This window comes from Tachyglossus aculeatus, chromosome X1 (assembly GCF_015852505.1).
Source record: "Tachyglossus aculeatus isolate mTacAcu1 chromosome X1, mTacAcu1.pri, whole genome shotgun sequence".
Classification (NCBI taxonomy): Eukaryota; Metazoa; Chordata; class Mammalia; order Monotremata; family Tachyglossidae; genus Tachyglossus; species Tachyglossus aculeatus.
In genome coordinates this window covers 3050846-3122934 of record NC_052101.1, presented here as the reverse complement: position 1 = coordinate 3122934, position 72089 = coordinate 3050846, and positions in this window count along the sequence as shown.

Sequence of the window (72089 nt, the reverse complement as noted above, 5' to 3'; positions counted from 1 at the left end):
TGCAAGAATTGCTACTTTGTTACCCAAAGCTTCCCAGCCAGCTCCAGAGCAGACAGTAGCAGGAGGGCAGTGAATACTTCTGAACTTTAACTTGTGCTGTGAAAGATTTTTATGGCTGTTCTTACCATCAGTGAAATAATTCCATCATGCATAAACACACACACACACAAAAAACAACTCTGCAGAATAATGTCAAATTTGCATTAAAGTTAGTTACTAAAGTCTTATAAATAATAACCAGAGCTGGAACCTAGAATGTTTATATTAAACATTCAAAGCTTAGATTGTCATGACATTTAACTTAGTGGAGTTGGAAGAAAAATGCAAAGCTACAAGTCGTCATCAGAGTTAAGCATCTCGACATCACCCCAGTCAGATTCAAGGATTTTCAGTGTGGAATTTTCCGAGGTTCCCCTGCCATAAACAAATGGGGAAGCTGTATGACAGCAGGTTTATAAAGGTGACTGAACTGCATTTTCCGCTTGAAGGAGGAAGCTACGCCTGAAAGCATACTTAAAGAAATTATCTACATATCTGAAAACGCCAAAGCCTCCAGTGCTAAGCCTGGCCCTGAATATGGAGATGCCGGACTGCAACTTTATTGTGATGGCAAACACTTTAGCAACTTTCCTGAGCAGATGATTGCATTCCTAAGCTTGTTTTGCTTAGTTTGCATGTTTGCCTGCTGTGAGGTGTTTTTCTTGGAGGTCCACCCTACAAGCACACCGGCGACCTTAGTGTGCAGGCCTCTGACAAACAGAGCCAATTGGACATGCTCTATAAATCATCACCCAAGTCCTTCCAGCAGCAAAAATAAAAAGGAGAGGGGGTGGGGCAACCAACTGGCAAGTGTTCTTCCATGAGGAAACGAGGCTATTCAGTGTCAGCAGCTGGAAATACTCAGAATGCCGCAGAAGGCGGCACTGGAGAGATGCAGTCCTAACTCCAGCTAGATTTAAATTATAATGGACGCGGCCTCAATCTGGGACCTGGCTCAGTCCACGAGCCTCTATCGCATGTCATACACGCACACATTTTTTTTTAAATGGTATTTGTTAAGCACTTACTATTACCAGGCATTCAAGTGCTTAACAAATATCATTAAAAAAAAACCTCTCTTATGACTCCATGCCTTATCGTGGCAGGAGAGTTTGCAGATACTGATGATGCTTAGAGCTATGCCATATGGGAAGCAGCGTGGCTCGGTGGAAAGAGCCCGGGCTTTGGAGTCAGAGGTCGTGGGTTCAAATCCCGGCTCTGCCAACTGTCAGCTGTGTGACTTTGGGCAAGTCACTTCACTTCTCTGGGCCTCAGTTACCTCATCTGTAAAATGGGGATGAAGACTGTAAGCCCCCCCGTGGGACAACCTGATCACCTTGTAACCTCCCCAGCGCTTAGAACAGTGCTTTGCACATAGTAAGTGCTTAATAAATGCCGTCATTATTATTATTATAACTCTGTTATACTGTTCCTCTCCCAAGGGTTTAGTATAGTGCTCGGTACATAGTAAGCGTTCAATAAATACCACTGACTGATTGGTTGATTGAATAGCGTAAATTACCTGTTGTTGGGGGTTTTCCTAGGAAATAGTACCAGGAGGTATGGAGAAGCAGTGTGGCTTAGTGGATAGAACATGGGCCTGGGAATCAGAGGACCTGGGTTCTAATCCCAGCTCTCCTAGTTGTCTGCTGTATGACCTTAGGCACGTCACAAGTTCTCTGTGCCTCAGTTCCCTTATCTATAAAATGGGGCCTAGGACCATGAGCCCATGTGGGACATGATCTGTGTCGAACTGGATTATCTAATATAATGATGGTATTTGTTAAATGCTAATGCTAATGCTAATGCTAATAATAATAATAATAATGGCATTTATTAAGCACTTACTATGTGCAAAGCACTGTTCTAAGTGCTGGGGGGATACAAGGTGATCAGGTTGTCCCACGGGGGGGCTCACAGTCAACCCCCATTTTACAGATGAGGTAACTGAGGCCCAGAGAAGTTAAGTGACTTGCCCAAGGTCACACAGCTGACAATTGGCAGAGCCGGGATTTGAACCCACGACCACTGACTCCAAAGCCTGTGCTCTTTCCACTGAGCCACGCTGCTTCTCTGAATAATAGCATTTATTAAACGGTTACTATGTGCAAGGCACTGTTCTAAGCGATGGGGAGGTTAAAAGGTGATCAGGTTGTCCCACAGGGGGCTCACAGTCTTCATCCCCATTCTTCAGATGAGATAACTGAGGCACAGAGAAGTTAAGTGATTTGCCCAAAGTCACACAGCTGACAATTGGCAGAGCCGGGATTTGAACCCATGACCTCTGACTCCAAAGCCTGGGCTCTTTCCACTGAGCCATGCTGCTTATTATGCATCAATAATAATAATAATAATGGTGGTATTTGTTAAGCGCTTACTATGTGCAAAGCACTGTTCTAAGCGCTGGGGAGGTTACAAGGTGATCAGGTTGTCCCATGGCCCTCACAGTTTTAATCCCCATTTTAGAGATGAGGTAAATGAGGCACAGAGAAGTGAAGTGACTTGCCCAAAGTCACACAGCTGATAGTTGGCGGAGCCGGGATTTGAATTTCTGACCTCTGACTTCAAAGCCCAGGCTTTTTCCACTGAGCCACGCTGCTTCTCTAGCACTGTTCCAACTGTTGAGTAGATAAAAGATAATCAGGTTGGACATGTATATCTACCCTAGTGCTTAGTACAGTGCCTGGCACATAGTAAGCACTTAAGAAATACCATTTAAAAAAACAAAGTTTAAACAAATGTCTGCGCCCCTGGACTCTATGAAAAACATTTCCCTCTGGGAGGGAAGGCACGAAGTATGTGGTTTGAGAGAAAGCAGGGTGTAAAGTCACGTTCAAGTCATTTGGATTTATCCTGGACAATTTACAGATTGAATGCAGACCAAATCTAGAGGTCAAGGTGCAACTATGTATATGTACAGAGCATATATGCCCCTTGTGGAATTACAGACACAGGAAGAGTGTAGCAAACACCACCAAGACCTTTACACGGTGTTTGTTGATCTTACGAGACCATTTGACACCATCAACAGACCAGACCTCTGGAAATGGCTTAGCAAATTCAGCTACTCCGAGAAACTTTGCAAAACCCTTAGGCTTCTAGGTGATGAGTCTGAATCTGAAACAGGGGGTTCCTGTGGTTGCTGCAACGAGACTATCAGCTCGCTGTGGGCAGGGAATACGTCTGCTTAGTGTTATATTGCCTCCCGATTGCTTGGTACAGTGCTGTGCACATAGTAAGCACTCAATAAATACAACTGACTAAAAAAGAGATCTGCAAGGTGGAGTCAGAATCTGCTTCCCAAACTGCTCTGTGCCTCAGTTACCTCATCTGTAAAACGGAGATTAAGAAATGTGAGCCCCACGTGGGACAACCTGATAACCTTGTATCTATCCCAGTGCTTAGAACAGTGCTTGGCACATAGTAAGTGCTTAACAGGTACCATCGTTATAATTATTATTATTATTATTGTCCACCGGAAGCCATCCAGCCAAAAGACATGAACATTGTCAAAAGTCTTTAAGATGGCAGCCCAACAACTGCTCCGTGACTCAGTTAATCAGTGCTATTTATTGAGAACTTAGTAGGTGCAGGGCACTGTACTAAATGCTTGAGACTGTATACGCTCCCTGCCCATCATAGAGCTTCCAATCCCAAGGAGACCCTTTTGCAGAGCCACACACGCTACAACACATGCAAATGGTCTTGGATCCTCTGAACAGATTCCACGCAGCTTTATCACCAATAAGCATTCAGAAACCAAAGTCTCGTGCCATCGACCCCATGAGAAAACTCTAGCCTCAAAACAAAGTTTTCCATCAACATGACATAGTGGATACAGCTCGGGCCTGGAAGCCTGCAGGTCATGGGTTCTACTCCCGGCTCCGCTGCTCGTCTGCTGTGAGACCCTGGGTAAGTCACTCTACTTCTCTGGGCCTCAGTTGCCTCATCTGTAACATGGGGATTGAGATGGTGAGCCTCAAGTGGGACAGGGACTGTGTCCAGTTTGATCTGTTTTTATCTACCCCAGTGCTTAGTACGGTACCTGGCACATAGTAAGTGCTTAACAGATACCATAATTATTATTATCGTTGTTATTATCGGCAACCCAGAGCACAGAGTTGTCGCCAAATTCTGCTACCGAGGCAGCACGTTCCACAGAGAGATAGGAAACACAGTTAGAGGTCAGTAAGGTCTTCCGGAGACTGGAAGACAGTTCATGGTGAAAATGAGGCATCAGACTCCATACCAAGTTGGTCTACAAAGCTATTGTGGTGCCCAAACTTCTCAAGAGTTATGACCTGCAAACCACGCTCGACATCCAAAAACGGGGCAGATTGTCAACAAATGAGGTCTGCAAACTAACTTAACCAGTTCACCAATCAATCACCCATATTTATTGAGTGCTTACTGTGTGCAGAGCACTGTGCTGAGCACTTGGGAAAGTACAATATAGCAATATGATAATAATAATAATGGCATTTGTTAAGCACTTACTGAGTGCCAAGCACAGTTCTAAGCACTGGGGGGATACAAGGTAATCAGGTTGTCCCACGTGGGGCTCACAGTCTTAGTCCCAATTTTACATATGAGGTAACTGAGTCACAGAGAAGTTAAGTGACTTGCCCAAAGTCACACAGCTGACAAGCGGCAGAGCTGGGATTAGAACCCATGACCTCTGGTTCCCAAGCCTGTGCTCTTTCCATTGAGCCACAATATAACAGAATTGGTAGACACATTCCCTTCCCACAACAAGTTTACAGTCTAGAGGGGAGACAAACATTGATATAAATAAATTACAGATATAGAAATAAGTCCTGTGAGGCTGAGGGGTGGGGAATGAATAAAGGAAGCAAATCAGGGTGATGCAGAAGGTTTTGGGAGAAGAGGAAAGGAGGAGCACTGTTCTAAGCACTGGGGGGATACAAGGTGATCAGGTTGTCCCACGTGGGGCCCACAGTCTTCATCCCACTTTTACAGATGAGGGAAGTGAGGCCCAGAGAAGTGAAGTGACTTGCCCAAAGTCACACGGCTGATAAGTGACAGAGCCAGGATCAGAACCCATGACCTCTGACTCCCAAGCCCGCACTCTTTCCAATAACCCACGCTGCCCGCTTCTCATATTCCCAGACTGAGCCCCTTCCTTCCTCTCCCCCTCGCCCCCCTCTCCATCCCCCCCACCTTACCTCCTTCCCTTCCCCACAGCACCTGTATATATGTATATATGTTTGTACATATTTATTACTCTATTTGTTTATTTATTTTACTTGTACATATCTATTCTATTTATTTTAGTTTGTTAGTATGTTTGGTTTTGTTCTCTGTCTCCCCCTTTTAGACTGTGAGCCCACTGTTGGGTAGGGACTGTCTCTATATGTTGCCAACTTGTACTTCCCAAGCGCTTAGTACAGTGCTCTGCACACAGTAAGCGCTCAATAAATACGATTGATGATGATGATGATGATGAATGAATAAATGAGCAGCAGAGCTAGGGGTCGGAGGCAAGAAAGTGAAGAGAGAAGTACAGGTAGGTGAGCTTGAAAGGGGTAAAGAATGTCAGAACCTGCGGTTAGGGGGTGAAGTAAGCCCAGATGTCAGATGGAGAGAGTTAATGGACAGCCTTGGAGATTGATGCGGACAGAGGTGGGTGACTTTTGGAGGAATCTGCAGAAAGATAGGGTACGGCGATATGGACTAAAGTGGGGAGAAAGTGGAATCAGGGAGATGGATAATAATAATAATAATAATAATAATAATAATAATAATAATAATGGCATTTTATTAAATGCTTACTATGTGCAAAGCACTGTTCTAAGCGCTGGGGAGGTTACAAGGTGATCAGGTTTTCCCATTAGGGGCTCACAGTCTTAAGAAGGCTGATGGAGTCGGAATGAGAGTTCATTCCGGGTGGTAGCTGCTTGAGTTGAGTGGATGGGGAGGACCTGATAGATGTTGGTGATTTTTTAATCATTATTATTATATAATATACAATTATTCATATTAATTACAGGTATTGATTGTATAATATATTAATTATATAATTATTACTATATAATGTTATATAGTTATTGATGAGAAGCAGCATGGCTCAGTGGAAAGAGCACGGGCTTTGGAGTCAGAGGTCACGGGTTTCAAATACCGGCTCCGCCAGTTGTCAGCTGTGTGACCTTGGGCAAGTCACTTAACTTCTCTGTGCCTCAGTTACCTCATCTGTAAAATGGGGATTAAGATTGTGAGGCCCCCCGTGGGACATCCTGATCACCTTGTAACCTCCCCAGCGCTTAGAACAGTGCTTTGCACACAGTAAGCGCTTAATAAATGCCATCATTATTATTATTATATAGTATACAATTATTCATATTAATTACAAGTATTGATTGTATAATATATTAATTATATAGTTATTACTATATAATGTTATATAGTTATTGATGAGAAGCAGCATGGCTCAGTGGAAAGAGCACGGGCTTTGGAGTCAGAGGTCACGGGTTCACATACCGGCTCCGCCAGTTGTCAGCTGTGTGACTTTGGGCAAGTCATTAACCTCATCTGTAAAATCGTGATTTAAACTGTGAGCCCCCTGTGGGACAATGTGATCACCCTGTAACCTCCCCAGCGCTTAGAACAGTGCTTTGCACATAGTATGCGCTAATAAATGTCATCATAATTATTATTATTATTAAGCAAGACGATCAAAGGCAAAGATCCCTCAGGAATCATCTTTTTTTGGTATTTGTGTTTTTTTAATGGCATTTATTAAGCACTTACTATGTGCAAAGCACTGTTCTAAGCGCTGGGGGATACAAGGTAATCAGGTTGTCCCACAGGGGGCTCACAGGCTTCATCCCCATTTTACAGATGAGGGAACTGAGGCCCGGAGAAGTGAAGTGACTTGCCCAAAGTCACACAGCTGACAGTTGGTGGAGACGGGACAGATGTGGCCAAGGAGTCAGTATGGGTTGGAAATGATTTGACGACATAAGACAAGATTTTCCAGGCCCCCTTCTAGACTGTGAGCCCATTGCTGGGTAGGGATTGTCTCTATCTGTTGCCAAATCGTACTTTCCAAGTGCTTAGTACAGTGCTCTGCACACAGTAAGCACTCAATAAATACAACTGAATGAATGAATGAATGTACTAAGTAGTGGGGTAGATACGAGTTTATCAGGTACGAAACAGTGCCTGTCTTGTATGGGACTCACAGTCAATCAATCTTTCAATCAATCAGTTGTATTTACTGAGTGCTTACTTTTTTTAATAGTGTTTGCTAAGCGCTTGCCATGTGCCAGGCATTGTTCTAAGTACTGGAGTAGACACATGACAATTAGGTTGTTCAAAGTTCCTATCCCACATGAGGCTCACAATCTTCAAACCATTTTACAAAGGAGGTAACTGAGGCACAGAGATGTTAAGCGACTTGCCCAAGGTCACACAGCAGACAAGTGGAAGAGCCAGGATTAGAACCTAGGTCTTCTGACTCCCAGGAATGGTCACTAGGCCTTGCTGCTTCTCAACTCTCTAATCATCATTGCTCATCAGCCTACCTGATAATCAGTTTTCCCAAAGTCTCAGCCTCAAGCACTATATTATAGGAATGATCCCATGATAAAATACTCCACATAGGGTAATAATATTAATAATAATAATAATAATGTAATTTCTTAAGTGCTTCCAATGCGTCAAGCACCACAATAGGTGTTTTAGTAGAAGCAATATAAGCAGCTAAGTAATAGTTCCTGCTACACATTGAACTCTCAGTTTGGTTGGGGAAAGACAGCTTAAAGATGACAGGAATAGTGTCATGCAAACAGACAACAGAGTCAAGGAAGACTACAAGGTCAAAACAAGAGAATAAATCATGGAGGTGAGAGTCAAATACCCAACATTTCCAAACAAACAGCCCTTAGTTTCATGTCACACCGCAGATCATATCTCAATGATAATTTCATTTGTTTTTTTTACTCAGTGCATACGGTGGCAACTCCAAAATCCGGGAAAAAGGAAAAAAGCCATTTCAAATAAGGACAATTTGCAGTTAGGTTAATCCTCATTGAAGATTTCAAAGGAAAGTGAAATAAATTATCCAGGACTAAAAACGAAGGTAGGGCTTTTTTTTTTTTTCTTTTCTAAAGCTGATAAAATGGTGACAGGCAAAGAACCCAACTTTAAATGATCAGGATGCAGAAATACCAAAGCAACAAAGGCTGAATTTTTTCAAGTGAAAGCTAATAAACATATGGAAAAAGTTACCAGGAAATTCTGCTCAATAGACACCTCAGCCCAGTCTTTTTAGAAAGAAAAAAGGGATTAAAGGTTATGGTGGAAACCCAGGAAGGTGGGATTAGTCTAAAACAAAATTCAAGGATGATAGGTCAGATGGCCGTTTCCCTCTGCTAGAGTTTCTTAGATAGCATTCTTGACTACACGTTTACATTATAAAACAAAACCCAGATAGAGTGTTCTTAGAAAAGGTCCACATCCCACTCTTGAAAGTTAAAGTCTCACTAGGAAATCATTTTCAGATGCTTCTAAATTAGGAACATCGCTGAACGAAGAGAAGACGGCTTTCCTTTCTGAAATGTTTTTGATCTTTTCCATTTTATCAATTAACTGCTCGTGTTTTCCCGCATCCTTGTCACTTTGTGTAGATAAGCTGCAAAAGGAAAATGGCTAACCCACATGTGTTTGTGTGGTATATCATGCCCCAAAAGATATCTCTGACATCTCATTGTGTGCACTGATCCAATTTGTTGGGGGTTTTTTTGCTTTGTTTTATGGTATTTGTTAAGCGTTTACTATGTTGCCAGTAGATACAAAGTAATCAGGTTGGACACTCCATGTTCCACATGGGGCTCACAGTCACAATCCCCATTTTACAGATGAGGAAACTGAGGCACAGAGAAGGTTTAAGTGACTTGCCCAAGGTCACACAGCAAGCATATTCTTGCAGTGGATGTGCAGAGGGAGGTAAAAAAATGACTGTTCGGGCAAAGAACAGTTGGGAGATTTCCAAGACCTCTTTTGATTGCAAAAGAAAAAAAATGCTGTTAAATTGGATTATACATATGTATAGGAAATGAACACACCCTAGTAACAGAAGACAGTTTCAAAAGAGGAAAGACTATTTTTCCTAAGAGTTGCATGAAAATTCATATATACACAATACGATATAATATAAAATTCATATAGAAAAAATATGAATTTACAAGCATTTCTATATATATATATATATAACTATATACATATAATCCATATATATATATATATACATAGATATACCTACATAGTGCGTACAAAATGAGTTTTAAGCAGCTTCTAGCAAACTGATGTCCATACAATTAAAGAATGAGAAGGAACCTTGAAATATCAAGTGCATTTCCTCTGCCTTCAGGCAGATTCACATTTGAACCACATTAGACCAGTGAAAAAGACTTTTCTTTTTAAGACTTTGAGGAGACAGGCAGATGAGGAGCTATTGTGGAAAACAGCAGATAAAGCCGATTCTTTTAAAAATACATCTATATACTCTAATTTGGTCCAAGTTATTTCCCATAAAGGAAGATGCAACCTAGATTACTGAAAAATGAAGGCTTGCGTATAAAGGACAACAATTAAAAATTTCACTGAGCTGTTGTTGTTATATTTTTTTAAGGCAGGATTTCAGAAGTTATACACCCGACATTTTTTTCGGAAATAATGAACTCCACCTGGTGAGAGCCAAAGATTTTTCCCAAATATGTTAATTTAAGAAGATTGGATATCTGATTCTATATCTCCATAAGCAAAGTTGATTACCTATGAGTTTCGCATAGGATGGGCCATACTTTTCAATTGGAATGGTGAATGTGGGCAAGTAACTCTATGTGGGTCATAGCCGACTGAGGGAGGAAGCATATCCAGTGGCCCCGGCCATCACTTATGACCTACTATATATATATATATTATTTATATATGTTTATATATGTATATACATATTTATATGTTTAAATATGTGTATATATACATATATATATATCCTGTATATATGTATATATGCTTGTACATATTTATTACTCTATTTATTTATTTATTTATTTATTTATTTATTTATTTATTTATCTTACTTGTACATATCTTTTCTATTTATTTTATATTGTTAGTATGTTTGGTTTTGGTCTCTGTCTCCCCCTTCTAGACTGTGAACCCGCTGTTGGGTAGGGACTGTCTCTATGTGTTGCCGACTTGTACTTCCCAAGCGCTTAGTACAGTGCTCTGCACACAGTAAGTGCTCAATAAATATGATTGATTGATTGATTGATACAATAGCAACATGATTAACCTATTATGATTAGTAGAAGTTAGCTATTCTTTTCAGAATATGCAAATATAATTCTCTATTGAACACGTATTTACATGCATCTCTACCTTATATGTGTATGCATGTAATATCTACTGTAATAATACACAAGAATTGATTTAAACACGTTTAAATAAGTGTTAAAATACATTTACATATGAAAATGAGAATGTATAAACTGTTGGGTAGGGACTGTCTCTATATGTTGCCAACTTGTGCTTCCCAAGGGCTTAGTACAGTGCTCTGCAGACAGTAAGCGCTCAATGAATACAATTGATTGATTGATTGATTGATATGTGTGCTTTATTGCATTTTATATATACAAATGTAATAACACACACATTTAGTTTATATATTCACTCATTATACCTTACATATGCAGGTATAGCCCCTCTTAGGGTCGCACCTCAGGAGTTTCCAGTTCTCTACCAGTCTCGGCTGTGGAAGGGAGAGTCAAGCAGAGGCCTACCCATTCCATCCCTAGCTTGGGCAGTGGCTAGCGAGTGGCAGGCCATCTACTACAAGTCAAAACTCACCCGTGCTGGGCAGCAGCGGCATGGGAGAGAGTCGAGGGCGGAGACTCAAGTTGACTGCATGTAAGATGGCGATGGTAAACCACTTCTGTAATTGTACCAAGAAAACTCTATGGATTCACTGCCAGAATGATTGCAGATGGACAGCGGGGCGTTCTGGGAGAGATGCATCCGTGGTGTCACTATGGGTTGGAAATGACTAGACGGCATAAAGACAAGACAATACAGGTGTAGACAGATTCATTCATTCATTCATTCATTCATTCATTCAATCCTATTTATTGAGCACTTACTGTGTGCAGAGCACTGTACTAAGAGCTTGGGAAGTACAAGTTGGCAACATATAGAGATGGTCCCTACCCAACAGTGGGCTCACGGTCTAGAAGGGGGGACAGATAACAAAACATATTAACAAACTAAAATAATTAGAATAAATATGTACAAATAAAATAGAGTAATAAATATGTACAAACATATATACATATATATAGGTGCTGTGGGGAGGGGAAGGAGGTAAGGTGAGGGGATGGGGAGGGGGAGGAGGGGGAGAGGAAGAAGGGGGCTCAATCCCCTACATTAACAGATGTATATGCATGCTCAGTGGAGAATATATATGTACAATATGTGTCTGTTTATTATTGTATTGTGCTCTCCCAAGTGCTTAGTACAGTGCTCTGCACACAGTAAGTGCTCAATAATTATGTTTGAATGAAGGAATGATCTTCACACCTGTAGGTCGACATTTTTAGTCTCACACACACATACACATTCACTGGCATATTTAACCACCAGTGGTATGTTCTAGGTCTCTTCCTCCCTTCAAAGCCCTACTGAGAGCTCACCTCCTCCAGGAGGCCTTCCCAGACTGAGCCCCCATTTTCCTCTCCTCCTCCCCATCCCCTCTGCCCTACCTCCTTCCCCTCCCCACAGCACCTGTATATATGTATGTACAGATTGATTACTCTGTTTATTTTACTTGTACATATTTACTATTCTATTTATTGTGTTAATGATGTGCATCTAGCTTTATTTCTATTTATTCTGATAACTTGATACCTGTCCACATGTTTTATCTTGTTGTCTGTCTCCTCCGTTGTTGGGTAGGGACCGTCTCTATATGTTGCCGACTTGTACTTCCCAAGCACTTAGTACAGTGCTCTGCACATAGTAAGCGCTCAATAAATTCAATTGAATGAATGAATGAATAATGTGAAGTACACTGTATATAGTCACCCTATGTAGTCTGGCTAAAATTACTGGCTGCCTCCCTGCCCACACCTTACGAGATATGGAAAAATATCACGCCTTGAGTGAGAATTTCTAAAGGGTTAGCATGGTTTACCTTATGTGCCCTGGAACTTTCTCCTCAGACTAGAAGTCTAAAAAAATGGTGAAATTTAGAAGAAAATAATTTCAATATCCCAATTATAATCAATCATTCAATCAATGGAATTTACTGAGTGTTTATGTTTGCAGAGAATTGTTCTAAGCGCTTGGGAGAATACAATCCAAAAAAGTAGGTAAAAAACAACCCATCCCACAAGGAGTTTACAGACATGACAGGGACGCAGACATTCAAATAAATTACAGATGTATATGTACATAATTAACATAAACTGTCTTGGTTTTTTTCCTAAAAAAAGTCACATTTAATTTTGCGGCTACCTTTGGAACATTCTCCTAAATCCATGCCAGTGTCAAAATTTACAACACGCATAAAATCTGTAAAAGATTTCCCCTAAACAATCAATCCCCAAGCTCTCATTTTTAATTAGAAAGCCTACTAACAGATGAAGAAAGAAATGATCTTATCTTAGGCAGGGCACATAGATGATAAAATCCATGAGGATCAACCAAGTTCTCATCCAAATTAAATTACCCTTTCTCTCTAAAACTGTGTAAGCCTATTGGAAAAAAAAATACATAAAAAAACTAGAACTTAACATATTGTATTTCTCTAGATCCCACTAAGACCTCCCAAGAGGCTAAAATCCCCACTCCATATACATACACACATACACCCACACTCCCTCATCCCCTCTCCTCCTGCCCTCACAGCTAAATTGGAGTCCAATTCCTGCCCTCTGGAGGGTTCTAGAACCTCGGAATCGACAAGGGGGGCAGTTCTGGGATTTTTCTCTGGCCATTCATTCATTCAGTTGTATTAATTGAGCACTTACAGTGTACAGAGCACCATACTAAGCTCTTGGGAGAGGATAATACAACAGTAAAACAGAGTTCTCATCCAAATTAAATTACCCTTTCTGTCTAAAACAGTGTAAGCCTATTGGAAAAAAAATACACAAAAAAACTAGAACTCAACATATTGTATTTCTCTAGATCCCACTAAGACCTCCCAAGAGGCTAAAATCCCCACTCCATACACATACACACATACACCCACACTCCCTCGTCCCCTCTCCTCCTGCCCTCACAGCTAAATTGGAGTCCAATTCCTGCCCTCTGGAAGGTTCTAGAACCTTGGAATCGACAAGTGGGACAGTTCTGGGATTTTATTCTGGCCATTCATTCGTTCAGGTGTATTAATTGAGCACTTACAGTGTGCAGAGCACCGTACTAAGCTCTTGGGAGAGGATAATAAAACAGTAAAACAGAGTTCTCATCCAAATTAAATTACCCTTTCTCTCTAACACAGTGTAAGTCTATTGGAAAAAAAAATACACAAAAAAACTAGAACTCAACATATTGTATTTCTCTAGATCCCACTAAGACCTCCCAAGAGGCTAAAATCCCCACTCCATACACATACACACATACACCCACACTCCCTCGTCCCCTCTCCTCCTGCCCTCACAGCTAAACTGGAGTCCAATTCCTGCCCTCTGGAGGGTTCTAGAACCTCAGAATTGACAAGTGGGGCAGTTCTGGGATTTTACTCTGGCCATTCATTTGTTCAGGTGTATTAATTAAGCACTTACAGTGTGCAGAGCCCCATACTAAGCTCATGGGAGAGTACAACAGTAAAACAGATGCCTTCCCTGCCCACAGTGAGCTTATAGTCCACCAGCCTGTGGGACTTACTCTAGTAGAAAGTACCAACTGGTATAAATAGGAAGGACCTGCTCCATTCCAATTAAATGTCAATGCAGAAGGACCGCTCTTTGTTCCCCTTTCCTTCCCAACAGTGGACTCAATGGTTTCAGGATGCTCTTGATCTTTCCCTCTCTCTCGCTCTTTCTCTGTGTGCAGCTGGGGAGCTTTTATGGCCGGAGCTCAGTCCATATGCATTTTCCTGAAAACACCCAAACAGACGTAACTGGGTTTGAATAGCATCGTACTCTGCTGCCTGCAGCAGTCGCACAACGAATTAGCGAATTGAACAGAGAACTGGACCACCAGAAGGATCAAACGGTGCCAATCCCTAAGACCGTGTTGAAAAGGAAAATTTCCTATAGAATTTCAATATTTAGCCAACATAGTTGAATGTGCACCAAACTCCTACGCAACAATAACCATCTGGTAGCCTCCTGCAAACCACCATATTTTTTTCTCTTAACTACAAAGACTTGATCCTTGCCTATTCAAGTCTCAAACGCAAATGACAGAGCTTTCTAGAAGCAGAAACAGAGATGCAGTGATGCCAAAGCAGTCGATGCCTACAAGTTTCATGACATTAAAACAAAATGCTTAATTTCAAATTAATATTTCCTGCAGTTTGTGATTTCCAGCCCAAATATTCATCCGTTACAAAAAGAGCCTAAAGTATTATGACTTTTTAAAAAAATAGTGCTTTTTGAGAGCCTATTGTGTATAAACAATAGCATGACTAATTATGCTATTTGTTAAGCACTTTTTTATCACCATTTTAACAGAAGAGGAAATGACGCACAGAGAAGTTAAGCACTTATCCCAGATCACACAGCAGGTAAGTGGCAGAGCCAGGATTAGAACCCACGTCTCCTGATTCTCGGTCCTGCACGCTTTCCACTAGGCCACACTGCAGAGCGTGAGCTGCATGTGGGATGGGGACTGCGTCCCACCTCATAATTTGGTATCTCTCCCAGTGTTTAGCAAATAGTAAATGTTTAATGCTAAATGTTTTTAATGTTAAACTTTTTAATGTTTACTTTTAATGTTAACTTTTAATGTTAAAAAGGTTTTAGACTGTTAGCCCACTGTTGGATAGGGACTGTCTCTATATGTTGCCAACTTGTACTTCCCAAGCACTTAGTACAGTGCTCTGCACACAGTAAGCGCTCAATAAATATGATTGATTGATTTAATAAATTTCATAATGCAGGTGATAAGAAAGGGCCAAACTGAGAACCACTGACTCTGACCCAACCAACTTAATATTCCATTGTGAAGCAGTGTAATGATTTGATGAACTTCTCCAGGCAGTCAAATTTGCTAGGCAGTAGCCAGAGTCCTAATTATCATTATGGTATTTGTTAAGCGCTTACCATGTGCCAGGCACTGTTCTAAGCGCTGGGGTAGATATAAGATAGGTTGGACACAGACCCGATCCCACAAAGGGCTCGCAGTCTTAATCTCCATTTTACGGAGGAGAGAACTGAGGCCCGGGTAAGTTACTCTATTTATTACTCTATTGATTTATTTATTACTCCATTTATTTATTTTACTTGTACATATCTATTCTATTTATTTTATTTTGTTAGTATGTTTGGTTTTGTTCTCTGTCTCCCCCTTTCAGACTGTGAGCCCACTGTTGGGTAGGGACTGTCTCTATATGTTGCCAACTTGTACTTCCCAAGCGTTTAGTACAATGCTCTGCACATAGTAAGTGCTCAATAAATACGATTGATTGATTGATTGATTGGATTGATTAAGGTGACTTGCCCAAGGTCACACAGCAGACAAGTGGCTGAGCCAGGATTAGAGCCCATGACCTTCTGACACCCAGGCCCGTGTTCTAGCCAATCAATCAATCAATCAATCGTATTTATTGAGCGCTTACTATGTGCAGAGCACTGTACTAAGCGCTTACTAGGCTATGCTTCTTCTATGGCGAAGAGGAAGGAGACTGGGTCCCTGCAGTCCAGGAAACAGATTTATGGATAGTGATCAAAGCTTTGGGCAAATCTGCGATGACAATAGAGAGGATGCACTATGGCTTCCTGAACAGTTCCTGCTCCCGTCTCAGACTAGAAGCCTCGAACCTGACGCTCAGGGATGGTATTGGAAGCCACGCTGGGATTCTGGTGGAGCTCAGTTCACTGCAGACTTTGTAATTGTGTTATTTGTTAAGCCCCCCCCACTCAGGGTCACACCTGGAGAGTTTCCAGTACTCTACCAGTCACGACTACAGGAAGAAGAGTCGAGCAGAGGCCTACCCATTCCATTCTTAGGTTGGGCAGCGGCTAGTGAGTGGAAGGCAATCTGCTACAAGTCAAAACTCACCTGTGCTGGGGAGCAGCAGCATGGGAGAGAGTCAAGGACAAAGACTCTTTTACTGCGCAGAAGAAGGCAATGGTAAACCACTTCCAGATTTTTACCAAGAAAACTCTACGGATCCACTACCGGAACGATTGCAGATGGAAGTCGGGCATTCTGGGAGAGATGTGTCTATGGCATCGCTATGGGTCGGACATGACTTGACAGCATAAGACAACAACAATTTGCTAAGCGCTTACTATGTGCCGGGCACTATAATAAGCACTTTAGCAGTCAACGCAGAAGGATTCTGGCTTGAACGTTCTAATAATAATAATAATAATAATAACAATGGCTTTATTAAGCACTATGTGCAAAGCACTTTTCTAAGCACTGGGGAGGTAACAAGGTGATCAGGTTGCCCCACGGGGGGCTCAGTCTTAATCCCCATTTTACAGATGAGGGAACAGGCACAGAGAAGTGAAGTGACTTGCCCAAAGTCACACAGCTGACAATTGGCAGAGCCAAGATTTGAACCCATGACCTCTGACTCCAAAGCCCGGGCTCTTTCCACTGAGCCACGCTGCTTCTCAGTAAGTAATGGAATGGACTGAGATTCCCCAGCTGATTCCCCAAGTGTGCCCTTTCCCTGCTCTTTTTGCTGATGGTGATTAAGTGGCATCTTTGATGTCGGGTGAAATTTCTCCAGTGTTCCATATGTGGGGGAACAGGTCGTGCAGATGCCTTGGGATGACATTCCCTCCGTGCTCGTAGAAACTTCAGACATGCCATCAGTTCTAGGAGCTTTCCCATTATTCATGGCTTTGACAGAGGGAGTTACTTCCTTAATGTCAGAGTGAAATTCCTACCTTTGCAGGTTCCCTCCTTGTCTGTGATGAGGATGGCACCAACTGTACACCTCAGAACTGCTGTGGTCTCACGGTCAGGGCTCTCTATACGTGTTTAGTGATAAATACGAGAGATCAAATCAGCATTCTAGAGTATTAGGCTCCCCCAAATTTTTAAATTCCCAGAATCCACAGGCAAAAGCCTATACGCAGGATGCTGTCGTTATTGCTTTTTGCTGCTAAAGACAAATTATGCTATGTTTTATTTCCATCTGGTCTAAGTCCACCCATGACCCAACTAATTTAATGACAAGAGGGAAAGAAAATGAGTTGGGATTTAAATCCCAGCAAGGCAGAAATCATCAACTTCAGAAAGCACTTATTAAGTACCCCCGCCCGGATTCAGGGCTGTGTTATCCAGTGTTAAAAGTCCACCTAATATCAGCTTTAACTGTCCCCAAATGATAAGAAAGTTCCACTGAGGGCTTGGATTCTTGCAATATGAATGAGAAACAGAGTTGCCTAGTGAAAGCATAAGCCTGGGGCTCAGAGGAGCTGGGTTCTAATTCCATCTCCACCACTTTGCTGTGTGATCCTGGGAAAGTCATTTAACTTCTCCATGCTTCAGTTGTCTCATTTGTAAAATGGGGATTAAGACTGTGAGCCCCACGTGGGACGATGACTGTGTCTAACCATACCATTTTGTATCTACTCCAGAGCAAAATACAGTGCCTGGCACATGGTAGGAAGCACTTAGTACAGTGTTCTGCACACAGTAAGCACTCAATATATACGATTGATTGATTGATTGATTGATTGATTTAAAACAAAGAATGAGACAAGGCTAGACAGCGTGCTGGAGATGAAGAAAGATGAAGGCCCTATTGAGAGCTCACCTCCTCCAAGAGGCCTTCCCAGACTGAGCACCCTCTCCCCCTCCTCCCCCTCCCCATCCCCCCGCCTTACCTCCTTGCCCTCCCCACAGCACCTGTGTATATGTATATATGTTTGTATGTATTTATTACTCTATTTATTTATTTATTTTATTTGTACCTATTTATTCTATTCATTTTATTTTGTTAATACGTTTTGCTTTGTTCTCTGTCTCCCCCTTCTAGACTGTGAGCCCACTGTTGGGTAGGGACCGTCTCTATGTGTTGCCAACCTGTACTTCCCAAGCGCTTAGTACAGCACTCTGCACACAGTAAGCGCTCAATAAATACGATTGACTGAATGAATGAATGACTAAAGTAGGCGTTGTGACTGGAGATCATTCACGTGTAGGAGACATTAGGAGGATTCCCAGATTAAGCCCTCTCCTCCCTTCTGCATCATCAATGCACTTTAACTCACCCCACCCTTAATCCTACAACACTTAAGTACATAGATATAAATTACATACATATACATATGAATTATTTATATTAATGTCTGTCTCCCCTTCTAGGCTGTAAGCTTTTTGTGGGCAGAGAATGTGTCTGCTAACTTGGTTGTATTGTACCTAGTATGGAGTTCTGTCCACAGTAAGCACTCAAATACCAGTGCTGATGAAGGTTTACGTGGTTGAGAGAAAGAGAATGAGTCGGGCTGCAGCAGGAGATGAACATTTGGGTAAGAGCGGAGTCTCTGCGTAGGTTAAGGAAAAGTCTAAATGCCAGGGACAAGGCATCAAAGTACCTCCTACAGGGACAGGCCTGACTGTGGTGTTACAGAGACAACTGTTTCAGGTGAAATATTTGGCAAACAGAACTGTGTTAAGCAGGCATTTTGGTCGGCTAACACCAAACATTCTACTTGGGAATCTGCTTAAAGACCACCCGGAAGTTTCCACTGAATTCAATGAGCCATCTGGTCAACAGCATAAAAACGCCCGTTCTGAACACAGCTAGGCCTAGTGTGATTCATGCCTTACCCTGGATAGGTCCCAAAGGCTGACTGAGATATTTCTTGATGGGTTGCGGTACGCCAAACATTATTTTACAAGGAAGTTTTTAGAGGAGAGGAGACGTCTGTTACAATTATATTTATTTTTCTTTTTCTTAAAAAATAAATGGGCTGTGCCCATTAAATGAGGAGCAGCATGGCCTAGTGGAATGAGCACGGACCTTCGAGTCGGAGGACCTGAGATCTAATCCTGGCTCTGCTGGTTGCCTGCTGTATGTGCCCTTGGGAAAAATCTCTTAACTTCTCTGTGCCTCAGTTTCCTCATTTGGAAATTGGGGATTCAATGCCTGTTTGCCCTCCCATTTAATCTGTGAACCCCATGTGGGATAGGGACTGTATCCAAACTGATCGACTTGTATTGTTGGGTAGGGACTGCTTCTATATGTTGCCGACTTGTGCTTTCCAAGCGGTTAGTACAGTGCTCTGCACATAGTAAGTGCTCAATAAATACAATTGAATGAATAAATGAATCTACCCCCAGTACATAGAAAAGTACTTAACACATAGTAGGCACTTAAGTACCATAATAATAATATCATTGATGTTTTATCATCACCATTAATAATACACTGTAAACTCTATACACTGTAAACTCTATTCTTAGAGAAGCAGCGTGGCTCAGTGGAAAGAGCCTGGGCTTTGGAGTCAGAGGTCATGGGTTCAAATCCCAGCTCTGCCAGTTGTTAGCTGTGTGACTTTGGGCAAGTCACTTAACTTCTCTGGGCCTCAGGTCCCTCATCTGTAAAATGGGGATGAAGACTGTGAGCCCCTCATGGGACAACCTGATCACCTTCTATTCCCCCAGCGCTTAGAACAGTGCTTTGCACATAGTAAGCATTTAACAAATGCCATTATTATTATTATCATTATTATTATTATTATACTGTATATTCATTTATATTAATGTCTGGGTCACCTTCTATATCGTAAACTTGTTGTGGGCAGTGAGCCTGCCTACCAACTCTGTTAGACTGTACTCTTCCAAGCACATAATACATTGCTCTGCACGCAGTAAGCACTAGAATTCATTCAATTGTATTTATTGAGCACTTACTGTGTGCAGAGCACTGTACTAAGCACCTGGGAGTACAAGTTGGCAACATATAGGGATGGCCCCTACCCAACAACGGGCTCACAGTCTAGAAGGGAGAGACAGAGAACAAAACAAAACACGTGGACAGGTGTCAAGTCATCAGAACAAACAGAATTAAAGCTAAATGCACATCATTAACAAAATAAATAGAATAGTAAATAGGTAGAAGTAAAATAAATAGACTAATTAATCTGTGCAAACATATATACAGGTGCTGTGGGGAGGGGAAGAGGTAGGGCGGGGGGATGGGGAGGAGGAGAGGAAAAAGGAGGCGCAGTGTGGGAAGGCCTCCTGGAGGAGGTGAGCTCAAAGTAGGGCTTTGAAGGGAGGAAGAGAGCTATTCCAGACCAGAGGGAGGACGTGGACCGGGGGTCGATGGCGGGACAGGTGAGAACGAGGTACAGTGAGGAGGTTAATATATTACTACTAATAGTAACGGTTATAAAGATGATAATGTTAGTAATAAATCCATATATCTTTGGGAGATAGAATCACTTTGTGAAAAAGTCCAGGACTTGGAGTCAGTGCCAGCCCTCCCACTGGTCTGCAGTGAGACCTTGTGCAACTCACCTAACTTCTTTGGGCCTCAATACCCTCAACCATTAAGCGGGGGGAAAATGCTTATTCTCCTTCTCCCTTAGGCTTTGAGGCCCAAGTGTCGGACCTGATTATTTTACATCTGCCCCAGAACTTGGCCCAGTAAGTGGCACTAAGTAAGCACTTAACAAAAATGATCAATATTACTATTGTTGCTAAGCACAGAGAAAAGATTAGCTAGTATCGAGTTGCTGAGAGAATGGGGGGCAATAAGGCCGAGGTAATGGACCACCAGTTCCAAAAGAGCACAGGCTTGGGAGTCAGGGGTTCTAATCCCAGCTCCATGACTTGTCTGCTGTGTGACTTTGGGCGAGTCACTTCACTTCTTTGGGCCTCAGTTATCTCATCTGTAAAATGTGGGACAACCTGATTACTCTGTATTCATTCATTCATTCAATCATATTTATGGAGCGCTAACTGTGTGCACAGCACTGTACTAAGTTCTTGGGAAGTACAAGTCGGCAACATACAGAGACGGTCCCTACCCAACACTGGGCTCACAGTCTAGACGGGGGAGACCGACAACAAAACAAAACAAGTAGACAGGTGTCAAAACCGTCAGAATAAGTAGAATTATAGCTCTATGCACACCATTAATAAAATCAATAGAATAGTAAATACATACAAGTAAAAATGCTTGGCACATAGTAAGCGCATAACAAATACAATCATTATTATTATCATTATTACTCTCAACTACTGGAGCACCCCCGCACACACACTCTCTCTTCATTAAAGTCTGCGGAAGGACATACGAAAACTCAAAACTCTTCTGGGATTTTGGGGCACACATATTGGAAAACTGACTTTGAGTGAAAGAGAACCATAGGAGTGACTTAGCCATTTATTCTGCCTATTAACATGCAGCTTGTGAAGAACTAAAGAATTTCCCCACATTAACCTCTGGCTTTTGTTTATTGGGTAGAGAACATTTTCATTTTGGAAAGCGGTCAAGGAGAAGAATGTATGTTGAAAAGTTAACATGAGGAATTCAGTGTGCGCTCAGTCCAAAATGTTTCTGTTTTTTATTAAGGACTAATGACTTTAAAATGAATGACACAAGCTTAGGGACTAATAAAGATCAACCAGAGACAGGGTGTGGGGGGCTGGAGGGAAGCCCTTACATTTTGCTGGAATCATTTAAACATAAAATAAAGAATATTCATGGAGCTAACCTCCCACTAAAGCAAACGCAAACTCCCCTGCATATTAAAAAAACAATGGAGAGGTTATTTTGGAGGAGGCCCATGTGTTCTCCACAAATGCACACCAATTAAAGAAATACCCTGGGTGGGATGAGTATTTTAAAGCATCTGTTTTCTTAATAATAGTGGAATCATTTTATATACTATCATGGGACTCCCCTCCTAAACTAATAAAAAAAAATCATGGCTTTTGGGCAGTTCCTGGTGTAATGTACCAGAAAACAGATCACTCGATGAAAAAAGTGTTGCCACATTGGGTGAAAAGGATTGGACATTCCCACTATGTACCACGGTTCACTCCTGAAAGAGACTGAAAGACTGGATTCTAAAGCAGTCTGTGCCTCCTGCCTCTTGCCCCCAAGTAATGTGGCAATTTTACAAATCAGGCAATGATGAATGTGATAAATTATTCCTGATCCCGGCGGTGATCAGCTGGGCCTTCAAATGTGATAATGAATAGTTTTTATGAGAGCAGCACGACTATAAACTTTACTGTTCATAACACTTTCCCAGCATTCCCAATCTTGGCAGTGTCTCCTCCCATCTTTGTCTTTGTGTTTCTCTCTCTACCTCTCTCTTGTTTAGGTTAGGCCCCTTCCTTCCTCTCCCCCTCGTCCCCCTCTCCATCCCCCCCCCATCTTACCTCCTTCCCTTCCCCACAGCACCTGTATATATGTATATATGGTTGTACATATTTATTACCCTATTTATTTATTTATTTATTTTACTTGTACATTTCTATCCTATTTATTTTATTTTGTTGGTATGTTTGGTTCTGTTCTCTGTCTCCCCCTTTTAGACTGTGAGCCCACTGTTGGGTAGGGACTGTCTCTATGTGTTGCCCATTTGTACTTCCCAAGCGCTTAATACAGTGCTCTGCACATAGTAAGCGCTCAATAAATACGATTGATTGATTGATTGATTTAGGTGCAGACATTCTTGAATGTCTCTGCTGCTCTGGTCAGGCGGGTGAGTTGACGGCCAGGAACCTGAGATGAGTCTATCAAAAGTGGCTTGTACCAAGTGGCTTGTACCAAGCGCTTAGTACAGTGCTCTGCACACAGTAAGCGCTCAATAAATACGATCGACTGATTGATTGTTGATTCAGATTTTATCCTTGCCCCCCTCCCTCCCCCCGGCCACCCTTCAAAGAACAGCCGGGTCTCAGGAACCAAATTTATCCTCTTAATTCTGTAAACTTCCACATCCATGGCTTAATTGAAAGAAGAAGGACTGAGGAGTCAGAGAACATGGGTTCAAATCCCGGCTCTGCCACCTGTCTGCTGTGTGTCCTTGGGCAAGTCACTTCACTTCTCTGTGCCTCAGTTACCTCATCTGGAAAATGGGGATTAAGACTGTGAGCCCCACATGGGACAATCTGATTACCTTGTCTCTACCGCAGCAATTAGAACAGTGCTTGGCACGGAGTAAATGCTTAACGAATACCATCATCATCATCTTCAAATTCATTTCAAATCCTAGGTATTTCCGGCATTTTTTTCAATCAACAGCATTCTTGTCCTTCATAATAACAATAATAGCAGTAATAATAATAATCACTGTGTTATGTATTAAGTGTTTACAAGGTGTCAAGCAATGTACTAAACACTGGAATATTTGTTCATATTTATACTCATCTACATTATGACTACAGATATTGTATTTATTTATAGTAACGTCTGTTTCTCCCTCTAGTCTGTAAGCTCATTGTGGGCAGAGAATGTGTCTGTTTATTGTTATACAGTACTCTCCCAGGGGCATAGTACAGTGCTCTGCACACAGAAAGCACTCAATAAATATGATTGAATGAATGAATGGAGAGATACAGAATAATTAGGTTCCTTATCCCTACATGGGGCTCATTTCATAAACCTTCTACATTGTAAAATACACTTATACACACACACATATATTTATATATATATATGTATATAAAATATATGTATATATATTTAAATTCTGGCCCAGGCATGCTACAAGAGTTTGAAGAAATGTCCAGATCTTTAGCTCCTACAAAGTCTGGAGTAGAAGGGAGGAGAATACATTCCCCCCAGGACACACTAATACCTGAGAGGCAGGAAAACACTCACGGGAAATGTATCCACACTAAGATGACTCTTACTGCACCAAGCGTCTCTCACCTCTAAAAGCCTAAAGCACTCTAAAGTCAAATTAGTTTTAAGAATAATCTGAAGATGTCTAATCTCTGCACTCAAGAACAATAGGTTGGTTGTAAATACTTGTTCTGTGGAGACCTCTCATGGAGACACAGTATGGAAGTTGCAGAAATGACTGGATGCTTATTCCATTTTGGGAATATTGGTCCTGGGAGTCAGAGGATCTGGGTTCTAATCCCGCTTTGTCGATTACTGGCTGTGTTACCTCGAGCAAAAGTCTTCACTTCTCTGTGACTCAGTTCCCTCATCTGTAAAATGGGGATTCAGTGACTGTTCTGCCTCCTACTGTGAGCCCCATGAGGGACAGAGACTGTATCCAACCTGATCAACTTGTATCTACTACTGTTCTACTGTATTTGAAGAGTGTGCAACACACAGTAAGCACTTAAATACTGTAGCAATAGTAATTATGATAATAATCACGTATGTCAAATTAAGCAACCTTGAAAGTCATATGCCCATAGAGCAGAGCGTAGGATCCCCACCAAAAATCCGCTGACACTAAAGAAGAAATACCACTCAGGCTCACAGCTCATTGTGGTCAGGAAATATGTCGGTTTATTATTATAGTATACTCTCCCAAGCGCTTAGTACAGTACTCTGCACACAATAGGAACTCAATAAAGACAACTGAATGAGCTCAGGTTTACTTTTCCACAAGAGTAAACATGTCCACCCTATGCACTACCATTCTCCCAGAGAGGTCAGAGAAACCAGACTCTGATACCTATGCCAGATGTCACCATATGGAAGATGAAAGAGGCCCCCAAAATATACCGTGACCCAAGGGGAGACTGGACTGATGAGATTTATTCCAGGAAGATGTTTTTTCGTCAGAGGTGGTTGAAAATTTTAAAACCAGAGAATGGCTAAGGAAGAAGATTCATTCATTCATTCAATCGTATTTATTGAGCACTTACTGCGTGCAGAGCACTGTACTAAGCGCTTGGGAAGTCCAAGTCGGCAACATATAGAGACGGTCCCTACCCCACAATGGGCTCACAGTCTAGAAGGGGGAGACAGAAGACAAAACAAAACATGTAGACGGGTGTCAAAACCGTCTCACCCTGTCTCCACCAAAGCCTGAAACACTTATGTATATGTCATTATACTCCATTGCTACTTCCCTCTACTCACATTATACTTAATGTCTGTTTCCCTCTCTGTATTGTAAGCTTCTTGAGGGCAGGTATCATGTCTACTCACTTTTGTGTACTTTCCCTAGCAGGGAATTCCGAGCTGTACTCAGAGGAAGGGCTCGATCAGTACCATTGATTTATTGCCTATAGTTTGAGGAGGACTGCACTAAGCACTTGGGAGAGTACAATACAGTGCTTCACACATAGTAAGTGGTTAACAAATACCATCATTATTATTACAATACAGTACTTAGGCATGATCCCTGCCTACAAAGAACTCACAATCCAATGGAGGAGACAGACACTGCAGTATAATGTGGATTGGAGAAAGGATTCCATGATGCATTGGCACATTTTGCTTTATAACATGATAATAATAATAATAATAATGGCATTTATCAATCAATCAATCGTATTTATTGAGCACTTACTTTGTGCAGAGCACTGTACTAAGCACTTGGGAAGTACTAGTTGGCAACATATAGAGACAGTCCCTACCCAACAGTGGGCTCACAGTCTAAAAGAGGGAGACAGAGAACAAAACCAAACATACTAACAAAATAAAACAAATAGAATAGATATGTACAAGTAAAATAAATAAATAGAGTAATAAATATGTACAAACATATATACATAACAATAGGTGCTGTGGGGAAGGGAAGGAGGTAAGATGGGGGGGATGGAGAGGGGGACGAGGAGGAGAGGAAGGAAGGGGCTCAGTGTGGGAAGGCCTCCTGGAGGAGGTGAGCTCTCAGTAGGGCCTTGAAGGGAGGAAGAGAGCTAGCTTGGCGGATGGGCAGAGGGAGGGCATTCCAGGCCCGGGGGATGACGTGGGCTGGGGGTCGATGGCGGGACAGGAGATTATTAACAGGCATTTATTAAGCACTTACTATGTGCAAAGCACTGTTCTAAGTGCTGGGTAGGTTATAAGATGATCAAGTTGTCCCACAGGGGGCTCACAGTCTTAATTCCCGTTTTACAGCTGAGGTAACTGAGGCACAGAGAAGTTAAGTGACTTGCCCAAAGTCACACAGCTGACAATTGGCGGAGCAGGGACTTGAACCCATGACCTCTGAGTCCAAAGCCTGTGCTCTTTCCACTGAGCCAAGCTGCTTCTCATGTTATTCAGGTGCAATCTCTCAAAAAGCAGCATGGTTTAGTGGAAAGAGCAGAGCACTGGCCTCGGACTCAGAGGACCTGTGTTCTAATCCCGGCTCCACCGCTTGTCTGCTGTGTGACCTTGGGCAAGTCACTTTACTTTTCTCTGCCTCAGTTATCTCATCTGTAAAATGGGGATTAAGGCTGTGAGCCGTGCGTGGGGCAGGCACTGTGTCTAATGTGGCACTGTGTCCAACCTGATTATTTTCTATCTATGCCTGCAGCTAGTACGGTGCCTGGAACATAGTAAATGCTTAACAAATACCATAATTATTATTATTGATTATTATCAAGATTGTGTCAAAGGGGCGTTTTTTTTTATGGCTCTCCCAGCTCCTCGGGTGGATCTGGGCTGCCTGAAGTCACTCTGGACAGCATTCATCCTCCCAAAGTCAATCAATCAATCAATCAATCGTATTTATTAAGTGCTTACTGTGTGCAGAGCACTGTACTAAGCGCTTGGGAAGTACAAGTTGGCAACAAGTTGGCACCACAAGTTGGCAAGTCCTGGCAGCCAGGGTGGTAGCATCAACACCTGCCATTAGGGGCCATGAGCTGGGGGTAGAGAAGCAGTGGCTCAGTGGAAAGAGCCCGGGCTTTGGAGTCAGAGGTCATGGGTTCAAATCCCGACCCTGCCAATTGTCAGCTGTGTGAATTTGGGCAAGTCACTTCACTTCTCTGGGCCTCAGTTACCTCATCTGTAGAATGGAGATTAAGACTGTGAGCCCCCTGTGGGACAACCTGATCATCTTGTAACCTCCCCAGCGCTTAAAACAGTTGCTTTGCACATAGTAAGCACTTAATAAATGCCATTATTATTACTATTATTAGACACAGGGCAGTGTTTAAAGCTTTAAGACATACGAATTACCACGCTGAATCTGACCACTGATCAAATCTGATGAATATTTTGCCCCTGAGTGGCAACGAATAATGTTTGTAATAATAATTGTGGTATTTCTCAAGTGCTAGGGTACTCCAAGAGGAGCCGGGGTGAGTTGAACTAAGGTCCTCAGCATTGCTTTTCCACATTAACCTTGGTGATCAGAGGTGTGGTTTGATTTTTACTACATGTCACTGAGGCTCCCCCGATCCAGGAAGGTACAAACCGGGGGCTCGCGACACTTACTATGTACCGGGCACTGTACTAAGCGCTGGGGTGGGCGGGTACAAGCAAATCAGTTTGGACATAGTCCTTGTCCCACATGGAGCTCACAGTCTCAATCCCCATTTTACAGAGGAGGTAACTAAGGCCCAGAGACGGGAAGTGACTTGCCCGAGGTCTAACAGCACACACGTGGCAGAGGCGGGATTAGAACCCATAACCTCCTGACCCCTGTGCTCTAACCACTACGCCATGCTTCTTCTGTTCTTACGAACACACTGGTTGTTAGTTTTCTTGCCAATCAGCTGAATCACTAAGACCCTTCTAACTTTCCAAACTTTTCCCTTTAACTTCAATCGCTCATTCAATAGTCAGAAGAATGTTTTTATTATTATCATTAATGATAATAAAAATAATGATAATAAGCACTGTGGTAGATGGAAGATAATCAGATCAGGTACGGTTCCTGGGGCTCTCATTCTAAATAGGATTCTTGCTTGTATCCACCACAGCACTGTGTGTAGTGCCTGGCGCGTAGTAAGCGCTTAACAAATACCACGATTATTATTTTCCAGATGAGGTAAATGAGGAAGGGAGGAGTTAAGTGACTTGTCCAAGGTCACACAGCAGGCAAGTGCTTGCAAGGCAATGTTCCACGCACTTGGGAGAGTGCAGTGGAGTTAGGAGACATAATCCCTGCCCTCAAGGAACTTAAAATCAGCAGGGGAGGTAGCCACTAAAGTAAATTATCCCTTACTGGTTTCCACCTTTCCTGGAATCTGGTTACACTTCATGCTGTTCTTTCAGCTTGTAGATTGATTATCTTTGAGTCTTTGGAGCAGAAGTTAATGGAATTACAGCTCTCGAGACGCCGCTGCACATCTTCTTTCTGTTTTGTTGTCTGTCTGTTGTCTCTATATTTTGCTGACTTGTACACCCCAAGCGCTTAGTACAGTGCTCTGCACACAGTAAGTGCTCAATACAATTGAATATAATAATAATGATGGCATTTGTTCCTGTATATATATATGTATATATATATATGTATTTTTCCTGTCCCCCTGGCATCAAGAAGTAGGGTGCAAAACTGGTTAATTAGAATAATAATAATGGCATTTGTTCCTGTATATATATATGCATTTTTCCTGTCCCCCTGGCATCAACAAGTAGGGTGCAAAACCGGTTAAAAATAATAATAATAATAATAATAATAATAATAATAATAATAATAATGGCATTTGTTCCTGTATATATATGTATTTTTCCTGTATATATGTTTGTACATATTTATTACTCTATTTTACTTGTACATATCTATTCTATTTATTTTATTTTGTTAGTATGTTTGGTTTTGCTCTCTGTCTTCCCCTTTTAGACTGTGAGCCCACTGGTGGGTAGGGACTGTCTCTATATGTTGCCGACTTGTACTTCCCAAGCGCTTAGTACAGTGCTCTGCACACAGTAAGCGCTCAATAAATACGATTGATTGATTGATTGATTGATTGATTGATTGATTGAATGAATGAAATCCAAGTACTTAAGTAATAAGGAAGTGCTGAAGTGGCATTAGAGGGGTTGGGGGGATAGGATTGGGCGATGAGAGATCAATCGGAGAAGACTTCCAGGAGGAGGTGGGATTTTGGAACGGCTCTGAACATGCCGCATGCGGTAGTGTACTAAATTTGAAAGGGAATGGAACTCCAGGCACAAGGGAAGACATGATCAATGTTAGGAGAGACTAGAACGAGACACAGTGAGTAGGGTGGGCTTGGAGGGAGGAGTGAAATGTCTGAGCTTTGTCTAATAGGAGTAGAATCACAACCAGTGGAATTTATTGAGCGCTTACTATGTGCAGAGCACTGTACGAAGCACTCAGGAGAGTATGATACAGTAAATAAGGAGGCAAGTTCCCTGTCCATAAGCAGTGTGGCTCAGTGGAAAGAGCCCGGGCTTGGGAGTCAGAGATCATGGGTTCAAATCCCGACTCCTCCTCTTGTCAGCTTTGTGACTTTGGGCAAGTCACTTAACTTTTCTGTGCCTCAGTTTCCTCATCTGTAAAATGGGGATGAAGACTGTGAGCCCCACGTGAGACAACCTTGATTATCTTGTTTCCCCCCCAGCGCTTAGAACAGTGTTTGCCACATAATAGGCGCTTAACAAATACCAACATTATTATTATTATTATTATTATTATTATTATTATTATTATTATTATTATAACAAGCTAACCATTTGGGGATAATAATACTAACAATGATGGAATTTGTTAAGTGCTTACTATGTGCTAAGCACTGTTCTAAGCGCTGGGGGTAGAGTCAAGGTCAGATTGTCCCACGTGGGGCTCACAGTCTTAATTCCCATTTTACAGATGAGGTGACTGAGGCCCAGAGAAGTTAAGTAATTTGCCCAAAGTCACCCAGCTGAAAAGTGGCAGAGGTAGGATTAGAACCCATGTCCTCTGACTTCCAAGCCCGGGCTCTTGCCACTAAGCCATGTTGCTTAAGAAAGGGGGGAGAGCTGATTGAGTGCCTTAAAGGCAATAATAATAATAATAATAATGATGGTATTTCTTAAGCGCTTACTATGTGCAAAGCACTGCTCTAAGCACTGGGAAGGTTATAAGGTGATCAGATTGTCCCACGGGGGGCTCACAGCTTTAATTGCCATTTTACAGATGAGGTAACTGAGGCCCAGAGAAATTAAGTGACTTGCCCAAAGTCATACAGCTGACAGTTGGCAGAGCGGGGATTTGAACCCATGACCTCTGACCCCAAAGCCCGGGCTCGTTCCACTGAGCCACGCTGCTTCTCAGGCACAGCTCAGTGTCCAGTTGTTCCTGGTTGACGCAGGGAGGAAGAGGCAACCAACTGGGGGTTTGGTGAATGGGAAAAGATGGCAAAAATGATGTTTTTGAAAAACGGTCTGGGCAGCGGAGTGAGATGTGTGGACTAGATGGGAGAGAGGTCTGTGAGGAGGCTGATGCGGTACTCAAGTTGGGATAGGACTAGGACTCGAGCGAGGATGGTGACAGTTTGGCTGGAGAGGAAGGGTCCTAGAGATGTTGTGAAGCTAGAACTCACAGGATTTGGTGGCGGACCAAATATACGGATTGAAAGATAGGGAGGAGTCAAAGAATCCAGCCTGTTCGATTTGGCTAGGAGGGGGTCACTGCTGACCTTGGAGAGATCGGGTTCGGTGGCGTCTTACCTCCTTCCCTTCCCCACAGCACCTGTATATATGTATATATGGTTGTACATATTTATTACTCTGTTTATTTATTTATTTATTTATTTTACTTGTACATTTCTATCCTACTTATTTTATTTTGTTGGTATGTTTGGTTCTGTTCTCTGTCTCCCCCTTTTAGACTGTGAGCCCACTGTTGGGTAGGGACTGTCTCTATGTGATGCCAATTTGTACTTCCCAAGCGCTTAGTACAGTGCTCTGCACATAGTAAGCGCTCAATAAATACGATTGATTGATTGATTGATTGATTGGAGTGGTGGGGCCAAAGCCAGATTGCAGCAGGTTGGATGGGGGAGTTGGAGGAGAGGAAGCAGAAGCAACAGGTGTGGGCGACCTGTTCAAGGAGTTAGGACAGACGTGGAAAGAGGGAGAGGAGCCGCGTCGGGGGCTGGATGATGTAGTGGAGATGAGAGGGTTTTTAGGAGAGGAAACACTTGAGCATATTTGAAAGTTGAGGGCAAGAAGCCAAGGGAGCGTGAGCTGCTGAAGATGGAAGCTGAGTGGAAGGGCTTCTATAAGGTGTGAAGAGATTCACATAAGGTGTGAAGAGATTCCCCTTCCTTCCTCTCCCCCTCGTCCCCCTCTCCACCCCCCCATCTTACCTCCTTCCCTTCCCCACAGCACCTGTATATATGTATATATGTTTGTACATATTTGTTACTTCATTTATTTATTTATTTATTTTACTTGTACATGTCTATTCTATTTATTTTAGTTTGTTAGTATGTTTGGTTTTGTTCTCTGTCTCCCCCTTTTAGACTGTGAGCCCACTGTTGGGTAGGGACTGTTTCTAGATGTTGCCAACTTGGACTTCCCAAGCGCTTAGTACAGTGCTCTGCACACAGTCAGCGCTCAATAAATACGATTGATGATGATGATGATGATTCAGTCAGTCAATCGTTTTTATTGAGGGCTTTCTGTGTGCAGAGCACTGTACTAAGCACTTGGGAGAGTATGATGTAACAATACAGGCACAGTCCCTGCCCACAGCTAGCTTACAGACTAGAGAAGAGACAGACATTAATACGAATAAATAAATTACTAAATACAGTAGTAATAATAATGGTATTTGTTAAGCACTTACTATGTGCCAAGCACTGTTCTAAGTGCTGGGAAGGTTACAAGGTGATCATGTTGTTCCGCGGTGGGGGGTCACAGTTATAATCCCCATTTTACAGATGAGGCAACTGAGGCACAGAGAAGTTTAAGTGACTTGCCCAGTCACACAGCTGACAGTTGGCAGAGCCGGGATTTGAACCCATGACCTCTGACTCCAAAGCCCGGGCTCTTTCCACTGAGCCACGCTGCTTCTCAAATAAATAAATAAATAAAACCAAAATAAATTAGGGTTTGAAAGGATGTGGTTCTCCTTAAGAAATAACGAGGAAGGGCAAGAGAGTGGATGGCTGGTAGGCTAGTCAGGCAAGTGACGGGGGAGATTTGATGACGGGGGAAGAAGGGGTGGAGTTCATGCCTGGTGGTTTTGATTTTGTGGGAATGACACTCATTACACTTTCAGCTGTGCAGTTTTTTGTTACTATGAAACTCCTTATGAGTGGATTGAAGTGAGGTGGTGACAAATGAGTTGGACAAAAACAAATAATTTTATAGAGCCATGAAATAGAACCTCAAACAATGCAGGGTCGCTATGGGGAGTAGGAAACAATGGAAAAGCAAGCAATCTGGAGAGCAGTAGTCAGGAAGAGGATGATTCTTTTAACCGCTAATGTAAGAGTCAAGTCCAAACTCTGTCATGGGCTGCAAGAAGTTACTACAGCTTCCAAACCAAAGGACACTGGGGGAGAAACTATTTGTTCTGTTTTGGTCTTTCAGTTTCCAAATAGTGTTATTTTTTCCAAATGTGAGAACACACGAGGTCCAAATGGGTTCAAATCCCAGCTCCGCCAATTGTCAGCTGTGCGACTTTGGGCAAGTCACTTAACTTCTCTGTGCCTCAGTTACCTCATCTGTAAAATGGGGATTAAGACTGTGAGCCCCCGTGGGACAACCTGATCACCTTGTAACCTCCCCAGCACTTAGAACAGTGCATTGCACATAGTAAGTGCTTAATAAATGCCATTATTATCATTATTATTATTATGAGGAAGAGCTCACACACTTACGAATGATCCTTATCCCCATCATTATTATTAAAAATCTAATGAAAAGTGGACCTAATGAAAAGGAAAATATTGAATTCAACACCAAAATCTTAGTGAGCACGTCATTAAAAATGTCACATTCACAGTACTTATACAGAGAATGACCCTATTATTCCTGTTCCCCCTTCTACTGAGACTCTAAGTCCCATGTGGAACAGGTACTCTGTCTGACCTGATAACCTTGTTTCTACCCCACTGCTGGACACATGGTAAGATCTTAACAAATATCATAACTAGGTTATTAAAATGATCAATGACCATCTGTAAAATGGGGATTATGACTGTGAGCCCCCCGTGGGACAACTCGATCACCTTGTAACCTTCCCCTAGAACAGTGCTTTGCACATTGTAAGCGCTTAATAAATGCCAGTATTATTATTATTATCAATCATTCGATACATCATATTTATTGAGTGCTTATTGTGTGCAAGCACTGTACTAAGCACTTGGGACACTGTACTAAGATACTCATATCTATTTTTCAAGGCAAAAAATATTGCTTAGGGCAAGAGAATTAGGTTTAGGGTGGAGTTTACAGCATGTCTGTCTCTGACTTCCATTTGAGTGAGAACAAAATTGGGACCAGATCAGGGTTCAAAGCCTGGCTCTGCCCTGACCAGCTGTGGACTTTTTGGACAAATTATTTGACCTCTATGCAGCTTAGTTTTCTCATCTGTTCATGGGGGATAAAACACCTGTTCTCCCTCCCAGACTATAGTAATCACCAGAAACGGTAAATGCGGTATTTACGGTAAATGGGTAAATATAAGATAAATGGGTCTGCCATAATCCCTGTCCCACGTTGGAGTCAATCCGTTCTCCCCCCTAATTAGACTGTGAGCCCCACGTGGGACTTGGTTGCTTTGTATCTGCCCAGCACTTAGTAATTATGGTATTTGTTAAGTGCTTAACTATGTGCCAAGCACTTAGTACAGAACTTGGCACACAATAAGCACTTAAATATCAAAATTATTTTTGTTTTTCTTAGGTCCTCTGTCTCCCAGGCCCAAGATTTTTCCACTAGGCCTTGCTACTTCTCTGAGCCCCATGAAGGACAGGAATTGTGCCCAAGATGATTACCTTGAACCTACCCAGCATTCAGCACAGTGCTTGGCACATAATTAGGGTTTAATCAGTAACATCATTATTATTTTTGTTATTACTTATGAATAAAAAAATAGGGCGGGTTGTTGAAGGACCCACACTGACACAGTAAGTAGGGAAGAGGGAATAAATTTGTAGAGTCAAGTATCAACAGAAGAAAGCAATATCAAAAGGAGGCATTAATAGGGTTTGGACACCAATGTCAAGAACCCCTTCAGCCGACTTCTAATTGCTTTGCCTGGGCCTCGTGCTGAAATTGTAAACACAATGCCAAAGGAGTGCTTGTTAGACAAGTGGCTGAAATCTGCATAAAATAATCAAACCTATCAAATCTTTAGAAATCAGACAGTGGCAGACAGAACCTAAGGAAAATCCTCTTTGAGAAACAAAATTAAAAAGCGTGACTGGTTAATAAATGTAGTACATAAGAAGAAGAAATTCTTCGATATGAAACCCACGTTAATGGTGAGATGGGATACTTTTGATCTAAGTGCTGCAGAAAAGCTATTTTTTTCTGACAAAACAACTGTAATTGATATGAGTCCTAAATCTATCCCAGCCTGTTTCAGCTCAGTGTTCGGGTACAGTCAATATATTTGCCGCTCAGCAATACATTCTGGTTCAAGCCAAGCACTTCCTGTATTTTTCACTCTTTCTCCCCCAGTTTCCTACTCCACCGAGACTGCTAAACACCCTGGATCTGTTCCTAGTTAAGGACAGGAAAAGAATGAAGCGAAGCCCTTGCTATTTGTTGTAGATGTCAATTCCATGAAAGATCACAGAGAGTTTGTCTACATTTTTACAATGTGGTTCTGTATTTTCAGTGTTTTCTGTCTATCTTAGTTCCGGCTCCAAGCTCCCTGGTTGTAGGCTAAGGTTTAAAATAATTAGAACTTTCCATCACTCACACAACTGAAAAACATATTAAGCTCCTCATACTTTGCATTTACAGCCAAACTACATGAAATATTTCTTAACCTTCTATTTAAATGAACCATAGTTTACATGTGCGTCTCCAAATTACGTAAAAAGGAGAGAGATCTGGACTTTAACAATGCTATTTTTTCCCCTCAGTAAATTATAAACATTCCATATGTTAAAATATAAAACCATTCCAAATTTTTCAAGAGTAAAACTGAAGCATGTGCAATTTTTTCTCAAAGTAACTTTTGAGTTTAAAATGTTTCCAAACTTACAGAAACTTTAAATCAAAGTTGCTTGCTAATATGTCTTCTAAAAATTGGTTTTTTTATAGCTAAAAGCTCTGATGAATATCTTCCCGAGCAGTACAATTACACTCCCTTACATTAAGTAATATGTGTTCTAAGATTAGTAATTCACCTCATCTTTCACTATTGGAAAAGGAAAATTGCTATACTGACTCATTTTCGTTTTGCGAAGATGATTTGAAATGAATTTCATGATGTAAAAACATTTTCTGTGTTGCTATTTATGTTCTCATGTCCTGAATTAATTTAGGCATTTGGTGTATGTGATCTTTTAGTTAGTATTCTTTGTGGGAATGCATAAATGGAAAATCCATATCCGATATATACACTCATGGATTTATCAGCCTGAATCTAATACCGAGGACTTATCTGGAAGACTTGTTTTCTTCAGACCTTCAGGATGTGTTCTGGCCTCTATTATATATTGATATGCACATTGATTTCTGATCCCAGGCAAGAGTGTTTTTTTTAATATTAAATATCCATAATGGAAGTAAGAGGCAAAAAGAGAGATCAAAATACAGGTCTTTTCCTTCTCTTTTAGATATTAAGAATGAGTGTGTATGTGTGTGTGTGATATTCAAAAGGGCTAAATAGAAACGTGGATGAAACGTAATGACTTAAGGGAAAATGTTGCCATTGTTACCAATCAAGTAATAATAATTGTGGTATTTAGAAACCCCGGGGGGAGATAAAGAATAATCAGAGCAGACACAGTTCTTGTCCCACGTGAGGCTCACAGTCCAAGGGAGAGGAAAAACAAGTATTGAATCGTCTTTTTACAACTGGAAAACCAAAGCACAGGGAAGTTAAGTGGCGTGTATGGAACATTCAGCGGGCAAATGGTGGAGCAGAGATTAGGACCCAGGTCTTAATATATATATATATAATTTTGGTATTTGTTAAACATCTACTATGTGCCAAGCACTGTTCTAAGCACTGGGGGAGAGACAAGGTAATCAGGTTCTCCAACATGGGGCTCATAGTCTTATTCCCCATTTTTTAGATGAGGTAACTGAGGCACAGAGAAGTGAAGTGACTTGCCCAGAATCACAAAGCTGATAAGTGGCAGAGGCTGGATTAGAACCCATGACCTCTGACTCCCAAGCCTGCACTCTTTCCACTGAACCACACTGCTTCTCTCTCTCTCTCTCTTTCTCTCTCTCTCTCTCTCTCTCTCTCTCTCTCTCTCTCTCTCTCTCTCTCTCATGCACTTTTTTTAAATGGTATTCGTTAAGCGCTTACTTTGTGCCCGGCACTGTACTAACCACTGGGGTAGACACAAGCTAAACAGAAGAAACATAGTCCATGTCCCACACAGGGCTCAGTCTCAATTCCCATTTTACAAAGGCAGTAACTGAGACACAGAGAAGTTAAGTGACTTGCCTAAGGCCACACAGTAGACAAATGGTGGGGCTGGGATTAGAACCCAGGTCCTTCTGACTCCGAGGCCCATGCTCTGCCCACTGGCCAAGATTCTCTAACTCCCAGCTCTTTCCACTAGCCCTTTCCTCTTCTCAGTAGCATTCAACTATTGCTTCAATCCTTCCCTGCTGCTTTCTAGTATGTTCATTCATTTATCCAGTTGTATTTATCGAGCGCTTATTGTGGACAGAACACTGCGCTAAAGGCTTGGGAGAGTACAATACAACCATAAGCAGACAAATTTCCTGCTCACAAGGAGCTTACAGTCTAGATGGGCTTCAGTGCAAATAAATAAATTACAGATAATGTACATAAGTGCTATGGGGCTGGGAGGGGAGAGATCAAAGGGAGCAAGCCATAATAAGTGTTTAGCAAATATCACAATTATTATCATCATGTTCACAAATGTCCTTTGGAATTAGAATTCTGGTCAGATGGACCACTTACCTAACAGGCCATGGTTTATATTCCTTTGAAGAAATTGTAGTTTCTTTGAACCTTAAGGAAGGCAAGAATGTGAACAAATATTATAAAGTGTTCAGCCAGCATTTAACCCAGCTACAACCTGCAATCCCCTGACCCAGGGAGGCAATGAACTGTTCAAGGGAGCTACTGACTCTATTTCATTCTTTTATTGTGTTGAATGACTTCATCTCTGGTTCTCAAGTGATCCCTTCTCCTGTGCCTTGTCTAAATAGGAGGGGCTGATCCATTTTATTATGCTCTTCATCACCTTGCATACTTCTGTTAAGACTCACCTTGCCCTTCTCCCTTTCCAGGTAAATGGCTTTTACAGCCTCTCAAACAAAGCTTTGCAGAACTGATTTCAGTGCAGTGGCTACAGCTCTGACCAGGGCTCTGCTCAAAGTGGTTCGCGGAGTTTTACCAAGCACGGTTTCTACACAGGCTGCTTCAGAAGGTGGTAGAGAGGGTAACATCACCATGCCAGCGCAGACGTGGTTTCTGAAAACGCAGAATGAAAATAAGGAGAAGCAGAACCAATCGTGCCGCAGGGCAGACTGTGGTTCTGGTGTGGACAACACATGTGCTTTCCAGACTCTAAATTCTAGACTGTAAACTCTGTTATAGTGTATTTTCCCAAGAGTGTAGTGCAGTGCTCTGCACACAAAGCTCAATAAATACAACTGATACATTGATTGATTGATTTTCTGTCCAGATGCCTGTGCATCATCATCATCAATCGTATTTATTGAGCGCTTACTGTGTGCAGAGCACTGTACTAAGCGCTTGGGAAGTACAAATTGGCAACATACAGAGACAGTCCCTACCCAACAGTGGGCTCACAGTCTAAAAGGGGGAGACAAAACCAAACATACGAACAAAAAAATATATTTTTCAAGACTCAACTTTGGGTTGGCCCCAGACTGTACCGTTAAAAGGGGAAGCAAATACAAATTTCAAGGTTCAAACATGGCTTTAAGATCAGATTCCTAGTTGACAGTGATTCTCACTTCTAGAGAAGCAGCGTGGCTCAGTGGAAAGAGTGGACAGTGGAAAGGCTTTGGAGTCGGAGGTCATGGGTTCAAATCCCGGCTCCCCCGATTGCCAGCTGTGTGACTTTGGGCAAGTCACAACTTCTCTGTTCCCTCATCTGTAAAATGGGGATTAAGGCTGTGAGCCCCAAGTGGGACAACCTGATCACCTTGTAAGGTCTCCAGTGCTTAGAACAGTGATTTGCACATAGTAAGCGCTTAATAAATGCCATCATTATTATTGAAAGCCCTCAGAACCCCACAGGGGAAGAGCAGAAAAGGCGGGAAAATCACTAACATTTATTGGGTGCCTCTTGTGTGCCTAGCATGGCACAAAGTGCTTAGGAGAATACATAGAGATAACAGACGTGAACCCTCCCCTCAAAGAGCTCAGGGTTTAGTGGGGGGAAACAGACACTAAAATAAATTGCAGGAAGGGGAAGAAAAGAGTTTAAAGATATTTACCTAAGTGATAGCACCATGGGGTGGAGGTGAGTGCGGAAATGCTCTATGAGAGACAGAAGTGTTAAAGTGTCAATGGGGAAGAAACAGGCATAGGGAGGAAAGGGTTGGGTGAACAGGAGGAAAATGCAGGGACAATAGAATGAATTTATTTTCTCTGTGGTCTTTCTCAATGTCTCACAGAGTCTCTACAGTAATTGTGATACATGTTAAGTGCTTACTGTGTGTCGGCAAGCAGCATGACGTAGTGGATAGAGCAAGATTCAGGTCATGAGTTCTAATACTGGCTCCACCACATGTCTGCTGTGTGACCTTGGGCCAGTTACTTCACTTCTCTGGCTCTCAGTTCCCCCACCTGTAAAATGGGAATTGAGACTGTGATCCCCACGTGGGAGGTGTCCAATCTGATTTGCTTGTATCCATCACAGTGCTTAGTATAGTGCTTGGCACATAGTGTTTAAAAAATGCCATTATTATTATTATTATTATTATTAAGTACTGGAATGCCCTCCCTCTGCCCATCCGCCAAGCTAGCTCTCTTTCTCCCTTCAAGGCCCTGCTGAGAGCTCACCTCCTCCAGGAGGCCTTCCCACACTGAGCCTCTTCCTTCCTCTCCCCCTCGTCCCCCTCTCCATCCCCCCCATCTTACCTCCTTCCCTTCCCCACAGCAGCTGTATATATGTATATATGTTTGCACATATTTATTACTCTATTTATTTATTTATTTTATTTGTACATATCTATTCTATTTATTTTATTTTGTTAGTATGTTTGGTTTTGTTCTCTGTCTTCCCCTTTTAGACTGTGAGCCCACTGTTGGGTAGGGACTGTCTCTATATGCTGCCAATTTGTACTTCCCAAGCGCTTAGTACAGTGCATTGCACATAGTAAGCGCTCAATAAATACGATTGATGATGATGATGTTCTAAGTGACTGGGTAGATACAAGATAATCAGGTCCCACCTGGGGCTCACAGTCTACATAGGAGGGAGAACAGGTATGAAATTTCCATTTTAGTGGTGGAGGCAAGTGGCAGAGCCAAAATTAGACCCCAAGTCCTCTGACTCTCTGGCCTATGCTCTTTCAACTATTCATTCAATCACATTAATTGAGCATTTACTGTGTGCAAAGCACGAGGCCACACTGCTTCCCACAATCTACCCTTCTGCTGCTTTCAAGCACCCCCTTCCCTAGACCCAATTATGATGTACAGAACAGCCACACTGAAATCTCTTCAAATACATATCCTGAATTCAAATCTGAGATTTGCCCACTAGCTTAAATATTCTTGATAGTCTAATAAAAGGGATTTCCCGCTTAAGGTTTGGATTGATGTTGATTTTCTTTAGGACTAATCCCCTGCAATGAAAATGTATCTTGGGAGCTATTTGTAGGGCAAGCTCCAGACTGTAAGCTTGTTGCAGGCAGAGAACAGGTCTATCAACTCTGTTCATTAATTAATTAATTAATTCAATCGAATTTATTGAGCGCTTACTGTGTGCAGAGCACTGTACTAAGCCCTTGGGAAGTACAAGTCGGCAGCATATAGAGACAGTCCCTACCCAACAACGGGCTCACAGTCTAGAAGGGGGAGACAGACAACAAAACAAAACATGTAGACTGGTGTCAAAATCGTCAGAATAAAGAGATTTATAGCTATATGCACATCTTTAATAAAATAAATAGAATAGTAAATATGTACAAGGAAAATAGAGTGATAAATCTGTACAAATATATATAAGTGCTGTAGGGCAGAGGGAGGGGAGGCGATGGAGAGGGGAGGAGGAGAGGAAAAAGGGGGCTCAGTCTGGGAAGGCCTCCTGGAGGAGGTGAGCTCTCAGGAGGGCTTGGAAGGGAGGAAGAGAGCTAGTTTGGCGGATGTGCGGAGGGAGGGAATTACAGGCCAGGGGAAGGATGTGGGCTGGGGGTTGATGGCGGGACAGGCGAGAGCGAGGCCCAGTGAGGAGGTTAGCGGCGGCAGAGGAGCGGAGGGTGTGGGCTGGGCTGGTAAAGGAGAGAAGGGAGGTGAGGTAGGAGGGGGTGACGTGATGGACAGCCTTGAAGCCGAAGAGGAAGAGGAGCAATAAGATCTAGTAAAAAGAGTATGGGCCCGGGATTATTTTATTTTGTTAGTATGTTTGGTTTTGTTCTCTGTCTCCCCCTTTTAGACTGTGAGCCCACTGTTGGGTAGGGACTGTCTCTATATGTTGCCAATTTGTACTTCCCAAGCGCTTAGTACAGTGCTCTGCACACAGTAAGCGCTCAGTAAATACAATTGATGATGATGATGATGAGTCAGAGGACCTGGGTTCTAGTCCCAGCTTCGCCACATGTCTGCTGTGTGACCTTGAGCAAGTCACTTCACTTCTCTGTTCCTTAGTTCCCTCATCTGTAAAATGGAGATTAAGAGTGTGAGCTCCGCATGAGACACGGACTGTGTCCAATCTGATTATCTTGTAGCTATGCCAGGGCTTACTTCAGTACCTGTTGCAGAGTAAGTAAGTCCTTAACAAACAGCATTTAAAAAAAAAAAAAAAGGATTGGGAGATATATTATAATAAATTGCAGATATGTACAAAAGTGCTGTGGGACTGAGGATGGGAAGTCCCACAAGTCCCAGAAGGGCATAGATCCAAAGTTAAAGGTGTCACAGAAGGGAGAGAAAGTTAAAAAAAAATATGTGGCTTAGTCAGGGAATTTGATTTCAGTAAAGATTTGAAGGAGGAGGGTAGAGTGGTGTTCTGTCGTATAGGAAGGGGGAGGGAATTTCAGGCTGGAGAGAAGACCTGGACAAGGGATTGGCAGTGAGATAGAAGAGATCAAGGTTGGCATTAGAGTTGGCTTTAGAGAGGTGAAGTGACAGGGCTGGGTTATAGTAGGAAATCAGAGAGGTAAGATAAGGATGGGCAAGCTCATCGAGTGCTTTAAAGCCAGTGGCTAGGAGTTTCCATTTGATGCTTGCCTGTTTGTTTCTTTTCCTCATCAAACCTTGGAATTGAGAGATTGCAGCTCAAATTGTAGGTTTAGAAGATACATTTTCTATTCTGCTTAACAATTAAACATTTTTTTACTCTACAAAGCTCCATTTCTGTTCACTCCTAGCTAATGCTCTGTGATTTATATGTTAGTTCATGTAGAAAGTCCATAATAATAATAATAGTGGCATTTATTAAGCTCTTACTATGTGCAAAGCATGATTCTAAGTGCTGGGGAGGTTACAAGGTGATCGGGTTGTCCCACATGTGGCTCACAGTCTTAATCCCCATTTTACAGGTGAGGTCACCGAGGCACACAGAAGTTAAGTGACTTGTCCAAAGTCACACAGCTGACAAGTGGCGGAGCCAGGATTTGAACCCATGACCTCTGACTCCAATGCCCGGGCTCTTTCCACTGAGCCACACTGCTTCTAGGCCAGAATATAACTGACCTAGCGGGAAGAGCCCAGGTCTGGGTGTTAGAGGACCTGGCTTCTAATCCCAACTCCACCACTCGCCTGCTGTGTGAGCCTGGGTAAGTCATTTGACTTCTCCGTGCCTCATTTACCTCATTTGTGAAATGGGGATTAAGACTGTGGGCCCCAGGTGGGATCGGGATTGTGTCCAACCCTGTTTGCTTGCATCCACCCCAGCGTTCAGTACAGTGCCTGGCACATAGTAAGCACTTAAATACCAGAGTTATTATTATATATTGTTCGTGTTGATAAACAATGGCTAGCCATGGTCAATCCTTTTCAGTCAGTGATATGAACTGAGTGCTACCTATTGAATGGTAGAGCACTGTTCTAAGTGTGGGGAAAATACAACAGAATCAAGGCATATGTTCTCTTTCTCAAGAAGTTAATAGTCCAGTAGCAGAAAACACCTTTTTATCAAGAACATATTAGCAACACAAAATCCAAGTCTTTTTTAAAAACTGTAATTACATATTAAAACATTTTTTCATGATTTTCAATTAAAAGAAAAATTAATTGTTGAACTAAAAAAAGAAAAAAAATGATGCTACTCTGCTTACATTCCTAGCCCTGGGATTCTCATGGAATTTTTTTTTCAAATAATTGCCATCATCATGTCTAACGCACGTTCAGCTGGTGATCCATTCATGTGTTTTATAACCACTGACTTTTCTTTTATAAAGGTCCCTTTCAGTTCTGATTCTGTAGGGAAACATTAGCTACTCATTGTTTCAATCGAACAAGAAAACACAGTCCACTCATTCTCTTTAAACATTTTTTTTTAAATAAAGCAAAAATCACAGTTGAAATGAATGTCTAATTTTGATTGTATATCGAGGGTTACAATTCCATTAGCTACAGCCTATGCACCCTGTATGAGATAAGCAGATGGCAGAGAGGTCTAGGCTAGGAAGGGACAGTTACCTCAGCGTGACTGAGTGGAAAGAGCACGGGCTTGGGATTCAGAGGTTGTGGGTTCTAATCCGGCTGTGCCACTTCTCAGCTGTGTGACTTTGGGCAAGTCACTCAACTTTGTGCCTCAGTTACCTCATCTGTAAAATGGGAATTAAGACTGTGAACCCCACGTGGGAAAACCCGATTACCTTGTATCTATCCCAGCACTTAGAACACTGCTTGGCACATAGTAAGCGCTTAACAAGTACCATCATTATTATTATGAAATGGAGTCCTTGAGAAAGCCCTGCACGTTATTTAACTTCCAGTGAAAAGCAGCATTATCTATTGGAAAAGGGGTAGGAGTAAGAGGACCCACGTTCTAATCCCTGCTCTGCCTCTTGCCTGCTGTGTAACCTCGGACAAGTTACTTCACTTCTCTGGGCCTCAGTTTCTTCATCAGGAAAATATGGGAATTCAATACCCCTTCTCCCTCCTACTTAGAGAACCCCAGGTATGACAGTGATTGTGTCCAACCTGATTATGTTGTATCTACACCAGTGTTAAGTACAGTACTTGGCACAAAGTAAAACAATTATCAAACATCCTCAATTACTATTCTAATGAAATACAAGTGTGATATCAGTGTGCAAAGGACCATATTAAGTACTCAGGAGAAAATAAAGACCAGAAGTGATGCCTGTCTACTTGTTGTCTGTCTCCTCCTTCTAGACTGTGAGCCCGTTGTTGAGTAGGGATTGTCTCTATCTGTGGCCGAATTGTACTTTCCAAGAGCTTAGTACAGTGCTCTGCACACAGTAAGCGGTCAATAAATACAATTGAATGAATGAATGAATCCCTACCCTTAAGGAACTTACAATCTTGTGGAGGAGAGCAACAGTAATTTGCAGACAGGAAGAAGAGAGAAAAGAGCGTATGTACATGGGCCAGTGCTTAAATAGTCTGGTGTGTATGCTATATATAATCAATGGTATTTACTCATGTATATGTTTTACTGGAGGTTGTGAATGTGTTTTGGTGGCACAAAAGCACTTGGGAATAAAAAGTGGGGAAAGCCTCCTGGAGGATATAGAATGTCAAGAGGGCTTTGAAGATGGGGAGATCCAGTGGTCTGGCAGATGTGAAAGTGAGAGAGAGCTCCGGATAGGAGGAAGGAAATGGGAAAAAGGTCAGAATGAGGAGAGAGGGGAACAAGAGACAGGGAGAAAAGTAGTTGAGAGGAAAGAAAAGTGTAGGCCAGGGGTGTAGTGGGAGAAGAGGGAAGGTAGGGAGGAAGAAAACAGCTGAGTTAGAGATGCTGAAGAAATGAACACATTAATGTAGCTGTATAATTCATAAATAATTGGCTGAGGACAAAGTTGTAGTTCATTTTAGGAACAAAATCAGTTTGGTTCAATTCTGACTTAAGCTTTGACACAGGACAGAGTTTTCAGGAACCAGATGGATGTCTGAAATGAGGATAGCCTGGACTTCATCTGGACTGAATTTGACCGGTTACAATAAGGCACGTGAAGACTATTTCATCAATCATTTCTGGATTAATGATTTACTTTAGTTTTGCCCCAAGTTCTTGCATTTCCTTTTCGGGATAGCTTCAGGGCATTTTTTTGTTAAGCGCTTACTATGTGGCAGGCACTGTACTAAGAGCTGGGGGTAGATACAAGCTCATCAGGTTGGACACAGTCCCTGCCCCACATGGTGCTCACAGTCTTAATCCCCATTTTCCAGATGAGGTAACTGAGGCACAAAGACGTTAAGTGACTTGTCCAAAGTCACACAGCTGGTAAATCGCGGAGCCGGGATTAGAACCCATGACCTCTGACTCCCAAGCCACTGAGCCACGCTGCTTCTCTAAAATCTATAAAATCTAGTAGAAAGCACTTTTTCCTCAGAAACAGAAAAAAGTCACTGTCATTTCCACTGGCTACAAGCCAGCGCTGAGGCATGGAAGGTGATACTTATATTTGAACAATTATAAATGTTAGTTCCTATCACTGGAAACTGGCTATCCACTCCCCAACCTCACTTTCTTCTCAGGAAGGAAGCACCTACGACCATTCTGGGTTCAAAGAAGTGAATCTGGTTCACGATTTTAAGAGGTTCAATAGCTCTCCTTTGGTCTAACGTGTTCGCAATTCATGCCACTTCTGTTGATATAGCCTATAGATATTTGGCATAATGAACATTTTTAATCTCTCATTGAAATATAAAATCCTTTATTTTTAACTGTGACCTTTCGTTAAAATCCATCATGCATATCAACTTGCAATATCAGATTACAACCTTCAAGATCATTCATTCATTCAATCGTATTTATTGAGTGCTTACTATGTGCAGTGCACTGTACTAAGTGCTTGGGAAGTACAAGTCCTCTATCATAGAAGGATAGAGGACCAAACAGGGTCAAGGGGAATTTTCTCCTTTGCTGCCTTAACACATCATTGTGTCTATTACTATTAATACTAATGATAATGACAATAGTTGTGGAATTTGTTAAAGCCTTACTCTGTGCCTAGCACTGTACTAAGCACTGGGGCAGATACAAGCAAATTGTGTTGGACACAGTCTCAGTCCCATGTGGGGCTCACAGTCTCGATCCCCATTTTACAGTTGAGGTAACTGAGGGACAGAGAAGTGAAGTGAGTTGCCCAAGGCCACACAGCAGACATGTGGTGGAGCCCGGATTAGACTCCCAGGACCATGTTCTATCCACTCCACTATACTACTTCACAAACCCTTACACAAATGGGGAGCAGGTGTACCCCATCTGAACACGTTCATGCAATCTTTCCATTACTTACGAAAGAACACTCTACACATTCACACTTGAACACGAGGGTGCACCCGACAGTAATAATAATAGTAATAATAATGGCATTTATTAAGTGCTTACTATGTGCAAAGCACTGTTCTAAGCAATGGAGAGGTTACAAGGTGATCAGGTTGTCCCATGGGGGGCTCACAGTCTTTATCTCCATTTTCCAGATGAGGTAACTGAGGCCCAGAAAAGGTAAGTGACTTGCCCAAAGTCACACAGCTGACAACTGGCGGAGCTGGGATTTAAACCCAAGACCTCTGACTCCAAAACCTGTGCTTTTTCCACTGAGCCATGCTGCTTCCCAATCCCAACACATTCATTCATTCATTCAATCGTATTTATTGAGCTCTTACTGTGTGCAGAGCACTGTACTAAGCGCTTAGGAGGTACAAGTTGGCAACATAATCTGCAGTTTTGTATCTGTGCCCTTTATTCAGCATGGCATAGTGGATAGAGCACGGGCCTAGGAGTTACAAAGTCATGAGTTCTAATCCCAGCTCTGCCACTTGTCTGCTGTGTGACCTTGGACAAGTCACTTCACTCATTTGTGCCTCAGTTACCTCATCTGTAAATTGGGGATTGAAATGGTGAGTACAATGTGGGATGGACTGTGTCCAACCCAATTTGCTTATATCTACCCCAGTGCTTAGTACAGTGCCTGGCACAAAGTAAGCGCTTAACAAATACCAGTGTTGGGTAGGGACTGTCTCTATATGTTGCCAACTTGTACTTCCCAAGCGCTTAGTACAGTGCTCTGCACACAGTAAGTGCTCAATAAATATGATTGATTGATTGATTGAAATACCACAATTATCGTTATTATTTTTCACCCCCCTTAAACCCCACAGCACTAGAGAAGCAGCGTGGCTCAGTGGAGAAGAGCCCGGGCTTTGGAGTCAGAGGTCACGGGCTCAAACCCCGGCTCCGCCAATTGTCAGCTGCGTGACTTTGGGCGAGTCACTTAACTTCTCTGTGCCTCAGTTACCTCATCTGTAAAATGGGGATTGAGACTGTGAGCCCCCCGTGGGACAACCTGATCATCTTGTAACCTCCCCAGCGCTTAGAACAGTGCTTTGCACATAGTAAGCGCTTAATAAATGCCACCATCATTATCATCACTTATGTACAGATCCATAATTAACTCATCTATATCAATAATGATCATATTTAAGCGCTTACTACGTGCCAAGCACTGTTCTAAGCACTGGGATAGATACAAGTTAATCAGGGTGTCCCACATGGGGCTCTCAGTCTTAATCCCCATATTACAAATGAGGTAACTGAGGCTCAGAGAAGTTAGGTGACTTGACCAAGGTCACACAGCAGACAAGTGGCAGAGCCGGGATTGGAACCCACATCCTCTGACTCCCAAGCCCAAGCTCTGGCCACTAGACCATGCTGCTATTAATGTCTGTATCCCACTCAAGACTAGAAGCTCATTGTGGGCATAGAACGTGTCTACCTACTGCGTTATAGTCAACTCTCCCAAGCACTTAGTACAGTGCTCTGCGCACAGTAAACTCTCAATAAATATGATTGATTGACTGATGTGTAGCTGAGACTGTCTCTGATATGTATACAAACATATAGAACGCAATGGGAGTGAGTCTGTTTATTGTTAGATTGTACTCTTCCAAGCACTTAGTACAGTGCTCTGTGAACAGTAAGCGCTCAGTAAATAATTGAGTTAATTATTAATTAATTAATTAATTGAATTAATGTAAGAACCGGTGAGATTATGGGAGAAAAGGGTCTTGGAAGAGAGAGTGGGCATTGAGGTGAGAATGGGAAGCAGCATGGCTCAGTGGAAAGAGCCCGGGTTTTGGAGTCGGAGGCCATGGGTTCAAATCCCGGCTCTGCCAATTGTCAGCTGTGTGACTTTGGGCAAGTCACTTCACTTCTCTGTGCCTCGGTTACCTCATCTGGAAAATGGGGATTAATAATAATAATAATAATAATGGCATTTATTAAGTGCCTACTATGATTAAGACTGTGAGCCCCCTGTGGGACAACCTGATCACCTTGCAACCTTCCCAGCGCTTAGAACAGTGCTTTGCACCTAGTAAGCGCTTAATAAATGCCACTATTATTATTATTTGGCTAACAGGTAAGGAGAATTTATTCAGTATATGAGACCTATTGGGCAACCCGGTGAGGTGGGAATGGGGCTGGTGATGGATTGTGTGAGCAGGTAAGAGACACTACAAAAGACCGACTGACAATAGGAGAAAAACACTGAGTAACTGAGATCTTAGATAAGAAAGCTTTACACTTGAAAGACACCCTGAGCCGACAAATTCCTTTGTGAGGCCAATATTCAATCAGTTTGCTAATGACTTTTGCAAATACAAACACACTCCACTCCACCACGAATGTGACCTGGAATGAATTAAATGTTTTGAATTCAACTTTTAAGCGTAGTGATTATCTGCACTGATTAAAATAACTGACTTCATTAAATGGAACCTCATTAATCGCCTCATAGGGGCTTCACCTCACCCCTCCCTGGGAGAGGAATGTCTACAAAATGGCCCAGACCCGCAGAAGGGCAGGACCACCAAGGTTCCAGGATTCTGGTAAAAGTGGCATTTAATGACCGAGTTATCAGTTAAAAGCTCTTTGATCGGGATTCAGATCAGTCAGCCGATCAATCATCAATCAGAGGAGCAGCGTGGCTCAGTGGAAAGAGCCCGGGCTTTGGAGTCAGAGGTCATGGGTTCAAATTCAGGCTCCACCAATTGTCAGCTGTGTGACTTTGGGCAAGTCACTTAACTTCCCTGTGCCTCAGTTACCTCATCTGTAAACTGGGGTTTAAGACTGTGAGCTCCCCGTGGGAAAACTTGATCACCTTGTAACCTCCCAGGCACTTAGAACAATGCTTTGCACATAGTAAGTGCTTAATAAATGTCATTATTATTATTTATTCTGTACTTTTTTATGGCATTTTATGATACGGTTAAGTGCTTACTATGTTTCAGGCTCTGTACAGAGCAGTGGGAAAGATACAAGCTAATCAGGTTGGACACAGTCCCTATCATCATCATCATCATCAATCGTATTTATCGAGCGCTTAGTGTGTGCAGAGCACTATACTAAGCACTTGGGATGGGGCTCACAATCTAAATCCCCATTTTACAGATGAGGGAACCGAGGCACAGAGCAGGTAAGCGACTTGCAGGAGGTCACAGGGCCAACAAGTGGCGGATCTGACATTGAAATGCAGGTCCTTCTGTCTCCCAGGCCCGTGCTGTAACCACTAAGCAACCCTGCTTCTCACTATTTCAAACTTTTAACTCTCTCCATAAACCCTCATTGTCCCATGCCTCCTCCCTCTCTAACCCCAAAGATCCTTCTAATCTGTTGGCAACGTGGAGGCCATCAAGTGCTAACTTTCTGAGGAGGATTCATTCAAGCGCTTAGTACAGTGCTCTGCACACAATAAGCGCTCATACGAATGAACGAATCAATTCATTCAATTGTATTTATTGAGCACTCACTGAGTGCAGAGCACTGTACTAAGCGCTTGGGAAGTACAACGTTTGCTTCTTCAGTGCTCATCCACATTCTCTCCCTTTCCAGATGCCTCCCATGAGCAGAGTTTCTGCCTGCTCTTAAAATCCAAACCTGCCCCCCAAGCCATTGACCCATTTGTTGCTCATACCTGCTTTTATCCCCCACCATCATCTTTACTATCTTCTACCTGTCACTGTCCTTCTGTTCATCACACAGTAAGCACTCAAATAAATATTGACTGATTCCTCTCTGACTTTAAACAAGCTCATTTCCCTGAATAAAAGACTTCTTGCTTCCAGAAGACCTTCCGATTAACAGCTATCTCCCCTCTCCAAGTCCAGCCCAAACTCCTTCAGTGACCTTTATACAAGGGCTACCTTCATTTCCTAACAAAATCTTTTCAACCACTTGTGACTTCATCTCCTTCCTTCTCAAAAAGCAGGCACTGAGGTCTAAGGGTCTCTTTAGAGCTCTAATCCTCCTTAAACTCTTGGTTGTCTTTGATACTGTTTTGTACTCTCTCAAAAGCTCAGTACAGGGTTCTGCCCACAATAAATGCACAATAAACACCCCTGATTGATTAACTGTTAGAGGCAGACATTAAAGTAAGTTACAGACAGGGGAAATGGCAGAACAGTAGAGTATGAGGATATGTACATAATTGATGTGGGGGGGAAATTCATGTGCTTAAGGGACACAGACCAATGATGGTCTGTTGGATATGAGCATGGCTCAGTGGAAAGAGCCCAGGCTTTGGAGTCAGAGGTCGTGGGTTCAAATTCCAGCTCTGCCAATTGCCAGCTGTGTGACTTCGGGCAAGTCACTTAAATTCCCTGTGCCTCAGTTACCTCATCTGTAAAATGGGGATTAAGACTGTGAGCCCCCTATGGGACAACCTTGTAACCCCCCCTCCAGTGCTTAGAACAGTGCTTTGCACATAGTAAGCACTTAATAAATGCTATTATTATTATTATTATTATTATTATTAATGAAGGGAGAGGGGTTCTAGGCCAGAGGGAGGATGAGAGCCATGAGAAGCAGTGTGGCTCGGTTGAAAGACATGGGCTCGGGCAACAGAGGATGTGGGTTCTAATCCCAGCTCCGCCAATTGTCTGCTGTTTGACCTCGGGTAAGCAACTTAACTTCTTTGTGCCTCAGTTACCTCATCTGTAAAATGAGGATTAAGACCGTGAGCCCCACGTGGGACAACCTTATTACCTTGTATTTGCCCCGGTGCTAAGAACAGAGCTCAGCACACAGTAATTGCTTAACAAATACTATTATTATTATTAAGTGGATAAGACCTTGGCAGCACAATAGACAAGACTGAGTTACAGGCGTAAGGTCATGTTAGAGGAGCAAAATATAGAGGTGAGGTTGAAGTGAGAGAAAAGCAAAGTAAGGTAAGAAGGAGAGAGCTGACTGAGTGCCATAAAGCTAATAATCAGAAGTTTCTGTTTAATGTAGAGATGGGTGGGCAACCACCGGAGGTTTTCTGAGTCGTGGGGAGATGTGGACTAAACTTTCTTTAGAAAAATAATCTGGGCATCAGAGTAAAGCATGGACTAGAGTGGAGAGAATCAGGTGCCGGAGAGTTCAGCCACAAGGCAGCAGTTGAGGCAAGAAATGAATAACCCCCACCCGACATTAAAAAAAAAAAGAAGGAAAGAGGGAAAGAAGAAAGCTTTACCAATCTGCCTATGTCAAAGGAGAGGCGATTTAGTGACTCTAATTTCACTCTAGGAAAGCAAAATTACTGTAATTACAAATTGTTCATAATGAGCCAGTACGAAATGAAAAACAGAAAAGTTTTTGATTCCGTGTTTACGTTTTGACGAGAAGTTTTCCAGCTTAGAAGTTCTCATTATCATAGTTGATTAAAATCAGCGATGAGCTATCCTTTTTTAAAGCACACTCTGGGAGCTTGACGAAAATCATGTTTCCTCTTCAGAAAACAACTCTTTATTTATGAGTAAGTCAATCCAGTTTGCCACTTGTGCAATTAGTTTTTCCCCCCCTTAGGACATTTTGAGAAAAGGGTAATGAATAGAAGTGTTTGACAGTTCTTTTAAACCTCCTCAAGTCTAGTCACCTTGCCAAGAGGCACACAAATTCCAGGGGGAATGAGACTTTCAGGCCTGCTAATTTCTGGGAGGATCAACAATAGGGACCCGAGGTCAGGGAAGGGTAAATCAATCAATCAATCAATTGTCATATTTATTGAGTAGTTGTATGTAGAACACTGTACTAAGTGCATGGGAGAGTACAATAAAACAAACATATTCCCTGCTTACAAAGAGGCTTACAGTCTAGAGGGGGAGACAGATCTTAATATCAATAAATAAATTATTATGAATATGTACATACGTGCTGTGAGGCTAAGGGGTATGTGTTGGGAGGTGAATAATGGGAGCAAATTAGGGTAATGCAGAAGGGAGTGGGAGAAAACAAAATGAGGGCTTAGTCAGGGAAGACTTCTTGGAGGAGTTGTGCCTTCAATAAGACTTTGAAGGTGGGGAGAGTCATTGTCAGATTTAAGGAGGGAGGGTGTTCCATGATGTGGTCGAGAGGTCGGTGGCAAGAGAGGAGGCATCAAGGTACAGTGAGTAGGTTGTAATTAAAGGAGTGAAGTGTGAGGACTGGGTTGTCAGTGCTTAAAACAGTGCTTTGCACATAAGTGCTTAATAAATGCCATCATTAATAATAATAATAATAATTTTGGTATTTATTAACCACTTACTATGTGCAAAGCACTATTCTAAGCACTGGGGAGGTTACAAGGTGATCAGGTTGTCCCATGGTGGGGCTCACAGTCTTTAATCCCCACTTTCCAGATGAGGTAACTGAGGCACAGAGAAGTTAAGTGACTTACCCAAAGTCACATAGCTGACAAGCGGCAGAGCCGGGATTTGAACTCATGACCTCTGACTCCAAAGCCCCGGCTCTTTCCACTGAGCCACATTATCATTATTATTGTAGAAGAGGAGCAGTGAAGTGAGGTAAGAGGGGGCAAGGTGATTGAGTGTTTTAAAGTAACTGGTCAGGAGTTGTTGTTTGACGTGGAGGTGAATGGGCAACCCCTGGAAATTCTTGAGGAGTTGGAAAACATGCATTGATCATTTTTGTAGAAAAATAATCCAGTCAGCTGAGCGAAGTATGGCCTACTCTATTTTATTAATGATGTGCATAAAGCTATAATTCTACTGACTCCGATGGTATTGACACCTGTCCACATGTTTTGTTTTTTTGTCCGTCTCCCCCTTCTAGATTGTGAGCCCATTGTTGGGTAGGGACCGTCTCTATATGTTGCCAACTTGTACTTCCCAAGCCTTAGTACAGTGCTCTGCACACAGCAAGCGCTCAATAAATACGATTGAATGAATGAATGAATGAATGAATGGAGCAGAGAGAGACAGTAGAGACGGGATTTAGTGATAGATTTTGTGATAGTGAGTTGAACGAGAGAGATGGGTCAAGGATAATGCCAAGGTTTTGGGCTTGTAAAACAGAAAGGATAGTAGTACTGCGCTGTCTACAGTGATGGGAAAGTCAGGGGGTGGACAGGGTTTGGACATACTAATTTTGAGGTGGCACCAGGTCATCCCAGGATAGATCGTAGTGATGGAGCATTCCAGCAAGTGAACAGATTAGACTCAGTCCTGAAACTTCAGGATGAGACTTTGTGTGGAGGAACTGAGGATGCCACTCATACTCCCTTGTTCCTGCTGGGACAGAGCATAGCGAATGAACTTCTAGTTTTCCCACACAAGTCCTCTCTTCCCATCATTGTTGATGACACAACTCTCCTCCTGTTCTCAGAAGCCCTCAAATGAGGCATTATCCTTGACTCATCTCTTTGCCATTCAACCTGCATATTCAATCTGCCACCAGATCTTATTAGCTCGACCTTCACAATATCAGTAGAATCGGCCCCTTCCTCTCCACCCAAATTGCCACCATGCTGATTCAAGCACTTATATCTGATGTCCAACCTGATTAACTTGTATCTACCTCAGCACTTAGAAGAGTATTTGGCACAGAAAAGCAGCGTGGCTCAGTGGAAAGAGCACAGGCTTGGGAGCCAGAGGTCATGGGTTCAAATCCTGACTCCGCCACTTGTCAGCTGTGTGACTTTGGGTAAGTCACTTCACTTCTCTGTGCCTCAGTTACCTCATCTGTAAAATGGGGATTAAGACTCAGCCTCACGTGGGACAACCTGATCACCTTGTATCCCCCCCAGAGCTTAGAACAGTGCTTTGCAGTGAGCGCTTAACAGATGCCATTATCATTATTATTATTGCTTAAGTACCATCATTATTATTAGTGTTATAGTTATCCTGCTTCAGTCTCCTCACTGACCTTTCTGCCTCCAGTTTCTCCCCTTTTCAGCCTATACTGCCCGTGTCATTTTTCTAAAACACTGTTCTGCAGGCATCTCCTACAATGAAAAGCAGTGTGGTTCAGTGAAAAGAGCCCAGGCTTTGGAGTCAGAGGTCATGGGTTCAAATCCCAGCTCTGCCAATGGTCAGCTGTGTGGCTTTGGGCAAGTCACTTAATTTCTCTGTGCCTCAGTTTCCTTATCTTTAAACTGGGGATTAAGACTGTGAGCCCCCGTGGGACAACCTGATCACCTTGTAACTTCTCCAGCACTTAGAAACAGTGCTTTGCACATAATAAGCGCTTAATAAATGCCATCATTATTGTAATGGTTGTCCATCAATTTCCACAAACAGAAATTCACCATCGGCTTTAGAACACTCAACCAGCTCTCCCAGTACTACTTATCCTCTCCCTTTTCCTATTACAAGCCTTTTATTTATTTATATTGATGTCTGTTTCCCCTTCTAGACTGTGAACTCCATTTGAGCAGGGAACATGACTACCAACTGTTATAATGTACTCCCCCAAGCTCTTAGTATAGTGCTCTGAACACAGTAAATACTACTACTAATAATAATAATGGCATTTGTTAAGCACTTACTATATGCCAAACACTGTTCTAAGCGCTGGGGGACATACAAGGTCATCAGGTTGTCCCACATGGGGCTCACAAGTCTTCATCCCCATTTTACAGGTGAGGGAACTGAGGCACAAAGAAGTGAAGTGACTCACAATTAGAACCCAGAACAATTAGAACAATTAGAACTCTAATTAGGCAATTAGAATCCAGGTCTCCTCATTCCCAGAGCCACTGGATCAACAGCAGGGATAGGGTTGAGGCGCACAGAGAGAGGCTAACACTGGAAGTTTCAATCTCTTCTGCCACCCAGGAGCAGCTTCTTCGAATGAACCTCAACCCCCATAGCGATGTGTGAAAGTGGAAACCATAGGACAGAGATGGAGACAAGAGCCTATTATTGAGCAAAACAATGACCAATACATTTCATATTTCCCATCTGTCAGGTCTGCAGAGTGACAAAAAACACATTCAATTTTCTATTTCCTAGCAGAGTTATGTTTATCCCTGGTTTGGCAACTGCTAAATTATTAGGTTGTATGTCTCCTATCTTGCAGTTCCACATCTCTTACTGTATTTTTCCTGTGATCGCTCATTAAATGGAAAGCCTCCTGAAGACAAGGACCACAGAATAGTCTAGTGGAAAAAAACCTGGGGTGAGAAATCAAGACCTGGGTTCTAGTTCCAGTTCTACCACTCGCCTGCCGGGTGGCCTTTGGCTAGTCCTTTAAATTCTCAGTGCCTCAGTTTTCTCATATGTGAAATGTGGATAAAATTTCTGTTTTCCCTCCCACAGAACAGTGTGGGAGCAGCCTGAGAAGCAGTGTAGTCTAGTGGATAGAGCACAGTCCTGGGAGTCAGAAGGATCTGGGTTCTAATCCCAGTTCTGATACTTGTCTGCTGGGTGATCCTGAGCAAGTCACTTTACTTATCTGGGTCTCAATTACCTCATCTGTAAAATGAGGATTAAGACTGTGAGCCCCATGTACGACATGGACTGTATCCAACCTAACTTGTATCTACCCCAACACTTAGTACAGTGGCTGGCACGTAATAAGTGCTTAAATACCATAAAAAGAATTAAAACCCAACAGGGACTGTGTCCAATCTGATTGTATTGCATCAATCCCAGAATTTAGCATAGTGTGGGGCACTTGGGAAGTGCTTAATAAATGCCATCATTGCTACTATTATTCATTTGGAATCTCAGGGATCAGGTTAACCTTGTCATGCTTCTGTCACTGCTGTGCTGGGAGCAGTGATTTGTCAACCTAGAGATCACAGCTGCTGAGCTGAAAGTGATAGTAATAATTATAATAATAATAATACTTATTAAGCACTTACTATTTGCCAAGCAACGTTCTTGGGGTGATCAGGTTGTCCCATGTAGGGCTCACACTCAGTTCCCATTTTACAGATGAGGTAACTGAGGCCCAGAGAAGTTAAGTGATTTGCCCAAGGTCACACAGCGGACATGTAGCTGAACCAGGATTAGAACTCAGGTCCTTCTGAGTTCCAGGCTTATGCTGTATCCCCTAAGACATACTGTTTCTGGCCAGAAACTCCCTTTCAGGAACCTTGAGAAGTCTTCCAGTGGCCAGTTGGAAGCAGAAGTTAAAACCTGTTGATGAACTGACATGATGCCGATCCGTCAGTGAGGTCGGAAGAACAGTAAGCCACCGCTTGTCTTTTCATAGGTTTCATATAATTCAATCTCACAACACCCCTGTGGTTTTAGCAAATGATTGAACACATTTTACAGCATGCTAAATTAAACTGCAGCCAGCTGCTTGTAGCATCAATGACAAAAGCCTATGAATTTTAGACCAGGGAGTGAGAACTCTTAAAAAAAAAAAACCTGGGTGTGGAGGCTTTGACATCAGCTTTTCTTAATTTAGTGGCTAAGTCTCCACTCTGCCCCTCTTAAAAGGCAATAGTATTGAAGAAAAAAAATATGGAGACAGAGGTTGGGTCTGTGAGGTGAAAACTTAACTTACTGAAAATAAGTGATATGGTTCCCTTTTTATGTAATAGGCTCCACCTTATCTTGGTAACATTAAGAGGATTTGATACCAGTGATTTTTGTTCCAATTTGTTGGCCTCCAAAGTTCTAGCTGATGCAGATGGCATTTTGGATGTAATACCTCTTCCCCCCAATTAACCTAGGATCTGGTGGTGCCAATTTATTCAATCCAATCACATTTACTGAGCACTTACTATGTGCAAAGCACTGAACTAAGGGGATGCAGAGTCTGTTTTCCATACCTCATTCTACTCCCAGTTTGATATTTAGTTGTTAACCTTTCCCTTAAAGACTCAGGTCCAAAAGGGGATTTTCCATTGGAAAGCATGTCCCTGTATTCTCCCAACCCACCCCTTCATAAGCCCGTCTTCTAGACTGTGAGCCCATTGTTGGGTAGGGATTGTCTCTATCTGTTGCCAGATATTGTACTTTCCAAGTGCTTAGTACAGTGCTCTGCACACAGTAAGCACTCAATAAATACGATTGAATGAATTGAATGAATTCGTGATTGTTTATTGAGGCTCAATAGGAGATCCATCGTTGTTATTTAGGGAGAAGATAGATAGAGGAAGGGGAAAATAATAAAGATATAGACAAGTGCCGTTGGGGGCAAGCTGAGACTAATACACTTTCTTCTTTCACCTGTTCTGAACTGCCACTACCAGAAGCAAAATCCTTCAATTTGATCATATTTATCGAGCACTTACTGTGTGCAGAGCACTGTATTAAGCGCTTAGGAGAGTATAATACAAATCAGTGACATTCTCTGCCCACAGCGAGCTCACAGTCTGGAGTTGGGGAGACGGACGCCAGTACAAGTTGAACTGGGTGGCCCAGTGTTCTGACCCACTGGGGCATTTGACAGTTGGCATTTCATTTGCCGTGTGAACAGATGTGCGTGCCAGGCTCCATTTCTATGTTTTCTTATCGAAGTCATATGGATCATACAGAAAATAACACCTGGAGTCAGAAGACTCGTACCTTTTCACTTAATGAGAGCTGGATGCATATAAGAGGTTCTTAAAAACATATGAAATTAGGTCACAGGTCCCAAGTAGACTACCAGGTGGTAGAAACTAGTGAGGAGAGCCTAAGCCATTGACTATTGAAAATATGGAACGAGGGAGAAGATTTCCTGAGCATCTGGAATGTGTAATTGCAGCTGGCCTCTGTGAGAACTCTTCATTGTGTGCCCTCCCTCTGTGCTATATCCGAAATGAGTAATTACATTTGGAAGCAGGCAGTGAGGTAGGGGAGTATCTGAATGGACATATATTTTCCAGCGCCCAAATGCGCACTAGTCAATCTGAAGATGTCAGTGGACGTTTGGTGGAAGGAGACTCATAGGGAGTCTAAAATTCCACAGTCAAATAATCCCACAGCTAAATACTATTTTGAAGCCGTAACAGGGGAAATAATAGAAACGTAAGTAAAGGGCTTCTGAGAATGAGCTGGAACATTGGACACAGGACACAGACCTAGAAAACCATGTGAGCTTAAAAGAGAGCTGACCAGTGGAAGAAGCCAAGCCTCACACTTGGGGACTTGGGGACTTTGCTCCCCTGAGGTAGCCCAGGGGAATGAGAAGGGCTACTCATTCAATACTGAGTGGACAGGGGGACTGGACAGTAGAAAGATGTATTTCTAACCCAGTGAGTGACCCTCACTCATTCTATTGTATTTATCGAGCACTGAATGTGTGCAGAGCACTGTACTAAGTGCTTGGGAAAATGCAATATAACAATAAATGAACACATTCCCAACCCTCCCCACACTCCAGATATACAGATGTAATACCTCTATTGATCCACCTTGGGTTTGTGCCCGAGGTTTGACATTGCCTAATCCCATGGTCTATTCCAAACTGGGCCTGTTTATCCAATGTAATAACCAGAGCCACCTGCCCTCCTTCTCACTGGGTAGCCTGATAAGGTGCAATAATAATAATAATAATAATGGCATTTATTAAATGCTTTCTGTCAGTGCTTTCTATGTGCAAAGCACTGTTCTAAGTGCTGGGGAGATTACAAGGTAATCAGGTTGTCCCATGAGTGGCCACAGTTTCACCCCCATTTTACAGATGAGGGAACTGAGGCTCAGAGAAGTTAAGTGACTTGCCCAAAGTCACACAGCTGACAATTGGTGGAGCCGGGATTTGAACCCATGACCTCTGACTTCAAAGCCTGTGCTCTTTCCACTGAGCCATGCTGCTTCTCATAGCTTCAATTATTATTATTACCTCCTCTGCCTGCCTTTCCCTCTCTCTCCCCTCCCCTATAGTCTTTCCGATTCTCTTTTCTCTTTTGCTCCCTTCTCTAGGCATAGAGGACAGAGTATGGGACTGGGAATCAGGAGAACTGGAACTGAGACCCAGCTTTACCACTTTCCTACTGGGTGATCTTAGGTAAGTCACTGAACCACCTTGGGTCTCAGTTTCCTCACCTGTGAAATGGGATCAAATGACCATTCTCCCTTCCACATAGACTTTCCATTCTTTTCCATATCCAAAATGGAATTCCTCATCCTGCACCCAACTCCGTTCTCCCCACCTTTCCCATCACTGCAAACACCACAATCCCCCCTCTCAAGTCCATAACCTTGACATTTTCCTCAACTCATCTTTCCCATAAAATCTGCATATTCAGTCCGTCACCAGTCTCATCAGTTCTTCCTTCATAGCATCTCCAGAATTCACCATCTCCCCTCTACCCAAATGGTCACCACACTGATCCAAGCACTTATATAAATAAAATCAGATCCAAGCACTTATATCAATAACATCAATGGTATTTATTGATAATAATAGTAATAATAGTGGAACTTGTTAAGAGCTTACTACGTGCCAAGCACTCTAAGTACTGGGGTAGCTACAAGGTTATCAAGTTGGACATTGCTCCTGGTCACATGAGGCCCACGGTCTTAATCCCCCTTTGACGAACGAAGGAACTGAGGCCCAGAGAAATGAAGTGACTTTGCCCAGGGTCACACAGCGGACATGTGGCAGAGCCAGGATTAGAAAGTCCATCCTCTAACTCCCAATTCTGTGCTCTTGCCACTACGCCACACTGCTTCTCTATTGAGTGCTTACTGTTTGTAGAGCACTACAGTAAGTAGTTTGTATTCCATCTTGACTATTGCAGCAGCCTCCTCGTTGGCCTCCCACCCTCACTTCCTGTCTGCTGTCTAGATCATTTTTCTAAGTAAATATTCAATCCACATCCACCCACTTCTCAGAAACCTCCAGTGGTTGCCCCTTCATCTCTTTATCATACAGACTCCATACCATCGACTTGAAGGCATTCAAATAGCTCTCGCCCTCCCACCCTACCTCGCTAATCTCCTACAACCCAGTCTGCACACTTTGCTATCCTAATTCCAACCTACTCAATGTACTTTGATCTCATCTTTCCGCCACTGATCTCTTGCCTAAATCCTCCCACTGGCCTGGAACTCTGTTCCCCTTCATATCTGGCAGATGACCATTCTCCCCATCTTCAAAACCCTATTAAAATGATATCTTCTCCAAGAGGCCTACATTGATTTAGCTCACACTACCCCTACTGGGTAGTATGTTTGAGTCTGTATTCATTCATTCAATCATATTTATTGAGCGCTTACTGTGTGCAGAGCACTGTACTAAGCACTTGGGAAGTACAAGTTGGCAACATATAGAGACGGTCCCTACTCAACAGCGGGCTCACAGTCTAGAAGGGGGAGACACAAACCCTATGAAGAAACCCACCCTCAACCCCACAGCACTTATGTACATATGCCAAGTTTTAATATCTCATCTCTCCCTGTTGTCTTTAAGCTTCTTGTACGCAGGGATCATGTCTACTTTGTATATTCTCCCTAAAACTTAATAAAGTACTCTGCACATAAAAAGCACTCAATAAATGCTACTGATTGACAGAGAAATGACACTTTTTGGAGCATGCTTAAAAGAGAATTAACCAGCAAAGACTGGATTATTTTCATCCATAAAAATGTAAAGATTGAATTTTGTCACAAGTTGGATCGCTTATCATCGCAAAGGTAGTGTCAACTCATCACAACTTGTGACATCATTAAGATTTTATGTTCAGACAAGGATTTCATTATGCAAATGTGACTATTATTTAACCGCAAAAAACAGGACCAAGTGGCGACCTCAATGAAAAGTGATCTTCAACTCTGATTCCAGGAGGAAGAACGTTCCATCTTTCTTATAGGGCACAGATGGTCTACCCTTCCCACAACATCCACTCTGAAAAGGAATTACCTTCACACTTGTCTCGTGCAGAGTGTCAAGAGTGAATGCTTATCAGGAATCTTGGATGGAGCAAGTTGAGAAATACTTCACTGAGTCAAAACATTGTCTCTTTTCCTTTCAAAAACTGGACTTGGGTGAAAATATAAGTAATTTATATCTACGGCTTTGTGTTTAACTCCTCGTCCTTCTCCCCTCACTCTATGCTACCTTTCTTCACAAACAGACATGGTAGTGAGTAGAATGCTCATTCCTACTGTCAATCAGGGGCTTAATCTTTGAATAAAGGTACACATAATATTGAACAAAATGTACAGCAAAATTTCTTAAATCTCTCTAGTGAACAATAAAGATGGAAAATTTTGTTTTACCACATTTCATATAATTGTCCTCTGATTCTCACCATGTGCTCTTTTTTATTTAAAGAATTCTATCATGGGGTCTTTTATTAATTTGAATAATTATGTCATTTGTTTTTAATTTCCTTTTCTCTATATGACTTCTGGAAAATGTTCTCAGGCCTCAATGCCCAGAAGGATGCCTATGAAGCAACTGAACAATAAAGGGACAAAAGCTTGTCAGAAAGTAAGTTAATTGATTTCTAATTGCGTGCAGCCACTCTTTTATTGACCTGAAATGGATACAGACAATCACTTAAACTGATGTAATCCACTGAGTTCTAAAGGGTGGAAGAATCCAGAAGAGTCCAGCATCTTCTGGGGGATAAGGCAGTCAGAGAGGACACATTCATAATTGCAACTTTCAAAATAATTGGATTTCTTTAGTGTCAAGTGAAGGATAATTCACTTGCTTCAAGGAGAAGCAGCGTGGCTCAATGGAAGGAGCCCGGGCTTTGGAGTCAGAGGTCATGGGTTCAAATCCCAGCTCTGCCAACTGTCAGCTGTGTGACTTTGGGCAAGTCACAACTTCTCTGGGCCTCAGTTCCTTCATCTGTAAAATGGGGATTAAGACTGTGAGCCCCCCGGGGGACAACCTGATCACCTTGTAACCTACCCAGCGCTTAGAACAGTGCTTTGCACATAGTAAGTGCTTAACAAATACAATCATTATTATAATTCACCAGGGCCTTCTTCCTTCAGAGTTCTCCCCAGGCTTCTCCTCAAGTGGACCCAAATCTCAAGGTCACCTTAAGTATCCCAGATCTTTAAGCGAGGAGGGCCCTGGGGGGGAAAAGCCATGGAACAATTCAGTTCTCTCGGAGGTGGCCTCAGCCATTTGTTCCATTAGTGTAGCGATGTTCTACATTAGACAGCAAGTTTCCCACTGTAGACTCTGAGAATGAATACAGTTTTGACATGTGTAATATTGGATAGTTACTGTTTGATCCCCTATGTAACACTGAGGCAATCTCAACTACTACTTATTTATAAATAGTAGAGGAAATAAATAAATAGCAGTAGGTCAGTCTCCTCCTCTAGACTGTCAGCTCGCGTGGACAGAGAGTGTGCCTGTTTCTTGTTGTGTCGTACTCTTCCAAGCATTTAGTACAGTGCTTTGCACAAAGTAAGCACTCAATAAATACAATTAAATGAATGAATAAATACTATGTTGGTCTCTGGACTCCTTGCCTCATACCCAGCTCTCCTGGAGCCCACTAAGTCTCTGACTAAACCCACATTTTCCCTACCTTCCCTCTCCTCTTTATCACCAATGCACTAGCCTGTGTACCCTTTAAGCACTGTAGAACTCACCCCAACCTCACAGCACTTACATACAAGTCCTTACACTCTTACTTCCCTTATCCCAAATCTATTTTAATGTCTGTCACCCTGAAGACTAAGTTCCTTGTGTGCAGGGACTTTGTCTGCCAACTCTACTGTATTGTTCTTTCCAGAGTACTCTATACAATGGTCTGTCCACAGTAAGTGCTCAAATACCACCGATTGAGTGATCAACTGGTTGACTGAATGCATGGCTCCACTGCAAAGACACAGACCGGGGCTGATGGAGAGGAGCTAATTATCACCAGTGGTATTTACTGAGCACTTAGTCCGTGCAGAGCACTGTACTAAGCACTTGGGAGAGTACAATACAGACTTGGTAGACATATTTCCTGCCCACAAGGAGCTTACTGTCTAGAAGACTGTCAGAATCACCGGGACTTAGTTTGGGTTTCAGATTACTTCCCTGGCTCCACCTGCTCTCTATAGCCTCATTGCATTATCATATGTGTTTAGTACTTTCAATGTGTCGACCACTGTGTTAAGCGCTAAGGTAGATACAGTCCCTCTCAGGTCAGTCACAGTCCCTCTTCCTACAAGGGTCTACAGGAGAAGCAGCATGGGCTAGTAGATAGAGCATGGGCCTGGAAATCAGAAGAACCTCTGATGGAATTGACACCTGTCTATTTGTTTTATTGTCTGTCTCCCCACTTCTGGACTGTGAGCCCGTTGTTGGGTAGGGGCCGTCTCTGTTGCCGATTTGTACTTCCCAAGCGCTTAGTACAGTGCTCCGCACACAGTAAGCACTCCATAAATACGACCGAATGAAAAGAACCTGGGTGTGATTCAGTGGAAAGAGCACAGGCTTTAGAGTCAGAAGTCATGGGTTCAAATCCCAGCTTCTCCAATTGTCAGCTGTGTGACTTTGGGCAAGTCACTTAACTTCTCTGGGCCTCAGTTACCTCATCTGTAAAATGGGGATTAAGACGGTGAGCCCCCCGTGGGACAGCCTGATCACCTTGTAACCTCCCCAGTGCTTAGAACAATGCTTTGCACATAGTAAGTGCTTAATAAATGCCATCATCATCATCATCTCTTCCCCCACCACCCCTGCTATATAGATCCAGCTAATCTCCACTTCTACCTTTTAGAATCAGATGATCTCCTCTTCTTCCATGGGCTCAGCTGCCTGGCTGCCTCACCCAATCAATCGTATTTATTAAGCACTTACTTTTTGCAGGGCATTACACTAAGTACTTAGGAGAGTACAACACAACAATATAACAAATATTCCCTATGCACTGCGAGCTCACAGTCTAGAGGGGGAGAAAGACATTAACATAAATAAATGAGTAGCATTATGGCTATGAGAAGCTGCATGGCTTATTGGAAAGCACACAGGCTTGGGAGTCAGAGGTCGTGAGTTCTAATTCCAGCCCCACCACTTATCAGCTGTGTGACTTTGGGCAAGTCACTTAGCTTCTCTGTGCCTCAGTTACCGCATCTGTAAAATGAGGATTAAGACTGTGAGCCCCACGTGGGACAACGTACTCACCTTGTATCTACCCCAGCGATTAGAACAGTGCTTGGCACATAGTAAGCACTTAACAAATACCATAATTATTATATTATTATTAAATAAATTGCAGATATGTACATAAGCTCCATGGGGCTGGGGTGGTGAATCAAGGAAGAAAGTCAGGGTGTTGCAGAATTGAGTTGGGAAAGAGGAATGATGGATTAGTCAGGAAAGGCCTCTTGGAAGAAATGTGCCTTCAATAAGTCTTTAAGTGCTTACAGTGTATCAAGAAGTGTACCAAGTGCTGGGGTAAGCAAACGTTATTCAGTTTGGACATAGTCCCTGTCCAACATGGGGTGTACAGGCTCAGTATGAGGGAGTAGGATTTAATCTCCGTTTTTCTGTTGAGGTAAGTGAGGCCCAGCGAAGTTAAGTGACTCACCCAAGGTCACACAGCAGACAAGTGGTGGAGCCAGGTATAAAAGCCAGATCCTCCAACTCCCAGATCATACACCAGGCCTGGGATTAGAACATGTGAGAGCCAGAGTAGTGAAAGGGTGGGAGGGAAAGGGACTGGGGTTAGCATTCACATTTGAATCGAACCAAGCCCCCTCCCTTTATAATCCAGACCTCATCCTTCATCGCCCTCATTCACACAACTCTCGCTCTGCAAACACAAAGCCAATACTCCAATTTTTTACTCCCCCAAAACTTCCTCAAGGTGCCAAGCCTGGAGGTGGTCATAGGTTCTCCTGGTTTTAGGGAGCAGGTTGGGTAGACCAGCAGCCTGGTCACGGCATCTTTGGTGCTCAGACAACAGCCATGACATCAATCACCAAAGTTCCTCATTCCCTCAACGGGCACTGAATGATGATGAGACCTTCCCAAGAACAAATTCAATTAGAATTTTGGCTGGCAGGATGTATAATTGCCACTTCATTCACTTAAGAAGCAAGTCCCTATTTCCCAGAATCTCTGTATTTCTGATTAAGGATAAACACATTCCCTTAGGCCTCATCAAATTCAGTTGTGTGGTAAAAGACATAAGACAAATTTTGAATAACATTTGGCTCCGCAATTTGCTAGATATGCAAGAATAGGCAACAAAATGCTAAGAAAAAACAGCAGATCTGCCACGAAGCTTTCTTCTTATATAGAGAACGGATATAGACAGCATGGAGAATTTGCCGTACATGCTGCCCTAGTAGGAAAATACTAGAGAAGCAGCATGGCCTAGTGGAAAGAACACAGGCCCGGGAGTCAAGGGACCTGGGTTCTAATCCCAGCTTTGCTATTTGCTTGTCACAACTTCTCTATATCCATTTCCTTAACTGTAATTTGGGGAGTCAATACCTATTCTCCCTCACTTAGACTGTAAGCCCTATGCGGAACAGGGACTGTGTCCAACTAATCAACTTGCATCTACCCCAGGGACTAAAACTGTGTTTGACACAGTAACCTCTTACTGAATATGATTTATTTATATTGACATTATTGATGCCTGTCTACTTGTTTTGTTTTGTCTGTCTCCCCCTTTCTAAACTGTGAACCCGCTGTTGGGTAGGGATTGTCTCTTTGCTACCAAATTGTACTTTCCAAGCACTTAGTACAGTGCTCTGCACACAGTAAGAGCTCAGTAAATACAACTGAATGAATGCCATTAAAAAAAAAGGCAGGAGAGAGAGAGTGAAAATGGCACTGATATAGCCATTGGTATTCTCATTAGATTCTCAGCCCTGAGGTTTCAGGACCAAAACTCAACCAAAGTTCCTGTTAGAAGACCCCCATCGATAATATCATCATTATTATCATGGTTGAGTCCCACTGAGTCTCATGATAGACTGTGAGCCCGCTGTTGGGTAGGGACCGTCTCTATATGTTGCCAACTTGTACTTCCCAAGTGCTTGGTACAGTGCTCTGCACATAGAAAGTTCTCAACAAATATGATTGAATGAATGAATAAATGAGGCATTTCTCATTAAGACTTGCTGATCAAACCACCCACACACAAGACTGATTCGAAGATAAACCAGCTAATTTGTTCACACAAAAACCTGGTAGAGAAAATGTCTGAGTTTTCCATCAATCCAGGGTATTTATGGAGCACCTGCTCCACACGGAGCACTGGACTAAGAGCTGGAAAGAGTAAAATGAGTAATTAATAATAATAATGATGGTATTTGTTAAGTGCTTAGTATCTGCCAAGCACCGTTTTAAGCACTGGGGGAGATACAAAGTAATCAGGTTGTCCCACTTGGGGCTCACAGTCTTCATCCTCATTTTACAGATGAGGTAACAGGCACAGAGAAGTTAAGTGACTTGCCCAAAGTCACACAGCTGACAAGTGGCGGAGCCAGGATTAAAACCCATGACTTTTGACTTCCAAGTCCCTGCTCTTTCCACTGAGCATGTTGCTTCCCTGTGTAATTGTTTTCTCTGCCTTCAACAAGCTAATAGTTATCAGAGGACCTGGCTTTTAATCCTAAATCTGCCACTTACCTACTGTGAGACTTTGGTCCGGTCACTTAACTTCTCTGTGCCTCACCTTCTTCATCTGTAAAAAGGGGATTAAACACCTATTCTCCCTCACCCCTAGAGTGTAAACTCCGTGTGGGTCTAGGATTGTGTCTGACCAGTTTAGCTCATATTTGTGCAGTGCTTAATGCAGTGCTTGACACAAACATTATTATTATCTAGCAAGCAAGACAGACTCTAACATGACTTACAGGTAGGAAGTGTTGGAGTAATGGGATGTGTATAAAATTACCTGATTTTTTTATAAAAAAATAAGTGAATTATCAATCCATCAAATAACACCTCTCTCCAAAAAATATAATAAAATATAAAAATATAATAAAAATATAATAAAAAATAAAAATATAATAATAGTATAATAATATAATAATAAATATATAATATATAATAAAAAATATATATCATTTTTTATATTATAAAATAATATAATAATTTTGGATAAAAGGTAAACTGAATTCTAGCATGGATATTTAAGCTTATGATTATAATGACATTAGATGAAGAGTTAGAAAATATCACAACATCACAGTGCCCCTTTCTTGAAGTTAGCAACTTAGATTTTTTTTTTCCCCAATGGTGCTTGTTAAGTGCTTGCCAGGCACTGGATTAAGTACTAAGGTAGTTACAAGATAATCAGGTAAAAACACAGTCCCTGTCTCACCTGGGACTCACAGCCTGAATCAGAAAAAGGAGGATTTAATCATCATTAATAATCATCATTTTACCAATGAGGCACAGAGAAGTTAAGTAATTTGCCCAAAGTCACACAGTAGGCAAGCGGTGAGGCTGGCTTAGACTCCAGTTCCCCTCTGAAAATAGATTCAGAGGAGTATTCTCACCCTGGAGTTTATGAATTATTGATGTCAAACATTCTGGGCAGGTAAGAAAGCTCAAGTCATGTCAAAATTGAATAAACGTATCGTTGGGAGAAAAAAATTGTTAATTGATCATAAAATGTTAAAAGTTCCAACTTAGGCAGTTGAACATACCTCATATTTCACCATAAGCAAGAATTGGCATTTTAGAGTCCATATGTTATTAAATTACTTGTGCATCAAAAAGGATTTAAAACATGAATAACTTTTTTTTTCTTTTTTAGGCAGTTTAAAAATAGACAGATTTAACATAAAAAAATGCCTAAGGCAATTTGGTTTGGGGATGATATGCCAAGACAGAAAATTGGCTCCAAGGGAAAATTTTGAGAAAGAATAAACAAGCAGAAAACAGGTCACAATAGAGGGGAGAGCTGCCGTTTTACGTAAAATTCTTATCAGTTCCGTCTGTGACTCTCCCAACCTTTCTTAGCAGTAACCCGAGAGATCTCCCACCTCCTCTTAAAATCTACCCCCTCCACCTACAGCTCCAGCTCCATCCCTTTCCACCTTATGAAAACACTTGCCCCCTTCCTTCTTCCATCCCTGCTATCTTCAACTGATCAGCTTCCGATGGGTCCTCCCCACTATCTTTAAACATGCTCATCAATCAATCGTGTTTATTGAGCGCTTACTGTGTGCAGAGCACTGTACTAAACGCTTGGAAAGTACAAGTTGGCAACATATAGAGACGGTCCCTACCCAACAGTGGGCTCACAGTCTAGTATCCAGTATCCCAGAGAAACTCTCCCTCGACCCCACAACACTCTCCAGTTATCACCCCATAGCCGTCCTCTTTATCCTTTCCAAACTCCTTGAGTGAGTTGTCTGCACTCATTGTTTCCATTTCCTCTCCTCCAATTCTCTGCTTGGCCCCTTGCAATCTGGCTTCCCTCCCCTTCACTCAACTGAAACAGTCCTCTCTAAGAAACCAGTGACACAGTACGCGCTCAATAAATACGATTGATTGATTGATTGATTCTTCTAGCCAAATCCATCAGCCTCTACTCTATTCTAATTCTCATCTACCTTTCCAATGCCTTCAACTCCCATCTGCTGGAAACAATACCTAACCTTGGCTTTGCCAACACTATCCTCTCCTGATTCTGCTCTGATCTCTCTGGATTCTCCTTCTCAGTCTCTGTCTTTGGCTCTTCCTCTGCCTCCCACTCTCTGAAGGAGTACCTCAAGGCTTAACTCTGGGTTCTTTTCTATTCTTCATTCACATCCACTCCACTGAAGAACTCATTTGCTCCCACCATTTCAACTACCATTTCCATGCAGCTGATCTCTCTCTCCAGCCCTGACCTCTCTCCTCTGCAATTTTGCATTTCCTTCTGCCTTCAGGACTTTCTATTTGGATGTCCCACCAACACCTCAAACTTAACATATCCAAAATAGAGCTTCTCATCTTCCCACCCAAATCCTGTCCCCTCTGTGACTGTTTTAATGGTATTTGCTAAGTGTGTACTATGTGTAAGGCACTATACTAAGCGCTGGGACAGATACAAGCTAATCAATTTGGGCACAGTCCATGTTCCACATGGGCTCACAGTTTTAATCCTCATTTTACAGATGAGGTAACCGAGGCCCAGAGAAGTTGAGTGACTTGCCCAGTGTCACACAAGCAGACCAGTGGCAGAACTGAGATTAGAACCCAGGTCCTTCTGATTCCCAGGCTCATGCTCTATCCACTAGGCCACACTGTAAGAAATCTCACCATCCTTCTTGTCACCCAAGCTCATAACATCGGTATTATCTTAACTCATCTCTTTTGTTCGACCCACATAATCAATCCATAACCAAATCTTGTTGATTCTTCTTTCACAATTTCTCTGGAATCTGCCCTTTCCTTCCCATCCAAACAACTACCAGGGAGGTCCTTGACTACTGCATGATGATGATGATCATGATTGTATTTGTTACGTGCTTACTATGTGCCAAGCACTGTTCTAAGCACTGGGGTAGATACAAGGTAATCAGGTTGTCCCACGTGGGGCTCACTGTCTCCATCCCCATTTTACAGACGAGGTGACTGAGGCCCAGAGAAGTGATGTGGCTTTCCCTAAAGTCACGCAGCGAACAACTGGCGGGGCTGGGATTAGAACCCACGTCCTCTGACTCCCAAGCCCGGGCTCTCTCTGCAAAGCCACGCTGCTTCTGGATCCTCCTCCTCACCTCCCTGCCTGCTGTCTCCCTCATCGATCAATCAGTGTATTCATTGAGCGCTTACTACGGGTGAAGCACTGCTGCCTGGATCATTTTTCTAAAATACATTCAGTCCATATCTCCCTACTTCTCAAAAATCACCAGTACCTTCCCATCAACCTCTGCTTCAAACCCTTTACCACTGACTTTAAGACACTCACACAGCTCTCTCCCATTCCTATATTACATCACTGATTTTCTCATACAACCCAGCCAACACATTCCAGGCTAATCACTGTACCTTGATCTCATCTTTCTCACCATGGATCCCTTGTCCGAGTCCTCCCTCTGGCTCGGGACTCCCTCCCCCTTCATATCCAACAGACCACCATTGTGCCTACCTTCAAAGCCATCCTAAAATTATATTTCCTCCCAGTGACCTTCCCCACAACTAAACCCTCACTTCCTCTATTTGCTTTCCCTTCTGTGATGCCTTTCTATTCGGATCCATATCCCAAAAGCCCTTGATATTCACTCACCCCACTCTCAGCACACAACACTTCCATTCAGAGCCTTATACTCTGTGATTTCCCCATCTGTAATTTATTTTCATGTTCGTCTCCCCCTGTAGACCGCAAGCCCTTTGTAGACAGGGAACATCTTCTGTACGGTACTCTAAGTGCCCAATATAGAGTTCTGCCCACAGTGAGCACTCAGTAAGTACCATTGACTGATTGATTGTGTTTGCATTACTGTACCTGCCCTGCCCCGGGAAGGGACAAAACCAAGCGATCATCTTGTTGTTCTGCTCAAGTCAGCAGCCCAAAGACATCACTCAGGGCCCAACTTAGACTTGGCGAACTGAATTATCGTTAGAATGTCTGCATGGGGCAAACAAATCAACAGGATCAATTCTTCATTTTGCCAGGTGCAGCTATCAGTCTCTTTGGGCAAGTCACTTCACTTCTCAGTTACTTCATCTGTAAAATGGAGATTCAGACTGTGACCCCCCGTGGGACAACCTGATCACCTTGTAACCTCCCCAGTGCTTAGAACAGTGCTTTGCACATTGTAAGTGCTGAATAAATGCCATTATTATTATTACTGTTATTATTATTGACAACCACAAATGCCAAAAATAGACCTACTGATCCATGTGAAAATTGCACATAGCCTACATTGTAGGGTTGCTTTTTGCGAAAAGCAATGATTTAGGTCAAAACAATAAATTTCATAAAGCAATTTTCTGTATTTATCTAGTGAAGGCTACCCATTGCTATTATCTGGCTACTGAGAAGAGAAAGAACAACAACATATCATTCAAGAGGGTGGTAACTAACCACAAAAATGTCTTCAAGGAGAATTTCACATTTGATCATATCAAGAATGTTTTCCACCTCAGTCTTAGCCTTTCTTGAAAATGAAATGTTTCGAGTGAAAACACTGACAGACCCTTAACTACAGAGTGCAAACACATAATGATAATAAGGATGATGGTATAGCTGCTTGTTTTATACAATGATGTGGTCATAAAACCAGTTGTAAATTTTGATGGGGATGATGAAAGATTCCTATGAATCTTAGACCCTAACACAATAATTAGTATTAAATGGGTTTCTGGAATGGCAGGTTCGCTGTTGTAGATTTAATTTGTAGGTAGTTGGCTGAAACAAAAAAGCAGACATAAATTGAAAATCCATAAATGTATTCATACGTAATGAAGTGGGCCGCTTCTAATTAGCCAAGAAAAAATAATCACGCCGACGGAAACGCTTCTATAGTTTAACCGATGGTCTTAGAATATGGTCTATTTCCTTTTCTCTAGCTAAATGGGCCCTAAGCTTTTCACTGTCCAGTAAAACAATGATAAAATATTTGCAAACGAACACTCCAGAGCCGTTTATGCTGGCATAAATCACGTTCGGCTATGTGAATTGTGACAGACCTTCAAGCTTCACGCCAGTTTTGCGCAGATGATAAAAGAAAGAAATCCAAGCAGTCTCTGTGCTTAAAATAAATGTAGTTGTTGGGTAAGAATTCTTCTAAGAAAATCTCTTTTTGCGGTGCCCCCCTTTACAAAGGGGCAAATGATTAAATTTGCTGCACTGAATTAAACTTCCCCAGCTTCCTGCTGGGTTCTGGGGACCATTTGAAGAACCCCAACAGCAAGCAGCTGCTCTTTTCTTCTCCCGGTCCTGAATATCATTAAGTGTCATCGGCTTCATGGCACAGCGGCCGAAATCCCGGCTGGGGACATGGCTGCTTCAGGACACCGGGAAGTGTCGGAAGACAAAAGGCCAGAAGCCAGGCTCCGGAGGAGTGGCCAAAATCCCTCAGTGACTTCAATAGAGAGTTTGTTGATAAATAGCAAAGGAAAAAGCCCTTAGGAAGTGGCATTTTCAAATAAAAACAAAAACGAACACACCTTCTGCAGAGCTAGAGCCGACATCAACTTGAACAGGGTGATTTTCCAGCAAAGCGCTGAAGATGTTCTATCGAAGCACGCTCCCAATATTTTTTCGACCTAGTCGATGGAAAGAGATCTTTCAATGTTAGGCAATCGGCTCTACTAGTTTGATCTTGATTTATTCCTTGTTTCTTCTTGTGCAAATTTGAATGGTAAAGTTGAGCTAGAGATGAACAGTTTAGCTAAGGTTAATGTCTTCATGGCTAGAAGCAGTGTAGCCTAGTGGATAGAACGTGGGCCTGGGAGTTAGAAGGACATGTATTCTAATAATAATAATAATACTGGTGGCA